At 44.1% G+C, this 72089-nt stretch overlaps 2 protein-coding genes and 1 pseudogene across 2 annotated transcripts; 2 read left to right on the top strand and 1 right to left on the bottom strand.

Moving 5' to 3' along the window:
* Positions 1-15808: 15808 nt before the first annotated feature.
* LOC135554725 (small G protein signaling modulator 3-like) lies at positions 15809-39312 on the top strand. Its single transcript, XM_064987155.1, is given in 24 exon segments — positions 15809-15961; positions 26150-26242; positions 26622-26707; positions 26997-27006; positions 27009-27059; positions 28887-28905; positions 28907-29013; positions 29016-29083; positions 30225-30332; positions 30626-30769; positions 31626-31821; positions 32158-32303; positions 32569-32802; positions 32880-33062; positions 33740-33899; positions 34236-34286; positions 34975-35024; positions 35155-35307; positions 35386-35456; positions 35564-35612; positions 36483-36568; positions 36657-36779; positions 37091-37151; positions 37560-39312. Coding segments are annotated over 23 exon segments (2247 nt in total). The 5' UTR covers positions 15809-15961; positions 26150-26235; the 3' UTR covers positions 37644-39312.
* Positions 39313-39709: 397 nt separating this feature from the next.
* LOC135554724 (GTP-binding protein 1-like) lies at positions 39710-48554 on the bottom strand (annotated as a pseudogene).
* Positions 48555-57109: 8555 nt separating this feature from the next.
* Positions 57110-61779, top strand: LOC135554726 (beta-galactoside-binding lectin-like). Its single transcript, XM_064987156.1, has 4 exons — positions 57110-57217; positions 60567-60646; positions 60909-61080; positions 61257-61779. The coding sequence occupies exons 1-4, from the start codon at positions 57212-57214 to the stop codon at positions 61401-61403; spliced, it is 405 nt and encodes a 134-aa protein (XP_064843228.1). The 5' UTR covers positions 57110-57211; the 3' UTR covers positions 61404-61779.
* Positions 61780-72089: the final 10310 nt, after the last annotated feature.

The raw sequence follows: 72089 nt of genomic DNA on the forward strand, positions 1-72089 counted from the left end.
AAAAGAGAAATAAACAATAAAAATGAACAGTAAACATTACACTCACAGAAGAATAAAGACATTTCAAATGTCATATTATGTCTATATACAGTGTTGTAACGATGTACAAATAGTTAAAGTACAAAAGGGAAAATAAATAAGCATAAATATGGGTTGTATTTACAATGTGTATGTTCTTCACTGGATGCCCTTTTCTTGTGGCAACAGGTCACAAATCTTGCTGCTGTGTTGACACACTGGTATTTCACCCAGTAGATATGGGAGTTTATCAAAATTGGGTTTGATTTCAAATGTTTTGTGGATCTGTGTAGTCTGAGGGAAGTATGTGTCTATATTATGGTCATACATTTGGCAGGAGGTTAGGAAGTGCTGCTCAGTTTACACCTCATTTTGTGGGCAGTGTGCAACATAGTCTGTCTTCTCTTGAGAGCCAGGTCTGCCTACGGCAGCCTTTCTCAACAGCAAGGCTATGCTCACTGAGTCTCTAAATAGTCAAAGATTTCCTTAAGTTTGGGTCAGTCACAGTGGTCAGGTATTCTGCCAGTGCGTACTCTCTGTTTAGGGCCAAATAGCATTCTAGTTTGCTCAGTTTTTTTGTTAATTCTTTCCAATTTGTCAAGTAATTATCTTTTTGTTTTCTCATGATTTGGTTGGGTCTATTTGTGTTGCTGTCCTGGGGCTCTGTGGGGTATGTTTGTGTTTGTGAACAGAGCCCCAGGGCCAGCTTGCTTAGGGGACTCTTCTCCAGGTTCATCTCTCTGAAGGTGATGCCTTTGTTATGGATTGTTTGGGAATCGCTTCCTTTTAGGTTGTTGTAGAATTTATCGGCTCTTTTCTGTATTTTAATAATTAGCGGGTATCGGCCTAATTATGATCTGCATGCATTATTTGGTGTTTTATATTATACACGGGTGAAATTTGTTGCAGAATTCTGCATGCAGTCTCAATTTTGGCGACTGAACCTTTTTGGAACACCATTTTTTTTTGTCTTACTGCGATTTACTCCAGGGGCCCAGGTCTGGCAGAATCTGTGCAGAAGATCTAGGTGCTGCTGAAGGCCCTCCATGGTTGGTGGCAGAAGCACCAGATCATCAGCAAATGGTAGACATTTGATTTCAGATTGTAGCAGGGTGAGGCCGGGTGCTCCCTCCCTCCCCTCCCGGAGGAACTGGGCCATAGGACCATACCTCATGACTCCTGGCTGTCCCCAGTCCACTTGGTCATGCTGCTGCTCCAGTTTCAACTGTTCTGCCTGTGGCTAGGGAACCTTGACCTGTTCACCTGACGTGTTACTTTGTCCTAGACCTGCTGTTTTCATCTCTCTCTCTCTCTACCGCACCCTCTGTCTTGACCTCTGAATGCCCGGCTATGAAAAGCCAACTGACATTTACTCCTGAGGTAATGGCCTGTTGCACCCTCTACAAACCCCTGGAATTATTATTTGACCCTGCTGGTCAACTATGAACGTTTGAAGAACAATCTGGACTTAAACGGCAATGTACTCTTATAATCTTCACCTGGCACAGCCAGAAGAGGACTGGCCACCCCTCAGATCCTGGTTCATATTTAGGATTCTTCCTAGGTTCCTGCCTTTATAGTGAGTTTATCCTAGCCACCGTGCTTCCACATCTGCATTGCTTGCTGTTTGGAGTTTTAGGCTGGGTTTCTGTATAGCACTTTGTGACATCTGCTGATGTAAAAATGCTTTTATAAATACATTTGATTGATTGAAGGTGGAAGATGCATCCGCTGTCTACGAAGCGTGGCCCAAGCCAAAACACCTGCCCCAGTGGCTTGAACATTCTATATGGCATTTCATTTTGCAAACATGACAGCAAACATGACAAGCATTGGACAATAAACCATGTATTTTAAGTGAATACATGATTGACTTTGTCTTGTCTAGATGAGGTTAAATTGAAGTTTAGCTTAAAACGTTGAAGAGTAGTAGGAGCCAGAATAAGTGTGTGTGTGTTTGCTTTCCTGTGTGCATGGTGCCATTGCCCTTCTCTGCCAGCCCTGTGGTCCTGTATCCACTCCTCCAGTTCCTGGGACAGATGTAACTACCTCCAGCCTCCTGCACTATTCTCTATTACAGCAGATCTAATTAGCAGTCCGTATCAAAGGAGATGTCAGAGTGACGTTGCCGGCTGTTCTGTCAGACCAGCTTACAGAACCGGGCCTGAACTGTTGCCCTGTCGCCGTGGTACATAGCTAGCTATAGCTCTATAGTGGGTGAACATCCAGCTTCATAGTGGCATGGGTTGTGTCCCAAATGGGCCCTGGTAGTGCACTAAACAGGGAATAGGGTGCCATTTGGGCCACCATGCACAATACTGTATCTGGGAGGGCTAAAGGAGTGGTTTAGTCCACAGTTTCATTGTGTGTCCCAGACAGGCCTAATCTCTGTTAACCCAGAAGTCAACTCTTGAGTCATTTGTTCAGCTGCATAATTACCCCCCCCCCAGGGGACAAAAACCCTCAAAACAGTGACCAAAACCCTCAAAACTGAACTAATTGAACAGATTGAACGGTAAATGCTATAATCTACAGGCAGATGATGGATTAAGTTATTCTGGTCATATTTTGTGGTTGTTCTGCAGACTGGATAACACACTTGTATGACATACACACACATGAAAAGATAGAAGCACACACACGAATTAATGCGAGTGCACAGACACATGCATACACGAACGGACACACACACACACACACACACGAGACACAGAGAAAAGGGGTGAGGGGGACAGAGAATTACATCACACACATCCATGATTTATGTTCTCCACAGACACATAATGTAAGGAATGGAGGTACTGAGCTGTAAAGCTCCCTGAAGACTATGATAATTACTTGGTAATGGGATGGTTCAGAGGTTGGTAACACAGCCTGACCCAGCCACTAACCCAGGACCCAACTTAAGCAAAGTCTGGAGAAAAAATATTACAACAAAACAAAACATACTTTGATTTATTGTGGCGTTAAGTTTCCTTTTGCTTTAACCAGTCAGCCCTGTCATGTCTTGTTATGTCTGTTCCTGTCCTTTCTCTTCACTCTGTCTCTCTCTGCTGGTCTTTTTAGGTTACCTTCTCTGTCTCTCATTCTTCAGCTGTTCTACATCTCCCCTAACTAGCTCATTCACTCTTTCCCACCTGTTCTCTCTTCCCCCTCTGATTAGGTCTCTATTTCTCTCTCTGTTCCTGCTACTTTCAGTGTCTGATTCTTGTTTGTGTTTTTGATGCCAGAAGCAAGCTGTCGTCCCGTTTGCTTCCACCTTGTCCTATCCTGTCGGAGTCTGCCTGGCAGGTGCATCCTGCATTATACTAACGTTCTTTTGGTTCCATTGACTACGTTGGAAGAGGATTTATGCCATTCCTGTTTTTCATTAAAGAACTCTGTTTTCTGTTAAAACCGCTTTTGGGTCTTCACTCAAGTACATAACAGAAGAATCAGACCAAAAATGGACCCAGCGGCTCCGGACCCTTTTCACTCCGCCGTCGGGATCCAGGGAGCGATGCTAGGCAGACACGAGGAGGAATTGTCTGCTGCTCGACATGCCGTTGAGACCCTGGCCGTCCAAGTCTCCGACCTCACAAGACAGGTTCACCAACTCCACCTCGATCCACCGCCCACTTCCAGGGTTTCCGAGTCTCCGGAGCCCAGGATCAACAACCCGCCGTGTTACTCTGGGAGCCCACTGAGTGCCGCTCATTCCTCACTCAGTGTGATGTGGTGTTCTCTCTCCAGCCCAACACTTACTCCAGGAGCGCAGCCCGCATCGCCTACGTCATTTCTCTCCTTACCGGACGGGCGCGTGAGTGGGGCACGGCAATCTGGGAGGCGAGGGCTGAGTGTATTAACCAGTATCAGGACTTTAAGGAGGAGATGATACGGGTTTTTGACCGTTCTGTTTTTGGGGAGGAGGCTTCCAGGGCCCTGTCTTCCCTATGTCAGGGGAATCGATCCATAACGGATTATTCTATTGAGTTTCGCACTCTCGCTGCCTCTAGTGACTGGAACGAGCCGGCTTTGCTCGCTCGTTTTCTGGAGGGTCTCCTCGTCGAGGTTAAGGATGAGATCCTCTCCCGGGAGGTTCCTTCCAGTCTGGACTCCTTAATAGCTCTCGCTATTCGCATAGAGCGACGGTTTGATCTTCGTCGCCGAGCTCGTGGAAAGGAGCTCGCGTTCTCCGTTGCTCCCCTCTCCACATCACTGCCACCTGCCGCATCACTGCCACCCTCCTCCGCCGGCTCGGATGCTGAGCCTATGCAGCTGGGGGTATCCGCATCTCGGCCAAGGAGAAGGAACGGAGAATCACCAATCGCCTCTGTCTCTACTGCGGCTCCGCTGGTCATTTTGTCACCTCATGTCCAGTAAAAGCCAGAGCTCATCAGTAAGAGGAGGGCTACTGGTGAGCGCAACTACTCAGGCCTCTCCTTCTGGATCACGCACTACCTTTCCGGTCCATCTCCGCTGGCCCGGTTCATCTGCTTCCTGCAGTGCCTTGATAGACTCTGGGGCGGAGGGCTGTTTTATGGACGAGACCTGGGCTCGGGAACATGACATTCCTCTCAGACAGTTAGGGGAGCCCACGGCCTTGTTCGCTTTAGATGGTAGTTCTCTCCCCAAGATTCAGCGTGAGACGCTGCCTTTAACCCTCACTGTCTCTGGTAATCATAGCGAAACCATTTCTTTTTTAATTTTTCGTTCACCTTTTACACCTGTTGTTTTGGGTCATCCCTGGCTAGTGCGCCATAACCCTTCTATTAATTGGTCTAGTAATACTATCCTATCCTGGAATGTTTCTTGTCATGTGACCTGTTTAATGTCTGCTATCCCTCCTGTTTCCTCTGTCTCTTCTTCACAGGAGGAGCCTGGCGATTTGACAGGGGTGCCGGAGGAGTATCACGATCTGCGCACGGTGTTCAGTCGTTCCAAGGCCACTTCTCTCCCTCCACACCGGTCGTATGACTGTAGTATTGATCTCCTTCCGGGAACTACTCCCCCCCGGGGTAGATTATACTATCTGTCGGCTCCCGAACGTAAGGCTCTCGAGGATTATTTGTCGGTTTCGCTCGACGCCGGTACCATAGTCTCCTCCTCCTCTCCCGCCGGAGCAGGGTTTTATTTTGTTCAGAAGAAGGACGGGTCCCTGCGCCCATGCGTGGATTATCGAGGGCTGAATGACATAACAGTTAAGAATCGTTATCCGCTTCCTCTTATGTCTTCAGCCTTCGAGATCCTGCAGGGAGCCAGGTTTTTCACCAAATTGGACCTTCGTAACGCCTACCATCTCGTGCGCATCAGGGAGGGGGACGAGTGGAAGACGGCGTTTAACACTCCGTTAGGGCACTTTGAATACCGGGTTCTTCCTTTCGGCCTCGTTAACGCTCCAGCTGTCTTTCAGGCACTAGTTAACGACGTCCTGAGAGACATGCTGAACATTTTTGTTTTCGTTTACATGGACGATATCCTGATTTTTTCACCGTCTCTCTCGATTCATGTTCAGCACGTGCGACGCGTCCTCCAGCGCCTTTTGGAGAACTGTCTTTATGTGAAGGCTGAGAAGTGCACTTTTCATGCCGCCTCTGTCCCTTTTCTCGGTTCCGTTATTTCCGCTGAGGGCATTAAGATGGATCCCGCTAAGGTCCAGGCTGTCATTGATTGGCCCGTTCCTAAGTCACGCGTCGAGCTGCAGCGCTTTCTGGGCTTCGCTAATTTCTATCGTCGTTTCATCCGTAATTTCGGTCAGGTGGCAGCTCCCCTCACAGCCCTTACTTCTGTTAAGACGTGCTTTAAGTGGTCCGTTTCCGCCCAGGGAGCTTTTGATCTTCTTAAGAATCGTTTTACATCCGCACCTATTCTTGTTACACCTGACATCTCTAGTCAGTTTGTTGTTGAGGTTGACGCGTCAGAGGTGGGCGTGGGAGCCATTCTTTCTCAGCGCTCTCTCTCTGACGGCAAGGTCCATCCTTGCGCGTTTTTCTCTCATCGCTTATCGCCGTCAGAACGTAACTATGATGTTGGTAATCGCGAACTGCTCGCCATCCGCTTAGCCCTAGGCGAATGGCGACAGTGGTTGGAGGGGGCGACCGTTCCTTTGTCGTTTGGACTGACCATAGGAACCTTGAGTACATCCGTTCAGCCAAACGACTTAATGCGCGTCAGGCTCGTTGGGCTCTGTTTTTCGCTCGTTTCGAGTTTGTTATTTCTTATCGTCCGGGCTCAAAAAACACCAAGCCTGATGCTTTATCTCGTCTCTTCAGTTCTTCTGAGGTCTCCACCGACCCCGAGGGGATTCTCCCTGACGGGCGTGTTGTCGGGTTGACTGTCTGGGGAATTGAGAGGCAGGTAAAGCAAGCACTCGCTCACACTCCGTCGCCGCGAGCTTGTCCTAGGAACCTTCTGTTCGTTCCCGTTCCTACTCGTCCGGCCGTTCTTCAGTGGGCCCACTCTGCCAAGTTAGCCGGCCACCCCGGCGTTCGGGGTACGCTCGCTTCCATTCGCCAGCGTTTCTGGTGGCCCACTCGGGAACGTGACGCGCGTCGATTTGTCGCCGCTTGTTCGGTCTGCGCGCAGACTAAATCTGGGAACTCTCCTCCTGCCGGCCGTCTCAGACCGCTTCCCATTCCCTCTCGACCGTGGTCTCACATCGCTTTAGATTTTATCACCGGACTGCCTTCATCAGCGGGGAAGACAGTTATTCTTACGGTTGTCGATAGATTTTCTAAGGCGGCTCATTTCATTCCTCTCGCTAAGCTCCCTTCTGCTAAGGAGACGGCTCAGATCATTATCGAGAATGTTTTCCGAATTCATGGCCTTCCGTCTGACGTCGTCTCCGACAGAGGCCCGCAGTTCACGTCTCAATTTTGGAGGGAGTTTTGCCGTTTGATTGGGGCTTCCGTCAGTCTCTCGTCCGGCTTTCATCCCCAGTCTAACGGTCAAGCCGAACGGGCCAATCAGACTGTTGGTCGCATTTTACGCAGTCTTTCTTTTCGTAACCCTGCGTCTTGGTCAGAACAGCTCCCCTGGGCAGAGTACGCCCACAACTCGCTTCCCTCGTCTGCTACCGGTCTATCTCCTTTTCAGAGTAGCCTCGGGTACCAGCCTCCGCTGTTCTCATCTCAGCTCGCCGAGTCCTGCGTCCCCTCCGCTCAGGCTTTTGTCCAGCGTTGCGAGCGCACCTGGAAGGGGGTCAGGTCGGCACTTTGCCGTAATAGGGCGCAGACTGTGAGGGCCGCTAATAAGCGTAGGACCAAGAGTCCTAGATATTGTTGCGGTCAGAGAGTATGGCTCTCCACTCAGAACCTTCCCCTTAAGACAGCTTCTCGCAAGTTGGCCCCGCGGTTCATTGGTCCGTTCCGTATTTCTCAGGTCATTAATCCTGTCGCAGTGCGACTTCTTCTCCCGCGCTATCTTCGTCGCGTTCACCCGGTCTTCCATGTCTCCTGTGTTAAGCCCGTTCTTCGCGCCCCCGCTCGTCCCTCCTCCCCCCCCATCCTTGTCGAGGGCGCACCCATCTACAGGGTTCGTAAGATTTTGGACATGCGCCCTCGGGGCCGTGGTCATCAGTACCTAGTGGATTGGGAGGGGTACGGTCCTGAGGAGAGGAGTTGGGTTCCCTCTCGGGACGTGCTGGACCGTTCGCTGATCGATGATTTCCTCCGTTGCCGCCAGGTTTCCTCCTCGAGTGCGCCAGGAGGCGCTCGGTGAGTGGGGGGTACTGTCATGTCTTGTTATGTCTGTTCCTGTCCTTTCTCTTCACTCTGTCTCTCTCTGCTGGTCTTTTTAGGTTACCTTCTCTGTCTCTCATTCTTCAGCTGTTCTACATCTCCCCTAACTAGCTCATTCACTCTTTCCCACCTGTTCTCTCTTCCCCCTCTGATTAGGTCTCGATTTCTCTCTCTGTTCCTGCTACTTTCAGTGTCTGATTCTTGTTTGTGTTTTTGATGCCAGAAGCAAGCTGTCGTCCCGTTTGCTTCCACCTTGTCCTATCCTGTCGGAGTCTGCCTGGCAGGTGCATCCTGCATTATACTAACGTTCTTTTGGTTCCATTGACTACGTTGGAAGAGGATTTATGCCATTCCTGTTTTTCATTAAAGAACTCTGTTTTCTGTTAAAACCGCTTTTGGGTCTTCACTCAAGTACATAACAAGCCCTTTTTATGAAAATATGAATTCAAAAATATATTCATGCTGGGCAAGAATTACGTTTTGATTTAATTGAGTATCCCATTTTTAGCTTAGAAACCCTACTGTTTCTGCACAAAGTCACACTGCTGCATTGAATTATTCCAGACTGTTTGACAAGATACACACATGCAGAAACAAATACACAGGCTATAGAACCGCAGTAACCAAGATTGATTGAAGAAACACTCTGTGGTGTTGACAGAACAAAGGGTCTGGGGGTTGAAGCAATAAGGCCGAAGCACTGAACTGCTTCTCACCTCAATATCCACATTACTATGATAACAGCAATACAGTACAGTCCCAGCACATGGCATGATAAACATGAATTATAGAGACATATGATGGATCGGTTGCTACAGCTGTTAACATAGTGACCTGATGTGGCAACAGGACTGGAGAGTGTCTCTGTCTATCTGTTGGTCTCTCTCTCTTTACCTCTCTCGCTCTGTCTCACTCTCTCTTTTTTGGTTCCTCTCTCCCTCTACATCATTCTCCGCCTGCCTGTCTCTGTCCTGCCTATCTGTCTCTGTCCTGAACATTACTCTCTTTCTCTCTGTAAATCTCTGCAGTTGTATATCACTCCACACCATCTCCCTTTCCTTCTCTCAATCATTTTCTCTCTCCCTTTTTATTTTGTGCCTGTCTGTCACTCCTTGCACTCCCTCTCCTGCATGTGCACCCCCTACCCTCTCTTACGCTCCTTCCCTTCTGTCCTGCTCCCCTCCATCCCGGTCTCTCCCCTCGCTCTCCTTTATCCCACTCCCTCTCCTGCATGTGCACCCCCTACCCTCTCTTACGCTCCTTCCCTTCTGTCCTGCTCCCCTCCATCCCGGTCTCTCCCCTCACTCTCCTTTATCCCACTCCCTCTCCTGCATGTGCACCCCCTACCCTCTCTTACGCTCCTTCCCTTCTGTCCTGCTCCCCTCCATCCCGGTCTCTCCCCTCACTCTCCTTTATCCCACTCCCTCTCCTGCATGTGCACCCCCTACCCTCTCTTACGCTCCTTCCCTTCTGTCCTGCTCCCCTCCATCCCGGTCTCTCCCCTCACTCTCCTTTATCCCACTCTCTCTCTCTCTCCCGTTTTCTCTCATTCCCTCCTCTCTCCCTCTCTCCCTCTCTCTCTCTCTCCCTCCATCTATCTCTATGACAGATAGCTCAGTGTCTCTACACACCAGTAGAACTGAGAGAGAAAAGAGAAAAAAGAGAGAAAGTGAGGGGTTTGACTTACATGAGCCTGTTAAAGTAAAATAGATACCCCCCCCCCCCCTTCCCCCAGAGATCAACCTGCATCAAAAGCCATCACCATTTAAAACACAGTAACACTGCTTTATTTGAACATGTTTTACCTCTTTTACAATAATGGTGAAATAAACATGTTGTTATACTAGCCACTTGCCCAGCCTTGTGTACCTTCCTTGTCCAAACACCAAGTCAACCACTGGGCAGGATCATAGAACCATAGCATCTTAACATCCCCTTACATTCAGCCTTCATACCAAAGGAGAGGGTCTTCAGAGTGGGGCAACAGAAGAATTAAAGGCCCCTGGAGACTGGAGCCAGCATTGCCTGCATGTGAATGATGTAACGTGGCCTCCAGGCAAGACTTCATCATGCATGTTACACAACTCCAAACTATTTGTCCCTCCTGGGATCTGGTCTCTGGGCTTGGTGGGGGGTCCAGTGGATATGTGAAATCATTAGCCTATGATGTCCTGTCTATGGACATCTTCAATGGTTCTGTGCTGGTTTCTGTGGAGTGAAGATCAAAGATAAAGATACACAGTGAACAGTGTTGAAGTCGGAGGTTTACATACACTGACCCAAATACATTCAAACTCAGTTTTTCACAACTCCTGACATTTAATCCAAGTAACAAATACCCAGTTAGGATCACCACTTTATTTTAAGAATGTGGAATGTCAGAATAATAGTAGAGAGAATGATTTATTTCAGCTTTTATTTCTTTCATCATATTCCCAGTGGGTCAGAATTTTACATACACTCAATTAGTATTTGGTAGCATTGCCTTTAAATTGTTTAACTTGGTTCAAATATTTCGAGTAGCCTTCCACAAGCTTCCCACAACAAGTTGGGTGATTTCTGACCCATTCCTCCTGACAGAGCTGGTGTAACTGAGTCAGGTTTGTAGGCCTCCTTGCTCACACACACGTTTTCAGTTCTGGCCACAAATGTTCTATAGGATTGAGGTCAGGGCGTTGTGATGGCCACTCCAATACCTATACTTTGTTGACCTTAAGCCATTTTGCCACAACATGATGCTGCCACCCCCGTGCTTCACAGTTGGGATGGTATTCTTCAGCTTGCAAGCCTCCCCCTTTTTCCTCCAAACATAACGATGGTCATTATGGCCAAACAGTTCTATTTGGTTTCATCAGACCAGAGGACATTTCTCCAAAAAGTACAATCTGGTGGTTGAAAAACGAGTGGTTGAAAAACAAGTTCTAATGACTCCAACCTAAGTGTGTGTAAACTTCTGACTTCAATCGTATACACAAACATACAACACCCCTACACACAACCTAATAATCTCTCTTTCTCAACTACAGCACACAGACTCACAGATTCGTCACACATTTCCTCATTTATCCAAAGGCGCTCTCTTCTGTCCAATAAAATAACTGCATGACTGCAGCCAATTGAATCTGAGAGAACTGAACACTAAGATGTTCTTCTCCCCTCTGTTATTTCATGTGAAAATAACCTGCTGATTCATCCTAATGAATGGGATCTATTATGACCATGGTCAATATGAGCGTAATCAATATGACCATGGTCTGTGTCAGTGTGCGTGTTCCCACAGCCCTCTCACGTCCACACGTTGACATGGTACCCTGCACATCGACTCTGTACAGGTAGACATGTTCTTTGTTACTCCTTATTGTTATTTGTTATTCCTCGTGTCTACTTCTCAAATTAAAAAAAAAGATATACAGTATATCTTTAACTCTGCATTGTTGGAACAGGTAAGCTTTTCACTCCACACCTCTTGTTTACGAAGCATGTGACAAATACATTTTGATTTGTTCTATTAGAATGGAAAATATCCCAAAACAAACCCTGTGAACCCTGTCAGCTTGACTCTTCCCTTCCTCTCCTCTCTTCTCTTCCCCTCTCTCTAGCACCGCCGTCTTCCCCTCTCTGACGTCATAGCAACTGCAGTCGAATAGAACATCGAGCAGAGCAGAACATCATACATCTCTCCATCTGTCTGGGGGCTAGTTATGGACAAAGGGGGATCGGAGAACGGAATGAGGAGGGGGAGGAGGAGGAGAGGTGTGTACTAAACTCAGGCTCTACAGACCACGTCATAGAGACGCTAGAATAATATCCCTATAATCTGTCTTTAAACAGACTGGCTGCTACCAGGCTCTGTATAAGTTCCCCTGAGAGGAAGTAAAGTTATTCTATCAGTCACATTTCTATGTCTGACTCACCCCACCACTGCTGCAGAGGACCAAACATGAACCTGCAACAGGACCAGCTAATAGACAGACCAACTTCATAGAAACATGTCTGAGAAAGAGAGAGAGGAGAGAGAGAGAGGGGATATATGGTGAAGGGGAAGAAGAGTGAGAGAAAGAAATGTTGGACATAGAGAAGAAGAGAAGAAATGAAAAGGGAGAAGGGAGGGGAGGAATGGAGAAAGATGGGAAAAGAGAGTGACGCCAGAGGGAGGGAGAGAGAGAGAGAGAGAAGGAGGGGGGTGCAGGTGGAGAGAAACGCTAAGTGATTAGCATTCCAAAGGGATTGGCTGCTGACTCAGGAGACTGTGCAACGCTGCTCTTTCACAGCCACACACACACGCAGGCACACACACATTCATATCCTTATCCATGCGCATGCACATATACATTAACAATTACAATGTGTAAACAAACACGGACCTGCACATTTACAAATCACACACTCTCTTGATTATACTTTGTTTAATTTACTTACAGGACTCCCTTCCACCCTCACACACAGATAACCCCTGCTAGATTCATACACACCTACACACACGTGCACAGACGCATGCAGGCACACACACACACACGCACTAACTCACACAATCTCAATCACTCACGCATGCACAAATGCACTCACACACACACACACACACACACACACACACACACACACACACACACACACACACACACACACACACACACACACACACACACACACACACACACACACACACACACACACACACACACACACACACACACACCAATAACCAATGCTATACTCAGCTGGAGGTACTGAGATGAAATACGACCTCCCACTGTGCAGATTTTCCAGCCGTATCATTAAAACATATATAAAGGTTGTGCCTGGAACTTCCATGACAGAATAAACTGCTGATAGGATCATTTGTCTTCAAAACCCCTCTTGACGCCTTCCATTTCCTTACAGACATGTAAAACACCCCCCAAAAAATGCTGAAAATGCAGATAGAAATGTAATGAATAGAGATTACATGATTCCTTACTCTACATATGCGCTTTGAGAATAGTTTCTCTAATGAAAAGTTCTACACAAGTTAAATAAATGATTATTATTATTATTTTGGAGGGGCAAGTCAACTTTCCATAAAGACCAGCAAGGGACCACTAGGGAACATTGTGAATGTCCTGAGGACATCCCAACCTGGTCTTAGAGCATTTCCTATTATTTAGTATGTAAATCCGAGATGCTCTATTGAGTAAGATATGTTACGTTTAGTGTGATATGTATTCATTTGTGGGTGTCCATCTCCCATTTTGCATGATATGTTGATGAATTACAATTCGTATTATATGTTATGAATTTGCAAACTGTACAAAATATTATGGCTTTGCAAAAGGTACAATATGTTATGAATTTGCGTGCTCTGTATGATACACAGTGGCGACCCGTCACTCAGCCCCACCTTTTTAGTCTGTCATCACATTGCCAGTGGGTCAGAAGTTTACATACACTCAATTAGTATTTAGTAGCATTGCCTTTCAATTGCTTAACTTGAGTCAAACGTTTCGGGTAGCCTTCCACAAGGAACGTGGTACCTTCAGGCGTATGGAAAAAGGATGAACCAAATTTTTTTCTGAGGTCTTGGCTGATTTCTTTTGATTTTCCCATGATGTCAAGCAAAGAGGCAGTGAGTTTGAAGGTAGGCCTTGAAGTACATACACAGGTACACCTCCAATTGACTCAAATGATGTCAAATAGCCTATCAGAAGTTTCTAAAGCCCTGACATAATTTTCTGGAATTTTCCAAGCTTTTTAAAGGCAAAGTCAATTTAGTGTATGTAAACTTCTGACCCACTGGAATTGTGATACAGTGAATTATAAGTGAAATAATATGTCTGTAAACAATTGTTGGAAAAATTACTTGTGTCATGCACAAAGTAATGTCCTAAACGACTTGCCAAAATTATAGTTTGTTAACAAGAAATGTGTGGAGTGGTTGAAAAACAAGTTTTAATAACACCAAACTAAGTGTATGAAAACTCCCGACTTCAACCGTACATGCTAAAATCGCCACTGATAATACAGTATGTTATGAATGGCTAAAGTTAGCTAGGCTATGGGTTAGGATTAGGGGATAAGGTAAGTGTTCAGTTAGGAGTTAGGTGAAAGAGTTCAGGTTAAGATTAGGGGATGGATTAGTTAACATGCTAAGTAGTTGCAAAATAGCAAAAAAGTAGGAAGTAGTTGAAAATGTACTAATTAGCTAAAATGCTAAAGTTGTCTATGATTAGATTTGAACTCACAACCAATGGGTTTGAGACATTTGAGACTTTGATTAATAATAAAACATAAAATAAAAATATAGGACAAAACACACAAGACAAGAAAGACACCACAACTCTACATAAAGAGAAACCTAAGACAACAAATAGCATGACAGCAACACATGAAAACACAGCATGGTAGCAACACAACATGGCAGCAGCACAACATGGTAGCAGCACAAAACATGGTACAAACATTATTGGGTACAGACAAGAGCACAAAGGGCAAGGTAGAGACAACAATACATCATGCAAAGCAGCCACAACTGTCAGTAAGAGGGATTGAGTCTTTGAATAAAGAGATTGAGATAAAACGGTCCAGTTTGAGTGTTTTTTCCAGCTCGTTCTAGTCGCTAGCTGCAGCGAACTGAAAAGAGGAGCAACCCAGGGATGTGTGTGCTTTGGGGACCTTCAACAGAATGTGACTGGCACAACGGCTGTTGTATGTGGAGGATGAGAGCTTCAGTAGGTATCTCAGATGGAGGGAGTGAGGCCTAAGAGGGTTTTATAAATAAGCATCAACCAGTGGGTCTTGCGACGAGTATACAGAGATGAAAGGTTTCTATAGAAGCAGTTTACGCTTCTCCTAAATCTCAAGCAAATCAAATGTAATTTGATTGGTCGAATACACATATTTAGCTGATTCAATTGCGGGTGTAGTGAAATGCTTGTGTTCCTAGCGCCAACAGTGCCGTAATATCTACAAATACACAACAATACACACAAATCTAAAAAAGAAATAAAATGGAATTAAGAAATATAGAAATATTAGAACGAGCAATGTCTTGAGTCCAGAGTCAGTATGTATGTATGTATGTATGTATGTATGTATGTATGTATGTATGTATGTATGTATGTATGTATGTATGTATGTATGTATATATATATATATATATGGACAGTATATGGATAGAATATATAGTATATCTGAAGAATACATAGGATAGAATAGTATATGTACAGCAATAGTTAAATTAGGATAGGCCTTGAGTAGAATACAGTATATACATATGATGTGGGTAAAATAGTATGTAAACATTATTAAAGTGACTAGTGTCAATTAAAGTGATCAGTGTTCCATGTCTGTGCACAAGGTAAGTACACACACACACACTACACACACACACACACACACACACACACACACACACACACACACACACACACACACACACACACACACACACACACACACACACACACACACACACACACACACTCTCTCTTCACACTCTTGTGCTCCCATTGTTTATTCTATGTCAAGGGCCAGGCACTCTGTCTGACCACAGCTGAGAATAACACAAACAATAGAGGAATGGGAGAGTGCTAGAGGGAGAAATAAGGGGGAGTGGTGGAGCTGGAGAAAAAGAAAGAGGGAGGAGTATATATATCTGAACAACCTTATCAATCAGCCATTATCTATCATCCATCCAATAGTTAGCTAATCACTCACTGGTAATGGGCTGTATTTGCCATTGCAAGGTCAGTGGATTGACAGGCAAAGAGCAATCCGCTAATGCGTCTGTTTACATTGAGCAGATGTCAGAGAATGTCTGAACAGGAATTTCAATGCCTATTCTTTCGATACTCACTTTATTTCTCTCAAATATCGACATTCCTCATCTTTAAATTTATTCATATATGTTCTTGGACTGAATCACTTTCAAAGTATACATTATACAATTTAAATAAAGAAATTGATCCATATTCATTCATATCAATCCACACTCCACGTCATTAATCGAGTCCAAAGCGGAAGGATATGGAAACAGATTACGTTACGTACTGTAGTTCCGGGATCTGGGACTACTTTTCACATTGGAAAACATTGGAGAAGCGCAGTGATACCAAAGAGAAACGCACCGCAGACAGGTGCATGACGCAAAACAGAGACCCCAGTAGTAGAAGATTTGGCTATTTTTACAACTAAGAAACGCCGGCGGAAAATATTGGACAGCCTTTGTAATTGTACAGAATGACAATAAGGTAAGATACTAGCTATTGTAATGTAGTCACTGACACTGCACTTGTTGTAGCCAGAGCCGTATTTAACATATGGTTAGCTACCTAGCTAGCTATTAGTTCGCCAGTTAGGTAACATTAGCGTTGTTATCAAGCAAGCTAGAACTGTTAACTTACTAGCCAGGCTTCATGCATGTTCATTGAATCTATCTATCATGATTGGCAATGTAGCTAGCTAGCTAGCATGTTCTGAACAGCATATTAGTAAACTGAAGTTTAGCTTGTTAGGTAGCCAATACAATCACGAATCAAAGAATATGTTCATGTCAAGTGATGACGAACGATAAAGGTTTCCATCCCTCCAAGTCGTGAAATATGCTTGGACTGTTGGCATCAATATAACGTTGTGTTGCTGCTACAATGGAATATGATCATGTTATTTATAACCGACAAATTAAAGTTAGTATGGCGAGTTCATTGACGAGGATTTGTGATCGGTGCCATGGGATGATGGTGGTTACTAGGTTTTTCCACACATGCGCAGTGTACACTTGTTTGTAGACGCGCGGATATTTTATTTTTTTATTGTTTTTAGGAACTCAGTTGGTCTTAACTTACTGAGTTAGCATAGTAGAAACACAAGGTGCAATTTCGAAATGTGGTTGTGCATCAGTAGTTTTCTCTTATGGCTTTCACAGATGGTCACTCAATTAGCCCATGTCAGCAAAACATTTTTAGATTGGTTAATTTGTCTACCCAGTTATCTAAGCTTGTTGTAATCATGGTCAAATGAGCGACCAGGGGCCCTTATTCAGATATCATTCAGATATCATATTAACTTCAAACATTTCTCTACATCCTATGGCAACGTGTATAATTGCAGGAAATTAGCTGAAAAACTGCTAGTGCTTAGTGGTGGGGAGTTGACTCCAAAATATTTGATTCCTTGACTATCTGCCCCATTCTCTGACATCTGCTCCGCTTGGAATCAACTCCAAAGATTCATTATTTTTTGCAAAGGTGGAAACTATTTGCCATAGTCTACTTCGAGAACACAAACTCTTGCATCTTTCACAGTAAAGAAAGAGCCAACAACAAGGGAGAGAGTGATGGGTGGGAGCACAGCCAGGCATAGGTAGGTGTGTCGCCCACTAGGCTGACAGCCAGAACCATGCATCAGTAATCAGAAGATGTAGGCTATCGCAATGCTGTATTTTGTCATTTCTTGTCTTGCAATGTCTCGCGCAAATACATTGAAGTAAGAGCTATCAGTGAGTAGGCTGAGCTATTCTATACTCAACATACCGAAGACCAAACACATACTAGCATTTTTCATAGCGGAGAGAAAGAGTAACAGGCAAGACAGCAAGGGACAGAGAGGATCGGGGCAGACAGCCAGAACTATGTGCATAGGTTATATTTTGGTAATCTGTATTCAGCAATGTCTTGTCTATTAATGCCTCATAAATTCATCAAATGTATATAAAAGTATAGGGTGAGTATGGTTAAGCAGGACACCTGGCAGAGTGGGAGATTTAAGCTTTGTAATGGATATCCTATACATTTGTACAATAACAATCAATGCCTGTGTGTTATTGCGAAAATATGAGACTGATAAACAAATTGGTTCAATGGGCATCATTGTGGGCATGGCATCCCGTGTAATGGCATGTCTCTAGAGGCATAATGATAAGTCAAATGACATAGGGTTTCTGAGGTAATTGATGTTAAGGTTCTATTGTTTGTTTTTTTTTCACTAAGAAAGGATATTCATTACGTATTTTGTAATGGGATGTAAATCTAAATGACTGTGCACAGCCTTGATGGGCCCCATGGTGGACCCCAGCTTTTTAGAATAGTGACATTTTGACAGTATCCCTATCACCTACTGTCAAACTGGGACACTCCTCTATGCCATGGTAATGCAGACAAAACATTTAGTTGATTATGAAATGCATGTTTTCTTAACACAAATCGATTTTCTAAATGGGACCAAATGTTTAATTTAATTTTCCTTAAATCTGCTAACTTGCTAGCCTTATCATGGTAGATTGTGCCATGTCATTCCATGGGGTCCATCAAGGCTGCACACAGCAGATATATCACAGAAATATTCTTGCTCCTACACATCACCTAGTCATTTTTAGGCTAAGTTGATGAGCAAAGGGGCAGCATCATGCTCATGTCAGTCCTCTAGAATGAAAATGCAGTCTTCCTAGTAGGACTCAGCAATAATGAGGTGGTGTGTGCGCATCCGTTTCAGCGTATTTTGGAGTCGAGCAAGAGGCTACTCCAACCACAGGAGTCGCGCACCACTACTAGTGCTTAGGGATTTAACTGAAGTGTCGGTTGTTTTTCCATTTTTAAACAACTAGCTAATTATTTGAAATTCCTCTTTGTTCCTTTTTTTCTGTCAATGTACTGCAGTTTCTGTAGAGAAATCAGATCATGTCTGAAATGTACGATGTTTTAGTTTCCAACTGGCCAATGTTCTACATAGTTTAGTGCAGAAAACATGATAATTAACTACATTGACCATTGCTGCTACTAAGCTACAGATGAATGCAGGATCAAGAGGGGATACACGGAGAGCAGTTGCTTTGAGATATTGGTATTCAGCAGTCATAAGTCTGCCTTATTTACTCTGAACTACTAAAATAGTGATTTGTCAGACAGCGTAGGCAGCAGCTCTATAGAGATAATGACTTGGAATGAAATGATATAAAACAAATGTAATGTACACAACTGAAATATTAAAGTCATGTGAATAACTGATGGTTAATAAGTGATAGGCAGTCATGGGAATTGTATTAATTATTTTATTCTGTTACAGCATTCAACCCGCATAATGCGTAGTGCGTTTAATTTAACAAAAATCCACCCCATGGCAAAATGAGTAGGTTTGCATGAAATTTGTAATATAACCAAAAAAATATACATATTTTTTGCTGTCGGGGGGCGATAAAAATGTTTTGCTTGCATGGTGGATGGGGAGGGCCCAAGATAATTTCACAAAGGGCCCAAAATGGCAGACCCCCTGAGCCATGAACAAAGTTGCCCATCCCTCGGTCAGGTGCTTGCAGGGGATGTGTGTGTAATTTTCATCCTTATTAGATGTTTAAAGTGCTGTGCATTACTTTACTGACACCATTAAGTATTGATTTGGGTTGTTTTGTTATTGGCGTTTGGTCTGAGTGCCTAGGATGGTTGTATTAAGCCTATACAATGTAGCAACAAACAACACGTCTCAGTCTTCTGTACGTTGCTCCAGTGTGTTGGAAACATCTGCATGTTTCAATAGTGAAATGAATGGTACCATCTTACTGGCTCCACCACACACTCTGCCTTTAACACCTGTTGGTTAAAGACCACAGTGTGACGGATGCTGTTGGATACTGTGTTCGTTTGGATCAGAGGCAGAGCCTGTTTCCTCAGTAGGGAGTGATGTGATGACATTTAAGTTCCCTCTAAGCTCCTTGGAAGGCTGTGGATTTATGGAGCTTTCCCCAGAATAGTATTTGGGATTTCAGAGAAAGTGGCATTTCTCGTTACCGTGTCTCACATGTCTGTGTGTTGGAATAGGTGTGGGAACCTGTGATGGGGCGTGTATGCCACTGTTTGTGTGCGGTGCGACGCCAGCATGCCAAAGAGAATGGGGCCTGCTGATCATAATTTAGCTGTTGAGCAGAGTGGTGCTCGTGGCAGCTTGTCTCTTGCATTGTGTGTGTGTCCAATGATATAGCCTGCTGTGACTCACCATTTGCTGACGTGACTGTCTGGCTCTGGGGGGACCTGCTGGAAGGAGAGCCAGGGAGTAAGGGGATGGATTAAGGATTATGAGCAGAGAACAGGTCACTTTCACCAGAGTCTACAGCAGCAGAGAGGGAGAAGGCCCATCGCAGCACTTCCTTTAAGAGCATTGGGCCAGTAACTGAAAGGCAGCTGGTTCGAATCCCAGAGCCGAATGGTGACAAGTCTGTCTGTACCCTTGAGCAAGGCACTTAACCCTAATTGCTCCTGTAAGTTGCTCTGGATAAGAGCATCTGCTAAATGACGCAAATGTCAAATGTAGCTGCCATTTAATAATAATACATTAAAAAAAAAATGTTTTGTATAGCACCTTTCAATACAAGCAACAGTGCTTCACATCATAAAACAACACAAAATATAAGTACTAACAAAGACTGGAGGAAGGACAAAGAAACAAGATGGATAATTAAAATCATGCATTAAACACATTGTTATACAAATGTCTTCAGCAGGGATTTAAAAAGGCACAGAATCTGCAAGCCAGATCTCCTGCTCTGGTGACTCAAGAGGGCTCTCACACACAGGGCACTCCCAGCCCACACAGCAGGATCTTCATTGTGTAAAGTGTAGGTAAACACAGGATAGCCTCGCCTTAAAATCTGCCTTCTGCTTTCTTCCAGAATTGTCTTTAAGAATGTAGAAAAGGGATACATTTGCCCTATAAATGTGTAATACCAATCCAACATATGACTGTGTAGCCTACATGTTGCCCTGTACCCCCGAAGTAGGAAAAACACAAGGACTAGTCTAGGACTGCTCTGGCCATCCTCCAAACCACCAATTGATTTCTCAAGTCCCAAATATCCTCTTCATATGCTGATACTCCCTGTCTGGATGAATGACTGCTTTGTTGCCATGGTGGTTGGCCTGATATGCTTGGCTGGCTGGCTATAGCTATTATCCTAATGTCTGTTTTTGAGGAGGTGATAGTGGGGCTGTTTACTGTGAATGAATGGTCTCTAGGAAGTTGTATCAGAAGAGCGAGCCTCCAGCTGTTTAATAATTTCAAGGTGGTCGTGTTGTTGCCGCAACGTTTGTTTTCCGACAGTGTCTGTTTCCATGAAGCTGTCGTCGGTTACCATGGTATAGTTGCCGGGAGTGTTTGTCACAGTTAAACAGGTTTGTAAAAGGTCTCCTGGTGTTGTAAAATGCATCTAAACTTAGTTGTGTGTGCTTTTAAATTTTTCTGTTTGTCCAGTCAAAGTCTGGCTGTCTGATTACATCTTCAATAGGCTAAGTACTGTTTGTTAACATGGACAATGCTGTAATGTGTTTTTGTCATAGTGATTGGAAATGACTTGTTTCAAAGGAGTTAGGTACACAGCTCATAAGACTTGAGTGAGCTTTCCTCCCAATCCAAGATTAAGAGACGACACTGTCTCCGGGGGAAACTGTCTCCATGGGTAACCAACTAGGTGTTCTTTTGGCCTGTGATGAGGTAACAGCTCATCTTTACTCCTGTGATATGAGTCATGAACAAGTGGTGTGAGTTGTGTGTTATCGAGTGGGGATTTTCTACCTACTGCATTGGCTGCAGAAGGGTTTCTCACTCACTCACATGATTTTAGGCTTCATTATTCATTCACCAGATAGGCTAACGCCTGTTGATTTGTCCTTGCAAACGCACATACAAACATACACACAGGCATGGGTAATTCTCACACAACTGACATTTGACCCAAAGAATGATCGTGTTATTTTTCATGACATTTCCTCTTGGATCTCTGAGATATTAGGATACATTTTTTTGATCAGATATGCATTTTGCCACAATTTCCACAACTACCAATGCAAAAACGTTCTTATTGCAACCGTTTTCAAAGTCCCAAAAAGTTGTACGCAAATCTATTTCTAATACTTTGTAACATTGCTTCCCTAATGACAAGGCCTGACTTAATCACACTGAAAATAAAAATATTACAAATGTAACTTTTTTTAAATTTCTCATTACAGTAAACAAAACTTTTAAAATGTTTTTGTCATCACTTATGTATACAGTGTTATTTATGAGTTGTATTTATGCACATATCTGGATGAAGATTAAGACAATTGCTTAAAGTATACATTTTATTTTTCCTAATCTCAATATCGGTGCATTACAGTAATGATACGCAGGTTACGGAGATGAGACTACATGTTTCGGTAGTGAATAGTTTAACTGTATTGATTTCTATCAGAGATTCAGTAACTCAACAAATCATCAGTGTCATTTGTTAATCCCAAATTACTTGCATAATACTAAAATCACTGATCGTAATGCAATGAACTAAAATACCCTTTATTTCAGAGTAAGTATAAGTACTTGTATGCATGTATTTTCAAAGGTGGACTTAAAAGTAACAAAGTGACTTTACAGGTAATATTGGTGTATTAGTATGTGGATATGTGACTCACCATCTGGATTCGGTCCAATGGAGAAACATTTTGAAATGAAAAAAAAAATAAAAAAATATTGGGATAAAAGTAGAGACTCTGAGCCTGAACAATGGTATATTATACCCATTGTTCCTCAACTGCAGTGTAAGTAATTCTGCTTTGAAAGTTAAACCTGTAACCCCACTTTTGAGAAAATGGCCCTTTTTAGTGTTTTGGTACACTTACTGGTAAACTCTTCTTTGTCGACACCCATTCAGCATCTTTCACATCCTCTTAAGCGTTAGCCCCACCCGTCACTTTCGTGATTCACATGTGAGGCCATGTGCGAAACAGATTAGTGTAGTAAACAACCAAAGATTTGTTTGGTGCAAAATACACTATCTTGGCCTATATCCTAATCTGACTTTGGTGCAGGTCTTCACATTACCGTCTGTAGTAAACACACACTATATAAAATTGAAGTTTGTCACATACACAGGATACAGAAGGTGGAAACGATACTGTGAAATGGTTACTTGCATATTTGTATAGTAGCCATATCAAAAACAAACTGTCCCCAAAAATGTTTTAATAATTAGATAATGCTTACCCAGACTAGAGGTCGACCGATTATGATTTTACAATACCGATTATTGGAGGACCCAAAAAAGCCGATACCAATTAATCGTCCGATTTAAATAATAAATAAATATATATTTAATATATATATTTGTAATAGAGGTCTACCGATTATTATTTTTCAACGCCGATACCTGATTTACTGGGGGACCACATTTAAAAAAATATATTTTATTTGGAAAAATGACAATTTACAACAATACTGAATGAACACGTATTTTAACTTAATATAATACATCAATAAAATCAATTTAGCCTCAAATAAATAATGAAACATGTTCAATTTGGTTTAAATAATGCAAAAACAAAGTGTTGGAGAAGAGAGTAAAAGTGCAATATGTGCCATGTAAGAAAGCTAACATTTAAGTTCCTTGCTCAGAACATATGAAAGCTGTTGGTTCCTTTTAACATGAGTCTTCAATATTCCCAGGTAAGAAGTTTTAGGTTGTAGTTATTATAGGAATTATAGGACTATTTCTCTCTCTACCATTTGTATTTCATTAACCTTTGACTATTGGATGTTCTTATAGGCACTTTAGTATTGCCAGTGTAACAGTATAGCCTCCGTCCCTCTCCTCGATCCTCCCTGGGCTCGAACCAGGAACACAACGACAACAGCCACCCTCGAAGCAGCTTTACCCATGCAGAGCAAGGGGAACAACCACTCCAAGTCTCAGAGCGAGTGACGTTTGAAACGCTATTAGCGCGCACCCCGCTAACAAGCTAGCCATTTCACATTGGTTACACAAGCCTAATCTCGGGAGTTGATAGGCTTGAAGTCATAAACAGCACAATGCTTAACGCACCACGAAGAGCTGCTGGCAAAACGCATGAAAGTGCTGTTTGAATGAATGCTTACGAGCCTGCTGGTGCCTACCACCGCTCAGTCAGACTGCTCTATCAAATCATAAACTTAGTTATAACATAATAACACACAGAAATACGAGCCTTAGGTCATTAATATGGTCGAATCCGGAAACTATCATCTCGAAAACAAAACGTTTATTCTTTCAGTGAAATGGGGAACTGTTACGTATTTTATCTAAGGGGTGGCATCCATTAGTCTAAATATTCCTATTATATTGCGCAACCTTCAATGTTATGTCATAATTACGTAAAATTCTGGCAAATTAGGTGGGCCAAACTGTTGCATATACACGGACTCTGCGTGCAATGAATGCAAGAGAAGTGACACAATTTCACCTGGTTAATTTTGCCTGCTAATCTGGTTTTCTTTTAGCTAAATATTCATGTTTAAAAATATATACTTCTGTGTATTGATTTTAAGAAGACATTGATGTTCATGGTTAGGTACACATTGGAGCAACGATATGCACCGCATCGATTATATGCAACGCAGGACACACTAGATAATATCTAGTAATATCATCAACCATGTGTAGTTAACTAGTGATTATGATTGTTTTTTTATAAGATACGTTTAATGCTAGCTAGCAACCTACCTTGGCTTACTTCATTCGCGTAACAGGCAATCTCCTCGTGGAGTGCAATGAGAGGCAGGTGGTTAGTGCGTTGGCTAGTTAACTGTAAGGTTGCAAGATTGAATCCCCCGAGCTGACAAGGTAAAAATCTGTCGTTCTGCCCCTGAACGAGGCAGTTAACCCACCGTTCCTAGGCCGTCATTGAAAATGTGTTCTTAACTGACTTGCCGAGTTAAATAAAAGTGTAAAAAAAAAAAGAGAGAACTTGAATTCGTCCCTAATTAATCGGCCATTCCGATTAATCGGTCAACCTCTAATTTATAATAATGACAATTACAGCAATACTGAATGAACAATGAACACTTTATTTGAACTTAATACATAAATAAAATCAATGTAGTCTCAAATAAAGAATGAAACATGTTCAATTTGGTTTAAATAATGCAAAAACAAAGTGTTGGAGAAGAAAGTAAAAGTGCAATATGTTTAACTTGTTAAGGCTGGGGGCAGTATTGAGTAGCTTGGATGAATAAGGTGCCCAGAGGAAACTGTCTGCTACTCAGGCTTGATTACAAACAACGACGAGACGGCCTACAGGGAGGAGGTCCGTGCCCTCGGAGTGTGGTGTCCGGAATGTTCAATAACCTCTCACTCAATGTCAACAAAACAAAGGACAGTAATGGAGAAGGTGGAAAGTTAAAAAAATAAAAAATAAAGTGTAATTTAAAAAAAAAAGTTCCTCGTCGTACACATCACGGACAAACTGAAATTGTCCACCCACACAGACAGTGTGGTGAAGAAGGCGCAACAGTCCTATCGGACTGTATCACCACCTGGTACGCCAACTGCACAAAGGGAGGAGGGTGGTGCGGTCTGCACTAAGAATCACCGGGGGCAAACTACCTTCCCTCCAGGACACCTACAGCACCCGATGTCACAGGAAGGGAAAAAAGATCATCAAGGACAACAAACACCCGAGCCACTGCCTGTTCACCCTGCTATCATCCAGAAGATAAGGTCAGTGCAGATGCATCAAAGCTGGGACCGAGAGACAGAAGCTGTTTTTCAATCTCAAGGCCATCAGACTGTTAAACAGCCATCACTAACAGAGAGAGGCTTAGAATAACTGGTTGAAACATTTAAATAGCAGAACATGTTTCTTTTTCTACTTTGAATACAAAGATGGAAGTGGTCTTAATGGGTACACTTAACTGCTGCTCATTCAAATACACTGAGGTCAAATGCTGCTGCCAGCCCCCCTTCTACTCCCTGAGGAGATAGGCATGTCATGGGTTTACTTTCAAGACAATAACACTCTTATAGTGTGTGTGTGTGAGAGAAGTCAAGGAAGGGCAATATTTACAGTATGTAGAGCAGCAGCCATGGTCACGTTGTCATGATTATTGCATGAGAACAGTTGGTGCTTCAGACTTTTATCCCTCTTTCTTCCTCCTTCACACACCCCCAGTTTTCTTTCTCCCTCTTGCTCTGATCTGTTCTTCCTCCTTATCTCTCACTTCAATCTCTTTCCTCATTGTATCTCTCTCCATCCTGACCTCCCTCTCTTGTTCTATCAGTTTTGATCCTGACTGCATGGTGCAAGAATAGGTCATGTGAGTCTTCTGTTTTGTTTGTTTTCTATAAGGAAGAGGTGTGTTCATGAGAGGCTGTTGCTCCAGTAGTTCTACTGCTTGACATGGAGAAGGGTTAAGCTCTTATTGTGTGCTCTGTCTAGTGTCTGTAAATGTGTTTGAACTGACCCCTCCTTACTAGGATTACCAAAGGATGTACTGATGCTGGCTACCTTGCTACATGGAATTGAAGACCAAACTGAACATGCAGGAGCTCTTCTGCCACTCTTGGATTGAAAAAGGAGTTAACTAAAGGGGGACTAATCTTTGGGACATTAGTGTGAGTGAGTTACTGGGTCAGACAGGTAATTTGTATGTGTTTTTTCTCCTTCCAGAGTCGGTGCTAGTATCTGATCTCCCTCCTTTCCCAGAGTGGTTGTCTACACCAACACACACCTTATTCATTCTGCTCTCCTCCGGCATGTCAGGTAAGGGCTCCCATCCCTCTCTTCCCCTCCTCCCTCCCTCAATCCCTCCGTCCTCTCCCTTTTCTTTCCCTTACGCTTCCCCTTTCTGATAGTGCCTTTGATTATCCTTCTGCCAGTTTCTCCTCTCACCCCCCCATCATTTTCCATTCTGTCTTTCTCTCAAACTTCTCTGTCAGGGTTTGATTTTCCTCCTGTCAGTCTATTCTCATTCAGTCCTCTGTCATACCACCTCGCCCCTTTCCCTTCGTGTTTCCTCTTGTCCTTCTATTTTCTTTATGTCCCTCACATTATTTGACTCACAATCAGTTTATCCTCACAGTATCTCATTTTCCTCTTCTATCTCCCTCTTCTCTCATTCCTTCCCCCCTCTGTGTTCCAGGTGGTTACACTCCAGCCCCTGGGGGCCCCTTCTCAGCCCTGACCTCCAGTATGTGGCCCCAGGACATCCTGGCCAAGTACTATCAGGTACAGACTGACCTGACATCTTTGTACTGCTAGGTTATCACTTAGGAGAGGGAGCCTCTAGCTTAGTACTGTGGTTTTCTAGGCTATTTCTGGATTTATTGAATGTGAATGTTTTTACCACACCTGCCCATGTTCATATTTTTTGCCATTAATTCTTGTAGCGTCTTGTTTGCACTCATTGACCTATAAAGGTACTGCTTAACCCTTAGTGTTTACTGTGATTTATCTTGTACTTTAATATAATAGGTCATGGGACTTGTTGTATGGCTCTTATTGTCTCTGTTGACAGAAGGACCAACAGAGGAGGCAGAACTGCTGTATGATGAGTTTGGCTTCAGGCTGGACAGTGATGGTAAGAAGAAAACATAGGACTCAAACCTTCAACATCACAGATATATCACTCATTGCATGCATCAATTTGAATGTGATTTGCTTCTTTTAAATGATATCGTCTTTACTCACCCAGCAATATGTTAGCAGTCATTCAGTAGATGAAGAGTTGACTACCGTGGTGGGTTGTGCTCAGCCCTCTTTTCCCTGGATCAAAACACAGTTGAGTTGCACCAAGTCACAAGCATTGATTTAGGGGGAACTACTCCACAGATGGTAACCACTGGCCTGTCTTTGACTTCGCCATCTATTTTTATCTCCATAGTTGTGGCATCTTCCCTAAATTGCGTCCACGAATCCACCATTGAAATTGCTAGAAAGAATATGACGCTCCAGTAATATAGATTACTATTGAAACAAAGCTGAAATGTGTTTTTCTCCATTGTAATGGACACAGTGCAACCTTTGTGAGGTAGGCTGCTGGCAGACTGCTGGTAGGCTTCGGCTGCGGTACAACAAAGCCAAGTCAGCCTCTGCTCATGGTTCTCACAGGAAGTGAAATGATGGGCAACACAATGACTTACCTCATGATCATTCACGCCGCAAATGACGTGACGAAGTTCCTTGAATGTTCTTTCACGGGTGCTTTTCATTATCTTGATAGACAGTTGTGGTTTCTAGCTAACGTTACACCAATCAAAGCAGTGGAACGTGTAGAGAAGCAACTTTGGTTTTGACCACTATACGGCTGCAGGTTTGCAAAATATTATCATATCACACAATTATTCCATTTATAAAATGGTCAGATAAATTTTTATTTTTAGCTAGTCTTTATTAAAAATATGTTATCCAATGGATGATGCATTTCTGGTTTAAAAAAAAATCCTGTTTCCACGCCCCATTTTAATTTGCTCCATGGCTCAGGTTGACAAGTGGACACAAGGCTGTTTGGCTCATCTCAGTCTTGAAAATGAATAACACTGCACCTGTTTCTGATGAATAAACAGTGGCATGCTGGTTGATGGTAACACCCAAATAAAACCCAGTCCTGAAATGTAACGTAGGCTGAAAATAATGTGTATGTCACATATCATAGGAAAAGACCGCATTCACACACATTTGCACAAAGTGGGCACTTCGGATTTGTCATTTCCCAACTATTCCATACATGGACTAAAACTGACTTATTGAATGAAATCGTTACGCAACATCATGGGTAAGCTCTGGCCATCGTCTTTCAGATGTTTTCAGCCATAGCTCTACAGTTACAGTATGCAACGTGTGACCGATCAATTCAATACCTACAGTATGCAACGTGTGACCGATCAATTCAATACCTGTGATCAATTCACAGGCATTGAATTGGGGCCTCCCGAGTGGCACAGCGGTCTAAGGCACTGCATCTCAGTGCTAGAGGTGTCACTACAGATCCTGGTTCGATTCCAGGCTGTATCACAACCGGTCGTGATTGGGAGTCCCATAGGATGGCGCACAATTGGACCAGTGTCATCCGGGTTAGGGTTTAGCTGGGGAAAGGCAGTCATTAAAAATAAGAATTTGTTCTTAACTGACTTGCCTAGTTAAATAAAGGTTAAAAAGTGACTTGCACTGCTTGCTGAAATCCTATTGACCTGTTGCTGATACTGTAGACGTAGTCCACTGTAAAGGAACTGAGACGCAGCTGTTGTTGGGCCCATGTCTAATGGGTTAAAACGGGGGAAGCAGACCTTAGTGGTGGAGGAGGAGAAATCATTCAAACAGGGAAGCAGACAGTGCCAAAGTAACAGGAATGCAGGAGTATAACCCTGAACAACGATAACTGAAGTTGAACACCATCTCTCCCCTCCAGATGGAGTAGAGCCAGAGCCGAGGCCAGAGCCCCAGAGAGGACCCCCAGCAGAGGCTGCGCTGGCAGGCCCACCTGGAGTTCACCCACAACCACACCGTAGGAGACCTGACCTGGGACCTCATCTCCCCGTCCTGCCCCGCTCTGAACGCCTCCGCTCCCTGGTGCTGGGGGGCATACCACACAGCATGAGACCACAGGTAAGGGGGCCTAGAGGGGGGAAAACACAGCAGTAGAGGTTTTAACAAAGGGAAAAGGCAGAATGAGACCACAGACCAGTAAGGGGAGATAAAGTGGTCAAAGGGCCAACTCCTACTACGGTGTATAACCTGATTCAGAGATGTCTGTTGTAGAGGTCGACCGATTAATCAGAATGACCGATTTTAGTTAGGGACGATTTTCCCAATTTTTCATAATCTGTAATCGGCATTTTTGGACACCGATTATAGCCGATTACATTGCACTCCACAAGGAGACTGCGGTGCAGGCTGACTACCTGTTATGCGAGTGCAGCAAGAAGCCAAAGTAAGGTGCTAGCTAGCATTAAACGTATCTTATAAAAAACAATCACTAGTTAACTACACATGGTTGTTGATATTACTAATTTATCTAGCTTGTCCTGCGTTGCATATAATCAATTCAGTGCCTGTTCATTTGTCATTGAATCACAGCCTACTTCGCCAAATGGGTTATTTAATTAACAAGCGCATTCGCGAAAATAGCACAATAGTTGCACCAATGTGTACCTAACCATCAACATCAATGCCTTTCTTAAAATCAATACACAAGTATATATTTTTAAACCTGCATTTTTAGTTAATATTGTCTGCTAACATGAATTTCTTTTAACTAAGGAAATGATGTCACTTCTCGTGCATTCTGTGCAACAGAGTCAGAGTATATGCAGCAGTTTGGGCCTCCTGGCTCGTTGCCAACTGTGTGAAGACCATTTCTTCCTAACAAAGACCGTAATTAATTTGCCAGAATTGTACATAATTATGACATAACATTGAAGGTTGTGCAATGTAACAGCAATATTTAGACTTATGGATGCCAACCGTTAGATAAAATACGGAACGGTTCCGTATTTCACTGAAAGAATAAACGTTTTGTTTTTTCGAAATGATAGTTTCCGGATTTTACCATATTAATGACCTAAGGCTCATATTTCTGTGTGTTTTTATATTATAATTAGGTCTATGATTGATTGAGATATATAAATCTCAAAGGTATTGTCTTTTTTTGGTCCTCCAATAATCGGTATCGACGTTTAAAAAATCATAATCGGTCAACCTGTAGTCTGTTGTCTGACTGCCCCCCCCCTCTCTCTGGTGGTGCTAGTTGTGGATGCGTCTGTCTGGAGCTCTGCAGAAGAAAAGGACTACAGAGATCTCCTACAAAGAGATGGTTAAGAACAGCACCAACGACGAGACCACTGCTGCCAAACAGGTACTGGATGCTGAGGTACTGTACATCCAGATGACTCCAGGTGGAGGGGTGGAATGGTACTGATGATGTCAGATGTTTCTCTCCCTTGATGAAAATCTGTCATTGAGGATCAAACATTGTTAACCTGTTTAAAAAAATATGTGATTTACAAGGGGATTTATTAATGGTTGATTATTCATTTATAGATACTAATAAATCTGTAAACTCTTACAACACATTGGTTGAAAAACAATATTTCCCCCCATCTCTCCACCCCTTCTCATCCCACTCCGTCCATCTCTTCCCCCTCTCAGATAGAGAAGGACCTGTTGCGGACCATGCCCTCCAACGCGTGTTTCTGCAGCCTGCAGAGTGTGGGGGTTCCCAGGCTGAGGCGGGTACTGCGGGGCCTGGCATGGCTCTACCCAGACATTGGCTACTGCCAGGGCACAGGCATGGTAAGGAGGACGTTCACTGTGCTCTATTGTGTAGTTACGATCTATACACTTTCCTCTGTCTGGTAAAGACCTGGCATATTACCATCCAGGTTAATACACTTTACTCTGTCTGGCTGGTAAAACCCTGGCATATTACCATCCAGGTTAATACACTTTCCTCTGTCTGGCTGGTAAAGACCTGGCATATTACCATCCAGGTTAATACACTTTCCTCTGGCTGGTAAAGACCTGGCATATTACCATCCAGGTTAATACACTTTCCTCTGGCTGGCTGGTAAAACCTGGCATATTACCATCCAGGTTAATACACTTTCCTCTGTCTGGCTGGTAAAGACCTGGCATATTACCATCCAGGTTAATACACTTTCTCTGTCTGGCTGGTAAAGACCTGGCATATTACCATCCAGGTTAATACACTCTTCTGGCTGGTAAAGACCTGGCATATTACCATCCAGGTTAATACACTTTCCTCTGTCTGGCTGGTAAAGACCTGGCATATTACCATCCAGGTTAATACACTTTCCTCTGTCCAGGTTAATACACTTTCCTCTGTCTGGCTGGTAAAGACCTGGCATATTACCATCCAGGTTAATACACTTTCCTCTGGCTGGTAAAGACCTGGCATATTACCATCCAGGTCCCTTTCTGCACGTTTTAAATAGTATTTTAAATATTACTTTGATCTTGTGTTCTTGATGAACTCTTTAATCTAGGGAGTTTGTAATACCTCTACTGTAATGTGTATATGTTTGTATCTGCCCAGACTCTGTATTTTCGCTGCAACCGAATTGCCCAACGGGGACAATAAAGATCTGATCTATTCTGATTCTTTTCTCCACCCTCTCCCCATCCCCAGGTGGTGTCATGTCTGTTGCTGTTCCTGGAGGAGGAGGACGTGCTGTGGATGATGTGCGCCCTGATCGAGGACCTGCTGCCACCCTCCTACTTCTCCTCCACCCTGCTGGGGGTCCAGACAGACCAGAGGGTCCTCAGACAGCTCATAGTCCAGTATCTACCAAGCCTGGACAGGCTTCTGCAGGAGCACGACATCGGTGAGAGAGATGGGGTTCTTTACACTTTAACACTCGTCTTATCCTACTTTGCTGGTTACTACTTTATGGAGGAAAAGGAACTGTGGTTGTCTCACATAGCTAACTAAGCTAAGATTGAAAGCACTAGTGTAAGTCACTCTGGATAAAAGCGTCTGCTAAATGACTAAGATGTTAATGTAAAAATGTGAATAGGGATCTCGGGGATCTACAGGGAAACTGTAGTAAGGCTTTTAAAGTCTGGTGTTGAGGCCACAAACATTGCTAAGAATGTCAGGTGTAGTGTAGGAGACCAACCTGCCTGTGTGTCCTAACCCTTCGTCTCCTCTCCTCCCCCAGAGTTGTCTCTGATCACGCTGCACTGGTTCCTGACATCGTTTGCCAGTGTGGTGGACATCCGCATCCTGCTGAGGATCTGGGACCTGCTGTTCTACCAGGGCTCTGTGGTACTCTTCCAGGTCACACTGGGCATGCTCAAGATCAAGGTGGGATAGTTGTTTCTCATTGGCTGGCTGGTTGCTGGTTTGATTTTAAACCAACCCCTACTCCCTAGACCTGTGTAGATCAGAAAGGATTGGATTGGTATTGAAAATCATACAGTAATAACTCCACCTCTTTTTCTTACATCTATCCAACCCTTTCAGATCTAGAGGCCTACAAGTGTCTTGGGGATTTGGGATTGGTCATTCCCCTGTTTAACCCTCTCCTCTCCCCCTACAGGAGGTTGACCTTCTCCTCTCTCCCCTACAGGAGGAGGAGCTGGTTTCCTCTGAGAACTCTGCGTCCATCTTCAACACGCTGTCCGATCTGCCCAGCCAGCTGGGTGACGGGGCTGTAGTACTGGGGGAGGCCATGAGGCTGGCGGGGGCGCTGTCCCAGGACACACTGGAGGCCCAGAGAAACAAACATCTGGCTTACATCCTCAATGAGCAGGCCCAGCTCAACACCAACAACTCCCACACACTCAACAACAACCTCAATAAAGTGAGTGGTCTGATAGAAATGTGTGTGTGTGTGTGTGTGTGTGTGTGTGATAGCATGTCTAACGAGTGTGTCTATAGGTTGTGAGGAGACAGTCGCTACGTAGGAAGTCCACTCTGAGCTCTCTGTTGTGGGGTGAGGATGAGGCGGAGGCTCTCAAGTCTAAGAACATCAAGCAGACAGAGCTGGTAGCAGCGCTCCGAGAGGCCATCACCCGCACCGCTGAACACTTCCACTGTCTGGACCCCCGACACACCAGCACTGTGAGTCTCACTACTGAATCATATAGCTGTCTGGACCCCCGACACACCAGCACTGTGAGTCTCACTACTGAATCATATAGCTGTCTGGATCCCCGACACACCAGCACTGTGAGTATCACTACTGAATCAGATTACTGATTATCGCCTTGCTGATAATTTTCAGAAATCTGAGACTTTCTGGTCTCTGAGCTCAGTCGCTGGCCGTTAAGTCGCTGAATGTATGCATCTCTTGTCCTCCCCCATGCTGGTGCTGAAGACCTGGATGTCAATTTAAGGCAGCCCTCTGCCCCTCTCTGATTCCGAGGGGTTGGGTTAAATGCAAAGACACATTTCAGTTGAATGCATGGTTGTACAACTGACTAGGTTATCCCCCTTTCCCATGCCTGATCTCCAGTAGATGGCTTTAGGTAGTGCCTGGTGTCATCGTGTCATGAGTCATATAATTGAATTCTTCCCCTGACACAGCAGCACCGTGAGTCATGTTACCCAACAATGAGTCACTCGGTCATTAAATCAAATCACTGAATCAATGGTGCTTCACACTGCGACACAGTTAGGAAATAGTGGAGTCATTCTGATTGACATGTTTGATGCACATTCTGAGCTAATTTGATTAGATTAATCTATGTCCCTTCTCTTCATCTTTCTCTCTCTCCCTCTGTCCCTCCTCCTCTCAGGACCTGACTCCAGACTACTCCATGGAGAGCCACCAGAGAGACCACGAGAACTTCCTGGTTGTGTCTCGTAACCGACGGAGACGGGCCAAAGCCCTGTTGGACTTTGAGCGCCATGACGATGACGAACTGGGCTTCAGGAAGAACGACATCATCACAGTGAGTGGACAGAACACATACATGTAACGGAGTTAAGTGCTGTAATTTCACTCCACAGCTTGCTTTAAATGTTGCCATGTATTTGTGTAGCTAAATCCGTTGGTACGTTGTCAAGGAAGTTGGTCACGTGTGTTTGTGAGCAGAGTAGCACTAGTTAGAGCCCGGTATGGTACAGGGACAGTGGGAAAGCTATACTATTAACAGCACTGACTTTGTTTTCGCAAACACAGCGTGTGAAATGTGTGTGAAAACATACGTCTAAAAAAAAAATCTAACGTTTTACAAAAGTGACTAACTCACTCCTCCATCTCATCCCTCTGTTTTCTCTTTCTCAGATTTTTTTCCCAGAAAGATGAGCACTGTTGGGTGGGAGAGCTCAATGGGCTGAGAGGTGAATGAAAACACCCCATCTCCCCATCTCCCTCCTGTCCTGTAGAATGTCCATCTCTGTCCCCTCCCCTCCATACGTCCTGTAGAATGTCCATCTCTGTCCCAATCTCCCCTCCGTACGTCCTGTAGAATGTCCATCTCTGTCCCAATCTCCCCTCCGTACGTCCTGTAGAATGTCCATCTCTGTCCCAATCTCCCCTCCGTTCACGTCCTGTAGAATGTCCATCTCTGTCCCAATCTCCCCTCCGTACGTCCTGTAGAATGTCCATCTCTGTCCCAATCTCCCTCCGTACGTCCTGTAGAATGTCCATCTCTGTCCCAATCTCTCCCCCCTCCACACGTCCTGTAGAATGTCCATCTCTGTCCCAATCTCCCCTCCACACGTCCTGTAGAATGTCCATCTCTGTCCCAATCTCCCCTCCGTACGTCCTGTAGAATGTCCATCTCTGTCCCAATCTCCCCTCCGTACGTCCTGTAGAATGTCCATGTCCGGTAGAATGTCCATCTCTGTCCCAATCTCCGCTCCGACGTCCTGTAGAATGTCCATCTCTGTCCCAATCTCCCCTCCACGTCCTGTAGAATGTCCATCTCTGTCCCAATCTCCGCTCCACATGTCTTAGGAAAAGATAGAATCTCCCCAGAGTGTTAGAATGTTCTAGTCTATCTCATGATCTGTTCTCTTACTCAAGGTTGGTTCCCAGCCAAGTTCGTAGAAATCCTCGATGAGCGGAGCAAAGAGGTTTGTCAGTGAATTATTGTTTAGTCAGTCTGTTTTTTACTAGACTTAAATTTGTCAGTGTTCTTTTAGTGGATATATCCAGTCTATGGGTTTGTCAGTATTGTATGTATAACTGTTCTGCTGTCCCCAGTACTCTCTGGCGGGTGATGACTCGGTGACTGAGGCGGTGACAGACCTGGTCAGAGGGACGTTGTGTCCTGCCCTGAAGGCCATCTTCCAACACGGTTTGAAGAAACCGTCCATACTGGGAGGACCCTGCCACCCCTGGCTCTTCATAGAGGAGGTAGGAGACCGAGGGCTGTGTTCAGTGTCTGTCTGTCGGTGCCTTACCTGACTGTTCTTTTGTCTGTTTTCTCCACAGGCAGCCAGTAGAGAGGTGGAGAGGGACTTTAACTCGGTCTACTCCAGACTGGTGCTGTGTAAGACGTACAGGTAACTTAGACACACACAGACCTCTGTACCATATGAACAGCTAGGATTCCTACACAGTTGTCTTAGTTGGGTGGTGCAGTTCATCAGTTCTCTCTCTCTCCCCCCAGATTAGATGAGGATGGCAAGGTTCTCACACCAGAGGAGCTGCTCTACAGAGTGAGTCCTCTTGTAAATGTTATCCTATAACAAGCCTGTTTACTTCCTCATACCCCGCCACTGAAGACTTCCCGCCTGAAGACTGAAGACTTCCCGCCACTGAAGACTTCCCGAACTGAAGACTTCCCGCCACTGAAGACTTCCCGCCACTGAGACTTCCTCATTCCATCTCCATGATCTGAAAGAACTGTGTAATATGGGGCCTAGTTCTCCATTGAATTTACAGTATCTGGGTCTCCTGAGTGGTGCAGCGGACTAAGGCACACCATCACAATGCTAGAGGTGTCACTACAGACCCAGGTTCAATCCCGGACTAGACTGACTATAAAATAATTCACTGACAAACCTCTGGGAGGCCCATGAGGCTGCGCACAATTGACCCAGCACCGTCCAGGTTAGGGGAGGGTTTGGCTGGCTGGGATGTCCCAGGCCATGCGTCTGCACGCTGACTTCAGTCGCCAGGTGTGCGGTGTTTCCTCCGACACATTGGTGCGGCTGGCTTTTGGGTTAAGCGAGCAATGTGTCAACAAGCAGTGTGGCTTGGCGGGGTCGTGTTTCAGAGTAAGCATGGCTCTCGACCTTCAACTCTCCTGAGTCCGTACAGGAGTTGCAGCGATGGGACAATTTGATATCACGAAATTAGGGAGTAAAGGAGGTAAAAAGTACAATTTAAAAAATGATGATACTTAGTATCTGCATTTCAGGTGCTTTCAAATGGGGAATGAGGAACTGCCTCGTGGTAGGGGCCGATGGGCTGTGAATGTTGACTGTTAGAAACACAGGCCTTAGGCTACAGATTTTTCACTGAATGTTTTGTTCATAAGCATTTGTTTCAGTGATGCTTCAGCGCCCTCCGTCTGTCTCTTCCAGGCGGTGCAGTCTGTAAATATGAGCCACGACTCTGCACACGCTCAGATGGACGTCAAGTTCCGCTCGCTCCTCTGCGTGGGCCTCAAGTGAGTCACACAGATTCTCTCACTCAGAGATCCTGGCTGTCCCTGTTATCAGTGAACACTCCCTAACCACATCTCTCTCCCCACACAGTGAGCAGGTGTTACACCTGTGGTTGGAGGTGTTGTGTTCCAGTATGCCTGCAGTGGAGAAGTGGTACCAGCCCTGGTCCTTCCTACGCAGCCCAGGATGGGTCCAGATCAAGTGTGAACTCAGGTAAAAGATGGAGACAGATGTCCACGAGAGATTAAGAGAGAATGAGAAGAGATTGGAACAAATGATTGAGAAATAAAACAAAGGAGAGATTGGAGTGAAACTGTGAGGTCACAAGTGAGAATGAATGCGAGAGCGACACACACAAGACGGTGTCAGCAGACTATTACCAGATTAAATCACGCCATTCAAGCGTATTAACAGCTAGATTATTTTTGAAAGACTTAGAGGCCAGGATGAAGTGAAATGGATATAAAATGGTGTATGTGTGGAAAGGATGGTGGTGTGGTTTTAAAAAGGTGATGTTTCCTTAGGGTTCTCTCAAAGTTTGCCTTCAGTCTCTCTCAGGACTGTGAGCTGCCTGTCAAGAAAGAGGTATGTATGTGTGTGTGAAACACACACCCTGTGAACTCATACCTATGTGTGGTCTTGCGGAATTCAGACATTCTCAATGAAGGGGATGCAGATGTGACCATTACCTCTTTAGTTGGGATCTCTAGGTAAACTCTGATCTCTGGTCAATGTAGTTGGTCTAGTTACTCAACTAGGAAACTAGAGTTATCTAAACAAAAGCTGTTCCTGGTTCAGTTGTTGAGCGTAGCTGGTGGTGGCTAGTGATAGTAGAATAGTGAACATTGGTGAAAACCATCCCAATGCGCACACCTCACCCATGACCTCCATTGTGGACATTTTTAAACTGCACCCAGCAACTGCTGTTCCTTATACACTCCCTTTAAACAAACAGCCTCTTTCTGTCACTCTTTACTTCCCCCCTCCCTCCAGGAGAAAGATCAGAGGCCACTGAAGGAAGGAGTCCAAGACATGTTGGTGAAGCATCATCTCTTCAGCTGGGACATCGATGGCTAGAGACACACACCCAAAGCCTGCAAAAAAACTCCCCTGCCCAACACATGCTGTGCCGGCCAGAGTGATCTTTCTGTTTCTTTCATATTGACTGCTGTCAGAACCCACTACTAGTGTTTCCATCACTACCTCTCACTAGGAAGCATTGTATTGTTCAGACATTTGATCATCATTCTACAAACACATTGATATGCATCGTGGTTTCCCTTCCTCGTCTCAACTAACCTGCAGCTGAAGCCTTTCTACTGAGGATAGTCCACTATAGGGGGCGCGTTCAGCAAAATGCAACTTTTTGGAATGTTCAGATAGAAATAAGCATTGTGGAACAAACATGCCTCTGACATGTAAGAATAAGGAATAACATCAGCTCTATTCATGGCGTTTCTATCTGCAATGTTTGGCAACTTAACGTGACCAGGGTATGATTTGAGACACCAAAACACTTTCCATGTCAATCAACTAATTACATTTACTTTCTGAGCTTGCTAACAAATCAAAGGTATTTTGATGTGTCTTAAGGAAGCAATTAGTATGTAACCAAGGTTGATAGTCCTGGCTGTTAGTTCTTGGGTGAAGCTACTGTGTATGTTGTCCACACCAGTGTTTCTGATACTTTAGATCAGGTGCAGAAGACTAGGAATATACAGAAAGTGCTGATTGTAGCATTCCTTAGGTACAGAGTAGTCACCTCTACTGTGCCATATGAAGTATTTCCTCAGACTCAAGGACTGGGGAGTATCACTAAGAACCAAACCGGGAGGAATGTACCTGAATTTGTCCCAGAGAAACTTGTTTTTGTTGTGAAACGTTTTGCAACAGTGGGCACTGATCTGATGTCCTAGTAGCACCTATGTTCGTGTGTCCTGCAACCAGTACTGTAGTAGGATGTGCTGATTGAGAAGTGGAACATACTCCAACCACCCTGTGGATCTGTGTTGGTACCCAACAATCCCATTCTACTCTGCATTCCATTCACTATTGTCTCAATGTTTTGGTGCCAACATGGCTCTCTGCTGTGGGCTACTAAAGTGTATCTGTAGTTGCTGACTGGGAAGAACTACTGTACTGTGTCCAAAAATGAAATCTATAACTATGTAAACTTTCATTTCAGTTATTTCTTTTACAATGGATGTGTCCATCCACCATCCATCTAACCTCCATATTGGTGTGTAATTACTGAAGAAAAGCCACTTGACACATAAGAAAATAAACTCAATCTCCCTGTTGTGCTCTGATATTAAATTTAAGGCAGTGTATTTAACCATCAGAAAATGGTGGTATACTATCCCAGTAACTTGTATTCATTCCCCTCATCTTAACCTGTAGCAATGTACCTATAGACTTCGTTGTGCTGACTGTCATACTACACAGACAAATGGTATCAGTTCAGACTCACTAACCTCAAACTACAACGTTAACCCTAATTTCAACCCCTATGCCTAAAGTTCTCACTGTTTAAATATAAATTAATTTCATGTACAACACAGTTGACCAATCAGTGATCAATTAAGCCTGTTTTTATTGGTGAATGTCAGAAGCAAACAGAATTCCACACCTAAGTAAACAGTGATGGTCCAAACAGCACTGCGACTATTATTACAATCAATGTCTCACTTAAACAGTTGCTAATCAAGTGTACATTATATTCTTAAATAAACCTTTTCAGTGTAAATGGAATCATTTATTTTAGACAGGACAAGTGGCCTTAACTCCTCTCGCCTCCTGAAAAATGACGAGAGAACGTGGATAAATGCGCTTGTATGAAATGACGACTCCTCTGCTCAGGAAAATTACATTTACAGGTGTGATCCCAAAATAGGTGTAAAGTGAAATGCATTTACTTGTGCGCATGTTTTTGTCAGACAAAATAGCTGATTCACAGGGGGTGTAATATAGTTGTAAACTCTTCAGAGGAGGATACACATGACTGTCCTCCATGAAAGGTGGCTATCGAGGAGGAGAGGATACACATGACTGTCCTCCATGAAAGGTGTCTATCGGAGGAGGAGGAGAGGATACACATGACTGTCCTCCATGAAAGGTGGCTATCGAGGAGGAGAGGATCATGACTGTCCTCCATGAAAGGTGGCTATCGAGGAGGAGGATACACATGACTGTCCTCCATGAAAGGTGGCTATCGAGGAGGAGAGGATACACATGACTGTCCTCCATGAAAGGTGGCTATCGAGGAGGAGAGGATACACATGACTGTCCTCCATGAAAGGTGGCTATCGAGGAGGAGAGGATACACATGACTGTCCTCCATGAACGGTGGCTATCGAGGAGGAGAGGATATTTTTCCTTTTTGCCCACCAACACTATCCCTTTCCGGGCCATGGAGGATGGACTTGAGAAAGGGTGTGATGATTGTCAGACAAACCCTTGCTTTCCTTTTGGTCATAAATGGCAAATTAAACATCTTATCTACAATATTTCACTCATAATGAAGGCCCACTAAAATGTACCATTCACTATGTCAGTTGTGACCTTACTTCCTTTCATTAATCTTCACATTTTAGTATAAAATTAAATAGAAAACATGCTTCATTGTGTCATATTGGGGGATTCTAGTGGTAAATAGGAAATGAGAGAAACTAGTATGCCTGCTAAACAGTGAAACAATGAGCTATAGTGCATGGAGCTGGGTTACTCTACTGTAAGGGAATAGCTGCCCATGTGGCTTCGGGCCCATGATTAACTATACACAGTATTACAGTGATTCTCACCGTAGACCCAATGAAAGAAGGCATATCAGGTTCATATACTGTAAATATAAGGATGCTTTCTAAACTAATCGGAGATGAGGAGAGTGAGGAGGCAGAGGTAACCATCTACAAGCACAGAGCTGGGAGCTGCTTTTCACCGAGACTTTCTCTGGTGTGAGTGATAAAGACACTTGATAAGGCGATAGATAGCAGGGTGGTATAGAGGGAGAGAGTTTGGGAAAGGGACATTTTATGACCCCATTTTTTCAATGGGGGTTTGTAGTGGAGTAGTTTTTGGGAAGGGGGGTTAGTTGTCTGCTGAAACAGGTGGATGGAGGAAGTACTGTAGTTTGGGGGCTGAGAGGGGTGTAGTTTAGGAACCTCCTGTGCCTGCTGATGACGGGGCTGCTGTGGTGGAGCTGCTCTGGTTTGATTTGCCTTTATGTCTCTGTCCTCCTCGTCTCCTGCTCCCTCCTCCTGACTTTGTCTGTAGAGAACGGATCACAATCAGACAGACGAAGAACAGAAACAACTGGGTTAACAATGAGATTACCATTCAAAATCACTTCCAGCTAAGACTGATGTTATCAAACTGAACTACATGCTGTGGACACATCTCTAGAAGATTCATGTCAGGTTCACATCAGTTGAGGCATGCATTGTTTCAGGATATTTACAGAAGTTACTAGACAAGACTCATTTCCCACGCCTCAATGGTTACATAACTCATTTGACCTGCCTGGTTCCCATTGTTTATCTTGCTCTGTTTGTTTCTGTTTACCTTGCCCTCTTTGTTTCCCTCATTACTCTGAGGGTCATCCTCCCCCTCTGTCTGAGGAAGCAAGCAAAGCACCAACACAGAGAAAGAGGAGGAATGGAGGGCAAATCCAGGATGTAGTAACGTTGTAATGCACAAAGAGGATGAAGAGCAAATGAACGTGGAAATTGAAAAGAATGCAGAGAATGAGGGTGAGAAGAGACAGGGTGGCAGGTGGAGTAATCATTAAATTATAATAGCAATGAAAAGGAAGGAAACAGTAGGGTGTGAAAACATGAAGAGGAGAAGAATAGTAGGAGAGGTGTTAGGTAGATCAGACAGACACAGCTACAGAAGAAAACATTCTAGAAGCAGTAAAGCAAGTTAAGAGGAAAGCTTACGCACCACACACACGCACAAGTTAAACACTTACACCTATTCAACTGCCCTGAAACTATTACTTTCACGACTCGACCCGCCATCTAACCATCCCCTCCACTCCCTTCATTCGTTCCTTCACTTTCTCTCTCTCACCAGTTGTTGTGATTGGTGCGGACTGTCTGGTCTGGCTGTGCTCGCTTCGTCCTCATTGGCAGGCGTGGTTCCATCCTCTCTGCGGTACGGGGCTTTTTCGTAGACTGCATTTTGATTTGCGGGGTTTGAAGTTTGACGGCAGATTATTGGTCGACTGCAGCAGCTGTAAACACCCACCCACCAATAAGATTAATGTGTGAGAGAAGTACTCTGCATGCAGGTACTCTGGTGTCTTTATGACCTTTCGTAAACCATTCAGAACCATTCATAAGCCTTTAAGTCCAGATCTTGGTGATGATACCCACAGCCTTGGTGTATCCCTCACCAGTCTACTCTCTGGTCTATGTGGAGGAACTCTGGGGTCTTCATGAGCATGATCCTTCATAAACCCTTTCCAACCATTCATAAACCTTTCATAAGCCTTTCTAACCCCTGACCTTGGTGATGGTGCCCACAGCCTTGGTGCGTCCCTCTCTGAACACCAGTCTCTGGTCTGTGTGGAGGTACTCGGGGTCTTGATGAAGCGGAAGTGGACCGATGCCTTGTCCCCTGTTCGTAGACAGTCTCTGTTCATGGTCAGGATAGTGGCTGTCTGCCTGATGCTGCCACAGTGCACTGCGAAGGGGGAGAAAGAGGAATGATGAGAGAAGGAGAGATATATATAGTCAGACATGAGACAGCTGTGTGTGTGTGTGTGTTTCTTGCTGTGTGTGTGTGTTTCTCTCTGTGTGCGTGTGTGTGTGTCTCACCCATGGCCTGGTAGCGGGGTGATATCGTAGTTGGGTGGTGCAGAACCAGAATCTCAGCCATAAATTCCCATGATGCCTGTGGGTTTAACCTGGGGGACACCATCACCATGCCTTTCCTTATGGATGAACGCTTGATCTAAGGAGGGAGAGAGAGGGGAGGGGAGGGGGGAGAGAGGGGAGGGGAGGGGAGGGGGAGGGGGGAGGGAGGGAGGGAGAGGGGAGAGGGAGGGAGGGAGAGAGGGAGGGAGGGAGAGGGAGAGAGCGAGGAGCGGAGGGGGAGGGGAGAGATAAGGTAGAGATAGAACATGGAACATGGAGAGAGGGAGCGGGAAGGGAGGGGAGAGAAACAGAGAGACTTGAGGTATTGACTCCTATTCACTGAAAAAAACATTCAGTTCAACTTAACATTTATCTATCTATGAAGAAAAGTGTTGTAATACCAAACATCTCCAGCAGGGGACACTAAAGAGAAAACATACCTTTTTGAGGGCAAAGGAGGCAGTCTGTCCACCTCTCACCTCCTTGACTGGCATCCTCTTCCTGTGGATAGATTTGACTGCAATGGGAGGAAACTGCCCAGTGGGTCTGGGCCTAACAACATTGTGTCATTCAGACGTATCAATCCACGTAAAGTAGTCCCTGAAACGACAGTGCCTACACCCTGACGGAGAAGGTAAACATGGTTAGAGAGGTGTGTGTGTGGCATCAATATGCATCTGTAGCAGCTGCTTTGTGTGTGTGTGACTAACCGGTACTGAGTAGGTGTCATCTATCTGGAACTCTGCAGGTTCGTCTTCTCTGAAGGAGGTTTTAGAAGACAGCAGGTTGAGGAACATCTTCAGCAGGTCCATGTTCTCTCCTGTCACATTGGAGATCTGGAAGATTGGACACATCCTACACACACAAACACACTGAATTATGGTCCCCTATAATTGAAGCAAAATCCAGTTTATAAAGAGTGTGTGATTGTGGCTACAAAGTGTGTGCCTTAACGTTTACCTCTCAGAGCTGAAGTTGGAGGCTGTGACGATGACGTCATCTTTGTTTTGGACCAGAACAGGGATCTTTCTGCAGCCTGGGGACTTTAGTAACCTCTGGAGCAGCTTTAACGTCTCTGTTACAATAACACAACCAGTAAAGTCAGGTTTTGTGATGACTGTCAATATTGTAACCAAAAAAGGGGGAGGGGGGTCCTCATCACTAAATCTAAGAGAAAGAGGTATGGTGGGGTAGTGGGAATATGGTTTCACCTGTATAATTATTTCATATCAGTGCAGATGTGGGGAAGGAGTCCAGGAAAGGAAGCAGATTTAGACTTGAGATGCACCCAGAAAGAGAAAGAAAGGAACTGACCTTGTAGGATGTTGGCAGGACACATGTCTATCTTGGTGACCACTACGAACACAGGCACATTGAGGGCCAGGGCCAGACCTAGATGCTCCTTAGTCATCCCTACGATACCTGCATTACTGCCCACCTAGAGAGAGGATGGGAGAGATAGACAGGGAGAGGGAATAAAGAGAGCGAGGGGGGATAGAGAGAGCGAGGGGGGATAGAGAGGGAGAGGGGGGAGAGAGCAAGGGGAGGGTAGAGAGAATGGGGGTGGAAGGTGTAGAGAGAGAGGGGGGTGGAAGGAGGAGAGAGAGAAGGGGGGTGGAAGGAGGGGAGGGGGAGGGAGAGAGGGAGGGAGGAGCGAGGGAAGGAGGGAGAGCGAGGGAAGGAGGGGAAGGAGGGAGGGAGAGGGAGAGGAAGCGAGGGGGAAGCGAGGGAAGGAGGGAGAGAGGAGGGAAGGAGGGAGAGAGCGAGGGAAGGAGGGGAAGCGAGGGGAGAGAGCGAGGGAAGGAGGAGAGGAGGGGGAGGGAGGGAGCGAGGAAGGAGGGAAGGCAAAAGAACATGGTGAAAGATTAATCAGTGGTGCTGTTGATGGATAGTAAAGTCAGAAAAAGCACCAACGCCCAAAAATGACCCCCTCACTCACCATGAGCATGCAGAAGTCAGGCAGGTGTCCAGTCATTCCAAACACTGTGGTCTTGAGATACTTCTCATGTCCAGCTAGGTCTATGAAGGTGATGACCTTAGAGGACCTCTCACAGATCTTAGTCCAGTCTAGACTGCCACCATGGCTGTCTGGCTTATTCACCACCTAGGATACAGGGACAGATGTTACACACAACAACAACTTCATGTCTCCATCTGTAAAACCAATTCATCAACAAAATTATCAATGAAGCAGGCCTTACATTGTCATCTCTCAAGTGTCATGTCAATGTTATCCCAGTGTAATCTCCGTCACCTATAAGCCCCTCCTATGTCATCTCCCTCACCTGTCCCTTCTGGTCGAAGCCCAGGATGTCGTTCCCCACACTGCTGGTCCTGCCGCTCTCCATCTCGTGTTTGTGTCTGAAGAGTTTCTGGCGGGCGAACCCCCTGCCGTTGTCCAGTTCCCCGTGGGTCAACACCCCCAGCAGGGTGCTCTTACCTGCATCCACGTTACCCACCACCGCTACCCTGAGAGAGGGGAAGAGAGGGGAGGAGAGATTTGACATTTGGGACACAAGATCAGATGAAGATGGAGAGAGAGAGGATGAAAACAGAGTATTGCTTGTGTGTTGCTTTGACAACACTGGATCTCCCCCCTTTATGTCAATGTCCCCTTAAGCTTTTTTTCATTTAAATTGCATTTGAGAGACATGCTTGTCTTCGTCAGCCCAGGTCTAATGTCAAAACACATCTAATTGTCAGCCTTTGACCCCTGATCAAGTCAGCCTTTGACCCCTGACACTTGACCTTCCCCCAACTCACCTGACCTCCAAGAAGTCTTGATCACCCACGCGTCGGCGGATGAGGTAGTCGCGTACCTGCCCCCCAGCTTCGATACGCTCCCTCAGCAGGATCAGCTCTGACTCGGTCTGCTCACACAGGGACTGAACTGTGGCTACAGACGCCTCCATGTCTCCCTCATCCAGACCATAGTCACCTCCGTCTGATAGAAAGGGATGACGGGTGAGGGGTTGGGGGGGGTTTATCGGTGTAAAATGTCACTCGCTACAGTAAGTGACTGATTCTGTGAGCTAGTGAATGTAGGAGCAAATCAGTGCATACTGTATAGCCTCATTGAGTGAGTGAGTGAGTGAGTGAGTGAGTGAGTGAGTGAGTGAGTGAGTGAGTCCGACTTACCTGAGCCCATCCCAACTACGTAGATGGTCTCCCCACAACCCTCGTCCATCCTCTCCCGGAGTTGTCGTAGTAACGAGTCATACTGCTCTCCATTAGGGCTGACCAGGGCCAACTGACAAGGGAGGGAAGGAGAGACAGAAAATGGTTGATGCAGGCCTGGGTATCCTATAACATGGCCATGGTGGAAAGCCTACACATATATCCATTGATAAAGGCCTAAATGTACTTTATCAAAAGCTATAGGGCTATTCATCTTGTATTGTCCTCCATCTGGTTAGAGTTGTGAATGCTACACCATTTCTGTGAAAAATTGATTATTCATCTCGTCTAAAAACATTTGACTATCTGGGTACTCAGATTTGGCTGTAGATTTACCTTACAAGCTTGCTTTCAGTCCAAATCAATCTCTATACAATGTTCTCAGCTTAGGGAACCCTGATAAAGACAATGTAGAGTTGTGAATGCCCCACTATTTATGTGAAAATAGATTCATCCAAACAGTGAGGGAGTTTGTTTTGCATCACTCGGGCCCGGTGGGTGGGGTTTGCACATTTAAGACCATTCCATTGGTCCTAAACTGAAATCTCTACCCACCCAGAGCACACAGCCACGGAAAAAGAAATGGCCCAATCAAAAGCAGGTGAACTTGCCTGACAGCTTTCTGTTACCGAGTGTTGCATCAGAATCATACTTATTTGGCTTTTTCGAGACATACATTGATGGCAGATTTTTAAATCATCACAGTGGTTTCATAATAATGACATAAAGTCATTATTACTCAATGTCATTTTTACTCAAAGCTGCAGGCTAAAGTTAAATCTAGACTTGGTTTCCTCTATCATAAATCGCTCCTCTTTCACCCCAGCTGCCAATCTAACCCTGATTCAGATGACCAGCCTTCCAATACTCGATTACAGAGACATAATTTATAGATCTTCAGGTAAGGGTGCTCTCGAGCAGCTAGATGTTCTTTACCATTCGTCCATCAGATTTGCCACCAATGTTCCTTATAGGACAAATCACTGCACTCTCTACTCCTCTGTAAACTGGTCATCTCTGTATACCCATCGCAAGATCCACTGGTTGATGCTTATTTATAAAACCCTCTTAGGCCTCACTCCCCCTATCTGAGATATCTACTGCAGCCCTCATCCTCCACATACAACACCTGATCTGCCAGTCACATTCTGTTAAAGGTCTCCAAAGTACACACATCCCTGGGTCGCTCGTCTTTTCAGTTCGCTGCAGCTAGCGACTGGAACGAGCTGCAACACTCAATCTGGACAGTTTAATCTCAATCTCTTCATTCAAAGACTCAATCATGGACACTCTTACTGACAGTTGTGGCTGCTTTGTGCGTATTATTGTCTCTACCTTCTTGCCCTTTGTGCTGTTTTCTGCCCAATAATGTTTGGACCATATTTTGTGTTGCTACCATGCTGTTGTCATGTTGCTACCATGCTGTTGTCATGTTGTGTTGCTACCATGCTGTTGTCATGTTGTGATGCTAGCATGCGGCGTTGTCATGTGTTGCTGCCTTGCTATGTTGTTGTCTTAGGTCTCTCTTTATGTAGAGTTGTCTGTGTTTTGTCCTATATTTATATTTGATTTATTTTTATCCCAACCCCCATCCCTGCACAGGGGTAGGCCATCATTGTAAATAAGAATTTCTTAACTGACTTGCCTAGTTAAATAAAGTTTTATAAAAAATAAACACACACACCTAACCTATTTGTTCTGTAGTATTGACACCAAAACATCCTAGAAGTATTGCATCTTTCTGTTTATTCTAGTTCATTTCTCTCTGTTGATACCGATCTTGATATGGATGAGTGCCAAAGATGGAGGGAGATGAGTTTCCTGTCAGTCAACAACACACTGATCATTGTTCAGCACTGTAAGTTGAGCCTGGCCCATTTGCCAGAAACACTTCCTTTTGACACACACCATTTCTCTATTGCCCTCTGTTTCATCGGTCCAAATGGTGGCACAGTATGTATAAGGACTCATCAACCAGAGAAAGAGTCATGCCCATGGCTGTGGTTTGTGAGTCACACTGCTGCTGGAGTGTCCTCTCTCTAGCCAGTAGTTACATCAGCCATAACACATTCAAGACCCATTCAAACCACACCTGATCTGATATGCTTGCTAAAGCCTCTTAAGGATCCGCACCTTTATTTCAATGTTCTTGTTACTTACAACCTTCATGCTAATTGCATTAGCCTACGTTAAGCTCAACCGAAGCTTAAAGTGACAGAGTCAGTAGGACATTTAAAACCACACACTTTTGCCACAAATATAGTTCTGAACTTTTAGATATGCAATTCTGCATAACATTTTAAGCAAGATGGGCACTCAGCTAGATTGATTAGTATATAGCACAATCGTTATTCTAACTAGCTAACTTAGCTTGCAATACAGCAGCCAGAAGAATGACAGCAAGTTTAGGCATAATAAATGCCAACATGAAGATGATAAACACAGCCCCGACTAGCGCGGCCAGGCTAACTACCTTGCTAGTGAAGTCAATACCGAGATCCCCGGTCTCGCCGTTGAAGAGGTCGCCGTCCTCGAGGCACTCTTCCCCGGCGTCATGATCTCCACAACCTCCTCCATCCGGAGCGAAAATGCTCGCGGGCATCAGAGCGTCTGCGAGGACTGGTATGGAATTTGGGGTTATATTCGGCTCGTGTGCAGCCAACGATGCCATTATGTCGGCTTTGCAGTAACGATTGCTATATTGTCTTCTTGCTGTCTCTTGTGTTGATTATTATGACAGCTAGCTAGCTTCAGACCACTAAACAGCTGATATATGTGCAGTTATTACACAGAACTGAGAAACAAAGCAATTGTATGATACAGGTAGATTACAAAAATGATCTCGTACGTTTTGGCTATCTGCTTTCTGTGTAGCTAGCATTAAAATATATGTTTACAATCCTCCAAGTGGCAACAGAAAATTGCGGTGACGTAAATTAAAAAACATAAGGGGGTTGGTTCATAGTGTTTTTTTTGCTGACACACCTTCTTATCAAAAATCTAACCAATTGCGCGCCGAATACCCAAATAATATTCCAGAATAAACCAATCAGAGCAAGTGAGTGCTTCACATATAATTAGAAAAAACGTCCAGCGTGGTTAAAATATCGGCGTGGTTGATATCAGCAATGCGTCAACTCATCGTATCAGGATTGGTTCATGCTCATTCATTGAATAAAGATAAAGTCGCTTTAACGGAATGATGCAAAGAGGTGCAAAACATGCCTGACATGCCTAACGTTATTCCCAAACAAGCCATAGGTCAATTGTAACCAAGTAATAACCAGTCATCGAGGGGAAATCTGCAAACAGGGAGACTTCCTTGTGAGATGCCAATGTGATATTTTGATGATAAGGGGAAACAGCAAGAGCTGTGACGTAGTTAGCTTCAACCGCATTTGAGGATTCTGATTGGACATGGTATAAACTCTTGGCAGCGGCCGTAGTAACGTTAGTCTAACGCACATATAGAGAATGAGTGAGCGTAATGTTTACTGTTCATTTTTGTTTATTTCACTTTTGTATATTTTCTACTTCACTTGCTTTGGCAATGTTAACATATGTTTCCCATGCCAATAAAGCCCATTGAATTGAAATGTGTGAGTTTCATACAGGAAGGTACAGGGGCTAAATATAGTCCAGGGAGGTTTCATACCCAAGATAATATTTTTTCCATGGAAATGAAATACAAGTAATGATCATTGCCGCTCAGTCTGACTGACTGATATGTAGGCTGGATGATGGCCTATGATGTGTATGTTGGCAACGATTTCCTTTTTAATTCGGCACATTTGTTTTTACTTTTTCACTCTACATTTTTAGGAAAGGGCTCGTTTCACGGTAAAGTCTGCACCTGTTGTATTCGGCGCAAGTGGCAAATAAAATGTGATGTGAACTTGGCATATATTGTAGACCGATATTATGGTTTCTATTGCAAGTGTACTACCCAGTGGCAACACACGAGGGCAGTATAGATGAGGGAGGAATGGTTTATGTGGGTAACGTTATTCAGATGCCATGTGCACAGTTTCCAGTAACTGGGTGTGCCCAAGCCTGAGAAATAGTGTGCTGGTGACCAACATAGATATTACGAATGATAGTGGGCAAATCCCCCAACCGACAAGGTGAAACATTTGTCGATGTGCCCATGAGCAAGGCACTTAACCGTAACTGCCCCATGGTCGCCACTGATAATGGCAGACCCTGGCCATGACCCCACTCTCCGAGGGTTTCTCAGGAAGAGAAGGATATGCAAAAAAACACATTTCCAATAACCACATGTGTAAAATACACACTTGTACATGACAAATATAAGCAGAAACCAAATTATTATAATAAAATGATGTTGTGTGAAGATCTGTTGGACTAATTTACCTGACTGGAACATTGTCCTCTATATCTAACCCAGTGGACAGTTTGCTGTAGAAGAAGTATCAGTTATGCAGCTGTTTCCTCTGTCCATCCAGCTCTGGTTTCTGTGATGTAATTGAGTCTTATGACTGTCTCAAGACCAGCCCAGGGGAACTGAGTCTGTGCTACACATTGAACTCTTACACCACATTTAGCAACACACAATGTCATCTGAATTTGGCCTGATACTGTGCTGGTATGTGGGTATGTGTGCATGAAACCACAGAACCATAGAATGATCATGGAAAACGTCTAATTCTCTGGAGGGTGTGTGTGTGCTACTGAATGGAGGATATGTTTTTGTAAACAGTAGCAATGCAGTCCAAAGTATATTAAATGTGGGCTATCCTCACTTCAGTAGCAATGCAGTCCAAAGTATATTAAATGTGGGCTATCCTGACTTCAGTAGCAATGCAGTCCAAAGTATATTAAATGTGGGCTATCCTCACTTCAGTAGCAATGCAGTCCAAAGTATATTAAATGTGGGCTATCCTGACTTCAGTAGCAATGGAGTCCAAAGTATATTAAATGTGGGCTATCCTGACTTCAGTAGCAATGCAGTCCAAAGTATATTAAATGTGGGCTATCCTCACTTCAGTAGCAATGCAGTCCAAAGTATATTAAATGTGGGCTATCCTCACTTCAGTAGCAATGCAGTCCAAAGTATATTAAATGTGGGCTATCCTCACTTCAATAGCAATGCAGTCCAAAGTATATTAAATGTGGGCTATCCTGACTTCCCACAGCTAGCAATGCAGTCCACTAAGTTCTATATTCATCATGCTCATGGGCTATCATGCACTTCCTAGTAGCAATGCAGTAACACTTCAAGAACAGCTATATTAAATGTGAGGGCTATCCTCCACAAATTCAATAGCAATGCAGTCCAAAGTATATTAAATGTGGGAAATGCCTGACTTCAATAGCAATGCAGTCCAAAGTATATTAGATTGGGCATCTTAGGCTAGGTTGAAGTGATAGCAATGTCCAAAGAGGAGTTGAAGACAAAGTATATTCCATGAGTATTGATTATCCTAACTTCAAAAGCAATGGAGCCAAAGTATTACTGGAGCATATTGTATAGTATCGAGATATGGAATAGATTTTAAGGTCTGTAAATGGTATGTTTATATGATACAAGTTGTGGTTTTTAGTCAGGTCAACAACAATCAGCACAACAAAAGGAAATGCTAAATAATTGGGCCACCCCATAGAAGGGTCCAAAGTTATTTCTAGCATCAAAATGGACGCGTGCCCAATCATAGCCGCGAGTTGTAATTTGGGTTGGGGGTGCTGCAATTTTTTTGGGCTATCCAGTATATCGGTATACTGGGAGTCCAAAGGGTAGCCTAGTGGTTGGACTAGTAACCAGATGGTTGCAAGTTCAAATGTGGGGCTATCCTGACAAGGTACAAATCTGCCGTTCTGCCAGTTACCCCACTGTTCCTAGGCCGTCATTGAAAATAATATATTTTTCTTAACTGACTTGCCTAGTAAAATAAAGGTAAAATACAAAAAAATACTAATACAGAACTAGTAAGGGCCCAGCACTACTTTGTGAAAAAACTAAATGTATTTGAGAGTTCACCAGCATTTGTATCTTGAGTCTGATAATTATCTGCACAAAACAGTTGATCTGAAAATAGTTGCTTGATGTAGTGAGCACATACATTTTCATAATGGCCCCTGTGGGAATCAAACCCACAACCCTGGTATTGCAAGGGTCATGCTCTACCAACTGAGGCACATTATCACATCACATAATCACAAACCCTTGATGTCTCGATGTACTCAATTACTGTATTGTGCATTTTTTTCTTCATGTTTATGGAAAGTCTACAGGTACAAATCGAGATGACCAGCCTAGGTACAATACAGTAATGTACATTTACATTAAGTGGTCTGTAAGGATGTTAAATTAATACTACACCCTCAGCACCCCTACTTTCCATGGCTATGAGTGTACATATGGGGCAAAACAGACAAGGTTGGATTAGATTGTTGACAACATGTGAACTATATTTAATCTCCAATGTTTATTGAAAACAAATACATTTGTACAATCAACAATTGTTGTCTCTCAAATACATTGTAACAGTTGTTAGCTAGCAAGCCATTTATTTGCCACATTAGCACAGACATGACATCAGTCAAAAAAACTCAAAACAAGATAAAAGTAGCCTACAATTCCCCATACGGCAATTTCTTGTCATTATCACTAGTTATTTGGCCAATCAGAATCACAACAACTCATGGACTTCTGCCCCATTGAAGCTTGCACATCATTTTTGTGACATTGTCTGTTAAATGGTCTATGTTGCCACAAACACTCAACTAATACTGAGGTAAAACAAGCTGCTTATATACCAGAAAGGGAGAGGAATGGTGATTAGCAGTGAGTTCAGAGGTAAGTTCAGTTCGCTTGAACGTTTGCTCCATGTTGGAGCAGTTTGCACAATGCCTACAGTGAAAAGCCTACAAGAGGAATATCCTCTGTGTGGACACGTTTTCATATTGTATTGGACTAAGATGAGAAGAACTTTGGAGCGGCCAAATGCAGGCTACTGTGAAACTCACTATTCAGGGAGATTGCAATTTTGGAACTTACATTTATTTATTTTTTGTATTTGTAATTTGTTTGATCATTATTGTTAATGTATATCATGGGTATTATTGTTAGCCCATTTATTAATCAAAATAAGTTATTTAATTAAATATACCAAATTTGGACATTTTCATTGGCTAAATTTAGTTGGATCTGTCTTTTTAATTGTGTGATCCGTATTTAGTTTAAGATAGATTATAAGTAGGCCTGATGTAAAATAAATAACAGTAGGCTATTGCTGTCATTTGTTGGGTATGGTAAGCACTAGCGTTTTTGGATAATTGCTGCAATATAGCCTGTTCAAAACATTTGCGGTGTCATGACTCTCCTGTGAGTATCTGAAGGATCAGGTTACAGTGGGTCTACAGCTCCTCTCTCTCCCACAGAGGTGGAGGGGGCCGCTTTATGGCGGTTGTAAAATACTCTGCTTCTGACTCTGTAGTATCGAGATTGGAATGTCTGTGGAACACAGAGAGACACTTGGTCATCAAAAGGTTGAATAATTGAACAGTATTTCTGTATTCCAAGCAGATGGAGTGGTCCGTGGACACTTAAGGACAGTCATGTCTACTTTGTTTCATTTGGTGACCTCATGTAGGACAGGAGACACATATTACTGTTTCTTTGTTTGTATACACTTCTCAATTATGGGGGTCTGAATATTGTATAAAATAAATGATTGAGTATAGAAATACTTTTGGAAAGATAACAATGTGATGTTAGTCTTCTAAATGAGAATAGTTGTTCATAGTAACTTAGCATCAGTCAGTGGCCACGCCCCCATGAGCACAGACATTACATGGCGTCATGGAACGCCCCCTTTTCTACTACCCACTTCTGACAAAATGTACATTAGACCAGAAAACATGGAGCTGCCGCTACATGTTGAAATGGTTGGCATGACTTTACCAAAGGACAAGGCCAGAGAACGTGGAGATCATCCCCATGGTGAAATGGTTATTAAGAAATCTACAAACTAAAGACCAATTATTCAGGCTGCAGCTGTTTAAATTCTTTAGTCTGGTAAACACAACCGGTCGAACAACCAAATGGTACTCTGACATATCCATTATAACAAACTACAACTACGAAAGACTTTGATCTCTGGTGGACCATCCAGAGACTTTCTGTCGATTGACTATCCAGCAGACAGACCGGCATCGCAGAGAGGGACAACAAAGGCATACACTCATAAATATGTGAATTGCAATTTATTTTCAAATGAGCGGTTGTTCATGTTCAAAGTATTAGCATTCCCATGAGTGTAGTGTAGTCGACGTAGGTCCACTCTGAGTTTCCCGCTCTTGAGCTGGCCCCACCCCTTTCCTTTGTCTACCAAGCCATCATATCGGCATAGCTCACTTGGGACGTTTCAGTGTATCATGTCAGTGTATATCAAACCATGTATAACTATTGTGTGTGTTTATGTATTTCTGTGATTGATTAGTTAGTTAGTAAATAAGTAATTAAACCAATTTGTATATCGCTGATTCATGATTTCAGATGCTAGGGTTTGTGCAGATATCCAGGGGTTTGCGGCATTCAGGAATGAGACTGATGAGGTAATAATACATTAATAGAAAACTGTAATTGATAAGATAATAAAATATCTGTAGAGTTATATTTGGGAAATTGCAACTCTATAAACAACATTTTCCTGTGGTGCCCCGACTTCCTAGTTAATTACTTGATTTGATAATATAACAGTCTTCACATTTAACGATACCAAAAGTTACGGTTAAAACCAGTTTGCAAGTATTCTGTTTCATTCTGTTGAGACATTTTCTTTGGCCCATTTAAGTTCTCACTGTGTTTGCGGCAACATAATAGCGTCCTCATATTTTCCCTATAAACAATGGCCTGACTGAGTTTTGACATTAATAAGTTTAGAAGCATTTCTGAAGGTTTGGTGTGGTGTGGCTATAATGAAGCTTTCACTACTACAGGCCTATGATATGAAGGCAGTGAGTACCTGGGCTCCAACTGTCCCTGACATTTGAACTTGAGGTCAGGAAGACGTTTAAGGCCTACCAGAGTTACTCCGATAATCTAACAATATAATGCTTATCTTTATACAAAATATTCTGATCGAAAATGAATGATGTAGCCTCCTTCTGTAGGTCTTTATCTGTATATTAGACGCAGTAGCTGTCTGACATGTTGTTGTTGCAGCATGTCGCTGGCATCTCTTTCTCTCTCTCTATCTCTCGGGGCTTGTCCTGCTTCTCTTCCTTTATATATGTTGGTGTTGCAGCATGTCGCTGGCATCTCTTTCTCTCTCTCTATCTCTCGGGGCTTGTCCTAAGCTTCTCTTCCTTTATATATGTTGTTGTTGCAGCATGTCGCTGGCATCTCTTTCTCTCTCTCTATCTCTCGGGGCTTGTCCTAAGCTTCTCTTCCTTTATATATGTTGGTGTTGCAGCATGTCGCTGGCATCTCTTTCTCTTTCTCTATCTCTCGGGGCTTGTCCTAAGCTTCTCTTTCTTTATATATGTTGGTGTTGCAGCATGTCGCTGGCATCTCTTTCTCTCTCTCTATCTCTCGGGGCTTGTCCTAAGCTTCTCTTCCTTTATATATGTTGTTGTTGCAGCATGTCGCTGGCATCTCTTTCTCTCTCTCTATCTCTCGGGGCTTGTCCTAAGCTTCTCTTCCTTTATATATGTTGGTGTTGCAGCATGTCGCTGGCATCTCTTTCTCTCTCTCTATCTCTCGGGGCTTGTCCTAAGCTTCTCTTCCTTTATATATGTTTTATGTTATTCTTTATATATGTTTTATGTTTTTTTTGCAATATCATACAGTGGACATCTAAGCCTATAGGCCTTTGCATGCAATGTCCTGATGTATTTAGTGGTCAAAACTCTGAGAGCTGATCCATGAGATGGGCAATTATTGTAAAATAAATTAAAAATAAGCTATAAACCCTGGCACATACCCTGGCAAATATGTTCTGTAAGGCAGGCCGACACTGGAATAAGTTGCTGAATGATACTATGAGGGCTTTGCAAAGGGGCTTTGTTCCATTATTTGTGTGACAAAAACAAAATTCCCGGATTATTAACCTGTTCCCATGATTTTAAAATAAAGGTTCTGTTCTGGAACAGTATAGATCATGTTAGTTTGCGGTTCTGATTCTGTTCCTCAAAAAAAAAAATGGGTTATCGGTTCTGTTCCCTGAACCGGTTCCAACCGCTGGTTTGTACTGAACATCACGTTTCCCCAAAACGTTCTTGTAAGTTCTTGAACAGACTTTAAGGTATGTTTGCTCCCGTTTGGTGGGTGTGGCGAATTGTGGCTTGAAACTTGACAGCGTTCCCCAACCCCCAACCAAACCCCTCCCCATTTTTCAACTGGTCGTTCAGTACAGCACCGTTTCCGTTCAATTGAACATTCCAGAACGTAAAAACGTACTGAACACAGCCCATATTTTCTGATAACTGTGGACTCACGGTGACATTGTCAAAATGATATATATGATCATTGTGTGTTGAGTATGGAATATGAGTATTATTTGATTAGATTTGTATTACGTGTGTTCTGGGTTGATTATTTGTGTGTGCCCGCGTGCATGAAGTCAGTGTGTATGCAAGAGAGAGAGTATTGTTGATTATTTATGTGAGTAATGTGTAAACAGAGCCCATTGCTGAGATACGGCCTAATTAATCAGTCTAGTGCTCAGTCCACCTATATTCACATAAACAAACCAATGGCCCCACCTCTCTCTCCCTGCATCCTACACACACGCCAGAGCATTCTCACACACACCTCTCTCTCCCTGCGTCCTACACACACGCCAGAGCATTCTCACACACACCTCACAGATGCCCCACCACCGCTGGCCAAAGTCACAGATGGACCTCTTTACCCCTAACAAGCTAGTCCAGGAAATGTACTCTGTGTTGGGGAAATATCATGCCACCTTTTGACTAATAATAAGCATTTCTGCTTTATTGCTGATCTTAAAATGTGTTCCTGGGAAAGAGAGGCAGAGGCAGAGGCAGTCATAAGAGTTTGTTTCTTCTTTGATGGGGGCCTGCTTCCAAAATGCAATACTGTAAGACGATGTCAGCTTGTGACTACACTTTTTTCTTCCATATCGTCCTACATAAAACTTGATCAATGATTTAAAACCAATTTTCAACTAAAAGCTACAATTTAATTTCCCCAAGTCAAAAGCTACAAAAGTTTGTCTGAAACCAAATATTTTGCTGTCTCCCAGGCAACAAGAAAGTGATCTCTACTTGTGTCTCTGGTCTTGTGGTCATCTACATCCTTTCCTCTGACTCACCCAAATATATTGTTATTATAAATAGATCATAAAAAAACTTTCATTAATTATCTTCTCACTCTCAATCACCTTCAACTATGGACGTTTTATTTTCGTCCTCTCTTGCGTGCTAAATAGTTTATATTGCTTTTTAAAACTTATCTGTGATTGGTCCATTTTTTGAGCGCCTATACTCCTATTGGTTTATCATAGCGTCACTCACATTTGGCTAGTGCACTTGACCATATAAGCTCGCCTGCTTGGTTCTACTGCAGTCTGAAGCCAGCAAAGCATTCTTCAGCTGTGAACATTTGCGGTTTGTGCTGTCAAGATGAGTGTAAGTACAACATTTTATTTTACTTGTTTACAATGTCTGATATGTTAGTTCATTTGATTGTTATCTGAAAAGTAGCCTACATGCAGTGCAAGTTCATAACGGTTCATGTTGGCGCTTTTAAACAGCTGTTGGGAAAATAATTATCCGATTTTAATAGGCTATGTTCTGTAGCCCAGTGTAATAGAGCAATGTCCTCTCTAACAATGCCCTGTTATAGTCAACCTTGTTGTCGATGCATCTAAGAAGACTAATCAGACTTTTAGCATGGTAGATGGCTCGACTGTCTTGTTTAGGTTTTATGACACAGCACTTTGTATTTTTCTGCAGTGACTACAGATGAGAAGGGTGTCTCATTGCAATATCATTTGTAGTTCTATCATCTGCAAAAGTAAATTTTATTCTCTCAATGAATGATTTAAACGTATTGAAACTACTACTGATAACAGAGGTTGTGGACATAGGGCCTGGTGGGGCAGGCATGTAGAAGACCGACAGACAGCAGTGATATGTTTGTTTTGGGATTAATAAGATCCAAGTGTCTTCTAAATAGTTCTTTATACTCTTAATACCTTCCATGTGATCTTTAGATATGATGATCTAATCCGTATGTACTAGTAGGGTTTGAATGGGTTGAACTATGGGGGTGCTTGGTACACCCTTAACAAATCAGGGAACCCATAAGCACAAGTATAGGCTATCAATGTCTGCACCCCCAGGAACATTGATAAGATTGACTTTGGTCCGGACCACTATTTTTAGGGTGTTTAATTTGAACCCATATGTATTTAGTTGTGTGGGTACAGTTGGCTGGGTGGGAGTTATATGGGTACAGTAGGCAGTGTGGGATAGACTGCCTCTGATCAGAGTATGATCATGAACAGCATCACTGTGGGTTCAACCTGGGCCACCCCTACTGTTCCTAGACAATTACAATCCACATCTAGCCAATAATATTACTTACTCCACTCCCTCACTTTTAACAGGAACTCAATGTGCAGCATCGTGTCTTGGACGTGACTAACAATGACTCTCCTTGGTCTTGCAATACAGTTGACTGTGTGTGTGTGTGTGTGTGTGTTAACACTCTCTGAGGTCTCGTATAATAGTAAAGGCTTTGTTTCACCGGGGCTGTTTTGTGGTTACCATGGTAATCATAGATGTGTTGAGAGCAACAGGGTTAATTCTATTCAGATCTAAATGAATTCAAGTTACCGTAAACAGAAGTCAGAATAGATAGAGTAGCAGAATGATGTTATATCCAGTGAGCCAGTATGATCTTCCCCAAGCGGAGCTATAGGATATACCTACAGTAAACGTCAGGTTAACAAGGGTTAGATTGGCTGTCATGTCCCGAGCTCAGTTGGTAGAGCATTGTGCTTGCAACTCCAATGTTGTTGGTTCGATTCCCACAGGGGACCAGTGTGAAAAATGTGTGCAGTTGCTCTGGATAAGAGCGTCTGCTATTTAATGACTAAAATGTAAATGTCAGTCAGGTAAGCTTGATAGTAAGTAACGTATACAGCCAGGAGTTATCATGTGTATTTCCGAACTATGTATATCCATTCTACCCATTCTATTTCTGCATTGCCTACAGCCCCAGCTGTCCTGTGTCTCTCAAACAGTGTGGGGAGGTATGTCTCACACTGGGATGGGAACTGCAGTCTGAAGTAGCACTGGGCTGCATGTAGCCAAGTCCAGCTAGCGCCATAGATTTTGCACACAGTTTACATTAAGGACGGAGGACTAACACGGAAAGAATGCAACACTTCACTATCGCCCCTCTCTCTTCCCCCCCCTCTTTCCCCTCTTTCCCCCCTCTCTCTTTCCTCCCCTCTCTCTTTCCTCCCCTCTCTTTCCTCCCTCTCTCTTTCCTCCCCCTCTCCCACTCTCTCTGAACTCTATACCACTTTCCCTATTTCTCATTTTTGTAACTTTTCTTTCTCTGTCGGTCTCTTCCACCCTCTACCCCTCCCTTTCTGCTGCTCTTCTACATTCTCTCTCTTTATTTCTCTCCTCTTTATTTCGCTCTCTCTATTTATCTTTCCTTTACATTTTCTCTCTCTCTCTCTCTCTCTCTCTCATTTCTCTCTCCTCTAAATTCTTTCTCTCTTGTCAGAATGTAGTCTTCTAGTCTGTGCCACACTAATAGAGCTCTAATGTTATATTATCCTGTTGTTGTATTTCTGGATTGGATGTCAATGGGTTTGTATCTGGCTCTGGGCTGTTAAAAGGCCTAATACTGTGTATGTCTTGTGAGCAATGATTTGGCACTTTTGCAAAGTTACACGGAAAGCATTAAGTACACACTCCTATCCCCCAGTGACTTACAAGAAGTGCATTCCAGTAAGAAAGCTAAAACACATGTTCAGGGGTAAGGTGACAGTTGTTCTTGTCCAATGCCCACTGTTATGCTGACAGAAACAAAACCGAAGTACAAATGTTGATGTCATTTCCCTTTGAGGTTCCTGTTTGATTAGCTGCTGTTGTCCAGGGTTATACAGTATATTATCAACCTGGTCTCTAGCTCAACTGGTTAACTATGTCTTCTGTCAGAGAAGGACCTGGGAGTTGCCAAGTGACAGAAATGGGTAACATTTACTACACATCACAGCCAATAGATGTCATATGGAAAGAAGGGCAACAATAAGAGGTGAATATGCAGCACATTAAGAGGACTGTATATGTGCAGACAAACATCATCTCAACACCATTTCCCCTGCCACATGTAAAGATCACTCAGTACTTTGATCCTGTGCCGTGCCCAACCTCCATTGGTCCCATGTTGGCTGCCCACCATAATATGGACCCTGCGGGAAATGTGACTTCACTTAAGCCTTACTGAGTGTAACCCAGCCTTCCTTCCCCCATCATTTATGGACAGATTTAGCCTCCCCTCCAAATTCCAAATCACTGCATGGAAAATGGGAACGCTGTCCAGGACTGGGATTTATACAAATATCTTTGGGCCGTTCCATAGATGGAAAAGCTTTAATTAGAGACAGATGTTGTATTTGTTAGACTGATGGGTCTAGGATAAAAGTACAGGAAAGGTTTAGCAAAGTGTAGCCATACTCTACAGCTCTACACCAGAGCCACGTCCAACTGCATTATAGCCACTGAACACACACTGGTTGAATCAGCTTTGTTCCACATCATTTTAATGTGGATTATACATTGAATTGACGTCTGGGTACTTACTATAACAATGGTTTGATAGAACCGTCTTTGTTTCAGAAGTTATAGGCCATAACTTATGGCCAATTTATGTATTAACTATCAGCTAATTGCACCTTTAATGTTTTTCAATTGATGTATTTTCTCTCTCGGTCTCTCCCTTCTCTCCCTACAGGGTGTTGTGGTAAAGAACATGTCCTTCAAGGTGGGCCAGACCCTGACCATCACAGGGATCCCTAACTCTGAGGCAGCACAGTGAGTAGCTAACCACCATTCAGACACAATTCATTGTCACTCCACTTCTCAGTCAGCAGCCTAGAGACCTCCTAGAGATACTAGTCACTGTATCATGAGAATGATCCGTTCATATTCACAACATATTATCAAACTACAATGAAAGTTGATTATAGCTATAAGCTGTTTCTGTGTAATTATCAATCCAGACCCTCTTGTCCTGTAGGTTAAAGGATGTCCCTTATCCCTTCTGTCTGTGTGCTCTCCTCTTCCTTTCCTGTAGTTTTGTCATCAACGTGGGCAACAGCGAGAATGACCTCGCCTTGCACATGAACCCTCGCTTCGACGCCCACGGAGACACCCGGGCCGTGGTGTGTAATTCCTACCATGGAGGCAAGTGGTGTGAGGAGCACAGAGAGGGAGGATTCCCCTTCAACCAGGGAGAGGAGTTTAAGGTGAGAAATTACACTGTTTCCAATTTAACCCATACTGATGTGAATGTCCTCCTCTCTTCCCATATGTATAAGGGAGTTCTACTAGGGACCTCTGGTGGCAATAACTTGCAATCACTGCATCCCAAATACCTAAGCACCTCTTTGGATAAAGATGTGTAATTACTTCTCTGTCTCAGATAAATATCACCTTCACCAAGGAGCAGTTCCTAGTTTCTTTTCCCGACGGCTCTGAGATCCACTTCCCCAATCGCCAAGGAGACGAGAAGTTTAAATACATGCACTTCGAGGGTGACGTCAGGATCCAGGGCGTCGAGATCAAGTAGACCAGTCAGAGTGGAGAAGAATCCTCCATTAGGCACTCAATTGGATCTTTAGCTTTCTTGTCTGGCTACTCATTGGCTTTCCAGAGGTACACACACAAGCCTTATTCTCTGTTTTTTTACTCACTCACCATAGTTTTAAGTTAGTTTTAATGCTGCCATTCCCAACCAATGGATGGAGCCACTAACAGTGAAACCTGCAAGTAAAATAGACATTTTACAATAGCAGCACATTACAAGCTTTTAAGTGTTGAAATGGTTTTATTGAAGATAAATGTGTATTTCATTAATGTGGAACAATCATTCCAGATCATTCCAGAAGTGGGTTAAGAAAAGTGCAAAGTATTTGTTCATTAAAATGATATTTTTATGAACCATTTCAGATGTTTTTCTTTGTGAAAATGTGTGATTTCTTTTTTTTTAATCAACAGGTTTTTTTTTGTAAATGTCTGTGTAGCTATCAATGTTAGAGATTGTTTCTGCATAATAGCACTTTGGATAGGCTGGTATTCTTCAGTGACTTTATTACAAGATGTCAGTCTACAGGTTCATTCATGCAGCCTAATTACTAATGAATTAAACCAGTGATGCAACTCCTGTGCAGTTGAAGTGGGAAGTTTACATACACCTGAGCCAAATACATTTAAACTCAGTTGTTCACAATTCCAGAAATGTAATCCTTGTAAAAAATAAAATCCCTGTCTTAGGTCAGTTAGAATCACCACTTTATTTTAAGAATGTGAAATGTCCAGGAATTTTCTCCTGCAGGAGGGACTGGTGCATTACACAAAATAGATGGCACCATGAGGCCGGGAAAATTATGTGGATATACTAAAGCAACATCAAGACATCAGTCAGGAAGTTAAAGCTTGGTTGTAAATGGGTCTTCAAAATGGACAATGACCCCAAGCATACTTCCAAAGTTGTGGCAAAATGGCTTAAGGACAACAAAGTCAATGTATTGGCGTGGCCATCACAAAGCCCCGACCTCAATCCCATAGAATATTTGCTGGCAGAACTGAAAAAGTGTGTGCGAGCAAGGAGGCCTACAAACCTGACTCAGTTACACAAGCTCTGTCGGGAGGAATGGGCCAAAAGTCACCCAACTTATTGTGGAAGGCTACCTGAAACATTTGACCCAAGTTAAACAGTTTAAAGGCAATGCTACCAAATACTAATTGAGTGTATGTAAACTTCTGACCCACTGGGAATGTGATGAAAGAAATAAAAGCTGAAATAAATCCTTCTCTCTACTATTCTGACGTTTCACATTCTTAAAATAAAGTGGTGATCCTAACTGACCTAAGACAGGGAATGTTTTACAAGGATTAAATGCCAGGAATTGTGAAAAACTGAGTTGAAATGTATTTGGCTAAGGCGTATGTAAACGTCCGACTTCAACTGTAGATACTTTTGTACCGGTTTCCTCCATTATCATCACAAGATCCGTTGCCATTTTCTGGGATTGATTTGCACTTTTTGCACCAAAGTTCGTTCATCTCTAAGAGACAAAACGCGTCTCATTCCTGAGCGGTATGACGGCTGTGTGGTCCCATGGTGTTTATACTTGCGTACTATTGTTTGTAAAGATGAAAGTGGTACCTTGAGGCGTTTGGAAATTGCTCCCAAGGATGAACCAGACTTGTGGAGGTCTACAATAATTTTTCTGAGGTATTGACTGATTTATTTTGATTTTCCCATGATGTCAAGCAAAGAGGCACTGAGTTTGAAGGTAGGCCTTGAAATACATCCACAGGTACACCTCCAAATGACTCAAATTATGTCAATTAGCCTATCAGACGCTTCTAAAGCCAGGACATTTCTGGAATTTTCCAAGCTGTTTAAAGGCACAGTCAACTTATGGAAATGTAAACTTCTGACCCACAGAATTGTGATACAAAAAATTTAAAGGAAATAATCTGTCTGTAAACAATTGTTGGAAATATTACTTGTGTCATGCACAAAGTAGATGTCCTAACCGACTTGACAAAACTATAGTTTGTTTAACAAGAAATTTGTGGAGTGGTTGAAAAACTAGTTTTAATGACTCAAACCTAAGTGTATGTAAACTTCCGACTTCAACTGTATATAGTCATTTGTAACTAATTGTCAAACCCATCCTGGTCCTCAATACACATTTACTGGTTAAACAGCCAGCTGTATGTGATTATGATACTGAGAATAACCATGTTTTAGCATTGCAGTATTACCTTTCTATGCTAGTTAATTAAACCACATGGTAGATGAATTATCGACCTCGTCAGCCTATGACGATGAGCTCATGCCGAGCTTAAGAGGTGTTGAGTCATGTCACATTTAATGCATGTATGTAAATACAATGAGATATGGGAAAGAAATCCACTGCAAATTGCACTGTTCAATAGAAAAATGTACATTAATCAAATGAGTTCACCTGTATTTGATTGGTCGAGCAGTGGTGAGTGAATTGGCTCATGATCCAATCACAGTTCGTGTCAATAAAGTTGGAAAATCGCAACAGTGAAAACACTGCCTGTACCAAGCATTGTGTTTGACCTGCAGTTTTGAAAGATTTCTACTGAAATGCCAAGCAAATAAAAGCTTTAGTAACAAGGCATTCATCCTTCCGTTCTTAGAGTGCCTGGATGAGAAAAGTAAGCCCAAGGATCAATGTTGCTTTTTGCTTTACTAAGTGGTGGCCATTATCCCCTTAGTTTTTCTGCCAGTCCACAGACTACCCTTTTCCAAAGAGCACTGTACCCCATGGCCTATTGACCTTATGGTTTTAACCCATTTGACTGCACCAGCACATAGTTATTTCCTAAAGACTAACTTCGGTTTTAGGCAGAAGATATAGCCAGTATACAGGTATATAACACTTTCCAACACACATGTCTAACATAGGAACTACAATGGGGCATCAGGAACATTGTTTTTTTGTCTTACAGTGCATTTCCACAAAATGATGAATCGGATAGCCACCCTTATTTTTGTTTAACCCTTGTGTGGTGTTCGGTTCTGTGGAACCCATTTTCAATATTTACTAAAAGAAAAATTATACAATTCATTATTTTTTCAAGCTGAGACTCATTGGCCTTGGCTCATTTTCTGTGAAGAACACGTAAAATAACACATTTTCATTGAGTGCACACTGTGCACCCCCCTACACATTATTACTACATATGTGGTGTTCGGGTCCACCTGCACACTGTGCACCCCCCTACACATTATTACTACATATGTGGTGTTCGGGTCCACCTGCACAATGTTACTACAATAAATTATTTCGATACATTGTATTAAAAAAAAAGTATTTTCCCACACTCTACCCCAGCCAGGGGCAAATTGGGGGAAGGACTCAACAAATAAACAGCTGTGCATGTGTCCTGAGCACAATCAATCAGTATGGCAAAAAATTATCTCTGCTTAGAGGGTCTTAGAAATACTTTTTGCAGAGAGAGAAGCTAGTGTGGAAGGAGCCATATGAAGATCATGTCTCTGTCAATTCAGAATCTGACAGCAAGTTGGAAAAAGAGGATGAGATTGACCCTCAGCCAGGACCAGCCCGTCAACAACCAACCCCAGGACCAGCCCGTCAACAACCAACCCCAGGACCAGCCCATCAGCAACCAACCCCAGGACCAGCCCATCAGCAACCAACCCCAGGACCAGCCCGTCAACAACCAACCCCAGGACCAGCCCGTCAACAACCAACCCCAGGACCAGCCCGTCAACAACCAACCCCAGGACCAGCCCATCAACAAGCAACCCCAGGACCAGCCCATCAGCAACCAACCCCAGGACCAGCCCGTCAACAACCAACCCCAGGACCAGCCCGTCAACAACCAACCCCAGGACCAGTTGTCAACAACCAACCCCAGGACCAGCCCATCAACAACCAACCCCAGGACCAGCCCATCAGCAACCAACCCCAGGACCAGCCCATCAGCAACCAACCCCAGGACCAGCCCGTCAACAACCAACCCCAGGACCAGCCCGTCAACAACCAACCCCAGGACCAGCCCATCAACAAGCAACCCCAGGACCAGCCCGTCAACAACCAACCCCAGGACCAGCCCATCAACAAGCAACCCCAGGATCAGCCCGTCAACAACCAACCCCAGGATCAGCCCGTCAACAGCCAACCCCAGGACCAGCCTGTCAACAACCAACCCCAGGACCAGCCCGTCAACAACCAACCCCATGACCAGCCCGTCAACAACCAACCCCAGGACCAGCCCGTCAACAGGCAACCCCATGACCAGCCCGTCAACAGCCAACCCCAGGATCAGCCCATCAACAACCAACCCCAGGATCAGCCCATCAACAGCCAACCCCAGGACCAGCCCGTCAACAACCAACCCCAGGACCAGCCCGTCAACAAGCAACCCCAGGATCAGCCCATCAACAACCAACCCCAGGATCAGCCCATCAACAGCCAACCCCAGGACCAGCCCGTCAACAGCCAACCCCAGGATCAGCCCGTCAACAGCCAACCCCAGGACCAGCCCGTCAACAACCAACCCCAGGACCAGCCCGTCAACAACCAACCCCAGGACCAGCCCGTCAACAACCAACCCCAGGACCAGCCCGTCAACAAGCAACCCCAGGACCAGCCCGTCAACAGCAACCCCAGGACCCGTCAACAACCAACCCCAGGACCAGCCCGTCAACAAGCAACCCCAGGACCAGCCCGTCAACAACCAACCCCAGGACCAGCCCGTCAACAACCAACCCCAGGATCAGCCCGTCAACAACCAACCCCAGGATCAGCCCGTCAACAACCAACCCCAGGATCAGCCCGTCAACAACCAACCCCAGGATCAGCCCGTCAACAACCAACCCCAGGATCAGCCCGTCAACAAACAACCCCAGGACCAGCCCGTCAACAGCCAACCCCAGGATCAGCCCGTCAACAACCAACCCCAGGACCAGCCCGTCAACAACCAACCCCAGGACCAGCCCATCAACAACCAACCCCAGGACCAGCCTGTCAACAACCAACCCCAGGACCAGCCCGTCAGCAACCAACCCCAGGACCAGCCCGCCAACAACCAACCCCAGAACCAGCCCGTCAACAACCAACCCCAGGACCAGCCCGTCAACAACTAACCCCAGGATCAGCCCATCAACAACCAACCCCAGGACCAGCCCGTCAACAACCAACCCCAGAACCAGCCCGTCAACAACCAACCCCAGGACCAGCCCATCAACAACCAACCCCAGGACCAGCCCGTCAACAACCAACCCCAGGACCAGCCCGTCAACAACCAACCCCAGGACCAGCCCGTCAACAACCAACCCCAGGACCAGCCCGTCAACAGCCAACCCCATGACCAGCCCGTCTACAACCAACCCCAGGACCAGCCCTTCAACAACCAACCCCAGGACCAGCCCGTCAACAGCCAACCCCATGACCAGCCCGTCTACAACCAACCCCAGGACCAGCCCGTCAACAACCAACCCCAGGATCAGCCCGTCAACAGCCAACCCCAGGATCAGCACGTCAACAGCCAACCCCAGGATCAGCCTGTCAACAACCAACCCCAGGACCAGCCCGTCAACAACCAACTCCAGGACCAGCCCGTCAACAACCAACCCCAGGATCAGCCCGTCAACAACCAACCCCAGGATCAGCCCGTCAACAGCCAACCCCAGGATTCAACAACCAACCCCAGGACCAGCCCGTCAACAACCAACACCAGGATGTCAACAACCAACCCCAGGATTTACGTCAAAGCCAACCCCAGGATCAGCCTGTCAACCAACCCCAGGACCAGCCCGTCAACAGCCAACCCCAGGACCAGCCCGTCAACAGCCAACCCCAGGACCAGCCCGTCAACAACCAACCCCAGGATCAGCCCGTCAACAGCCAACCCCAGGACCAGCCCGTCAACAACCAACCCCAGGACCATCAACAGCCAACCCCAGGACCAGTTCATCAACAGCCAACCCCAGGACCAGCCCGTCAACAATCACCTCTGGACAGCACTCAATCAGCCAACCCCAGGACCAGCCCATCAACAGACCCCAGGACCAGGAGATGGACCAGCCCGTCAACAAAACCCCAGGATCAGCCCGTCAACAGCCAACCCCAGGACCAGCCCATCAACAGCCAACCCCAGGACCAGTTTTCAGAGCCAACCCCAGGACCAGCCCGACAACCAACCCCATGAATCCCGTCAATTGCCAACCCCAGGACCAGCCCATCAACAGCCAACCCCAGGACCAGCCCGTCAACAGCCAACCCCAGGACCAGCCCGTCAACAACCAACCCCAGGATCAGCCCGTCAACAGCCAACCCCAGGATCAGGTCAACAGCCAACCCCAGGACCAGCCCGTCAACAGCCAACCCCAGGACCAGCCCTCAACAACCAACCCCAGGATCAGCCCGTCAAGACACCCCAGACCAGCGTCAACAACCAACCCCAGGACCAGTCAACAGCCAACCCCAGGACCAGCCCATCAACAGACCAGCCAGCCCGTCAACAATCAAGGTCAGTGACCAGCCCGTCAACAAGCAAGCTGCATGATCAGGTCAACAAGAACCCCAGGACCAGCTCAACAACCAATCAGACCAGTCGTCAAGTGTCAACAACCAACCCCAGGACCAGCCCGTCAGCAACCTGCTCATCAGCAGCTTGCAGGAGGAGAAATATGGATGTCAAAACATTTATAAAATCAGTGGTCTTCTTGCCCAAGGAATGAGCCCCCCCTCATGGCTGCCAATATGATAAGGACTCAACCAGGGTCAACATGGATGGTGGTGACTCATGTTCAGGACATAAAGTCTTCTTTTGAACTGTTCATCACAGACACCATCCAGCTGGACTGAAATCAGGTCATGTTTTTGGAGAGAGAGAAGGAGATGGACCAAATCATTTCAGTGGAGATCCTTGCTGGTGTTTTCAGACAAATGGGGCTCCACATAATCAGGTCAGTGGCAGAGAGTACAACAATGCTAGTTATTTCCAGGATTATCTGCTTCGATAACCGAGACACCAGACCAGCTCGGCGGCAGAGAGACAAGCAAGTTGCAATCAGGTCAGTGTAGAGACCAGCTAGCTGAAATCAGGTCAGTGGAGAGAGACAAGCAAGCTGCTATCAGGTCAGTGCAGAGACCAGCTAGCTGCAATCAGGTCAGTGTAGAGACCAGCTAGCTGAAATCAGGTCAGTGGAGAGACCAGCTAGCTGAAATCAGGTCAGTGTAGAGACCAGCGAGCTGAAATCAGGTCAGTGGAGAGAGACAAGCTAGCTGAAATCAGGTCAGTGTAGAGACCAGACTAGCTGAAATCAGGTCAGTGGAGAGACCAGCTAGCTGAAATCAGGTCAGTGGAGAGAGACAAGCTAGCTGCTATCAGGTCAGTGTAGAGACCAGCTAGCTGAAATCAGGTCAGTGGAGAGACCAGCTAGCTGAAATCAGGTCAGTGGAGAGACCAGCTAGCTGAAATCAGGACAGTGCAGAGAGACCAGCTAGCTGAAATCAGGTCAGTGGAGAGACCAGCTAGCTGAAATCAGGTCAGTGGAGAGAGACAAGCTAGCTGCTATCAGGTCAGTGTAGAGACCAGCTAGCTGAAATCAGGTCAGTGCAAAGAGACAAGCTAGCTGCTATCAGGTCAGTGTAGAGACCAGCTAGCTGAAATCAGGTCAGTGCAGAGAGACAAGATGGAGAGAGACAAGCTAGATAACACCATCTGCTATCAGGTCAGTGCAGAGAGACAAGCTAGCTGCTATCAGGTCAGTGCAGAGAGACAAGCTAGCTGCTATCAGGTCAGTGCAGAGAGACAAGCTAGCTGCTATCAGGTCAGTGCAGAGACCAGCTAGCTGAAATCAGGTCAGTGCAGAGAGACAAGCTAGCTGCAGTCAGGTCAGTGTAGAGACCAGCTAGCTGCTATCAGGTCAGTGCAGAGAGACAAGCTAGCTGCTATCAGGTCAGTGTAGAGAGACCAGCTCGCTACAATCAGGTCAGTGCAGAGAGACCAGCTAGCTGCTATCAGGTCAGTGCAGGACAAGTGGGTGACCCACCTTCCCCTGTTTTACAACCCTGGGCCCACCGTTACTGTTGATGAGCAGCTTATGCCATTTTGGGGCCGCTGCCTCTTCAGGCAGTACATACCGTCTAAACCCACAACATATGGAATCAAGGTCTGGGCTGGCTGTGATGCTGCTCCATCATATACATGGAAAAAACATTTTTTTTATGGTACGTATTGCTTTTTTGTTATTACACTTACTGATAATTTCAAAATAATATTTCAATTCTCCACCCATTTCAATTTATGGATAAAGAATCTTGCATGAAAGATAAACACATTAACAATGAAAGATAAATCAGGGTCAATATCATTTGGATAAAAATAAAACATAATATCAGTCTCTCAGATTAACATTAATAGTTGTTTATTTTCAAATACAATCTTACTCACTCAATCTTCTGACATAAGAACAGTACCAAAATAAATGGTCAAGAGTCTCTGGGTCTCAACCACAAAATACACATTTGTTATCAGTAGCTAATTTGAATCTGTGTATAATAAAGGTATTTTTTGATTTAACCAGTCAGTTTTGCTTACAATGACAGCCTACCAGGGAACAGTGGGTTAACTGCCTTTTTCAGGGCCAGAACAACATAATTTTAGTACTTTGTCAGCTCGGGGATTTGATCCAGCAACCTTTCAGTTACTGGCCCAATGCTCTAACCACTAAGCAATCTACCGGCAGGTAGATTCTATGAATGAGTTTGTATGATACAATATTTGCCAGACAACAACGAGACTATGTTCCAGTTCACTTGTCCTAGGGATGCAAAGCAGAGGGAACAGTAACATATTGACATAGTTTTCTTATATACATGTTATAGTAGTTATAGTTTAAAATGTACATTCCTTCTAGCTGTATTGAGGCTACAGACTCATCAACAGTTGCACTTGGAGTCATGTTATTTTCTCCTAAAAGAAGAATAGCACCTTTAGGGACAGCTCTAACAACTATTGGAAACTCCTCAGGAGTGAATTAAACATTGTGTGTTCTCATACATTCTGAATAATCATATTGTTGTCCATCATCAATCATTTTTTTAACTCAAATAATGCTGTTGTTGAACCAGTTCTGGTGTGTTGTATTTTATGTCTTTATTATTCCAGATTGTATATCTATGTTGGGAAAAAACATGTTTGTACATGAAGTTCCAAGTTAGAAGTACCTGTTGCTGAAAGTTAGCAAGCTTAATAGGCATCCATGTCAAAGTTGCATTTGAGTAAGAATTCTAGACCACCAATCTGTTGAAATATTAAATGAGGGATTATATTCCAAATGCAATTCTTATTTCTCAAATAGTTTTTTATCCATTTGATCTTAAATATTATATTAGAGGTTTTAAAATCCAGAGCATTCAACCCTCCCTCACCTTGGGTGCTACATATTACCACTTTTCTTAAATAATGAGGTTTACTCCTCCATATGAAGTTAAATAATTTAGTATCAACCATTTGAGTTACTGACAGAGGAACATCCAAGGCAAGGGAGGTATAAACTCATCTGACCTTCAGATTGTGATAAAAGTACACGCCCAGATAAAGATCTCTTAATAACCAGGAGTTAAATCTCTTTCCAATGTCCTCTACAATAGAAGAGACATTTAAGTTGTCCCTTTCTTTCTGATCTTTGCTAACTGTAATACCAAGATATGTGATCACATCTTTTACAGGGATATCATAAAAAATAAAAATAAACTTCATTTAACTAGGCAAGTCAGTTAAGAACAAATTCGTATTTACAATGATGGCCTAGACCGGCCAAACACTAACCCAGACGACGCTGGGCCAGTTGTGCTCCTCCCGAGGGAACTCCCAATCCAACTCCAACTCCCAAGGCCGGTTATGACAAAGACTCAAATTTAACCAGGGTCTGTAGTGACACCCCTAGCACTGAAATTCAGTTTAAAGTTAATTTAATGTGGAAATGTAGGTTTAGGCCTACAGTATCTATTTAACAGGTCACACCTTCTACTGTTGGGCAGAGTGTAAGCCTCATAAAGCTCATAGAATGGAATTCATGCAGGACAATGTGGGAACTGGAGGTCCACATCGACAATAAAGAGAGAAGTAATAAGAAGATGGCAAGGTTTCTCAGGTGAGCAATCATTTTAAACCGAATTTGAAATGATGGATTTATTGGTGATTCATTGTCGATAAAACCACTAGGAGGAGCCAAGCGACCAATAATGAAAACAAATACACCAAAAATATTTTTCCTCATAGTTCTGTGTTATCAGCTATTTCTTCAAATGGATGTTGGACTAATTTGCAGAACTGAAACAAACAGATACCCGTCTAAAATATCAAGGTAGTAAATAAATATTGCTATTTGATTGAAAATCACAGCTCGTACATTGTTTGCTACCTCAGTCAGGGGATGAACCGTTTTAGTCTCAGTGACCCAATATTTTGGATAAAATATTTACTCAATATTTTTGCTATTCTTTGAATCATCAACACATCTGACCACACATTACACAGACTGTCTGGTTCTGGAATGGATATTATTATAGGCCTAATTCAGAAATGTTTTTGTGACTGTTTTATGTACTGTAACTACAGTATGTGATTCGGGGCTTTGTCAGTATGACAGACAAGTCAACGTTTTGGTTTTATCACATACTGTCACATTCCTGTAGGCTGTCCGTGGTGCTGATCACTAATCCTCTGTTTG

Source organism: Oncorhynchus masou, chromosome 14, assembly GCF_036934945.1.
Source record: "Oncorhynchus masou masou isolate Uvic2021 chromosome 14, UVic_Omas_1.1, whole genome shotgun sequence".
NCBI lineage: Eukaryota > Metazoa > Chordata > Actinopteri > Salmoniformes > Salmonidae > Oncorhynchus > Oncorhynchus masou.

Coding starts and splice junctions, on each gene's coding strand:
- LOC135554726 (XM_064987156.1), top strand. Junction 60,647..60,908: donor CCTAACTCTGAGGCAGCACA/GTGAGTAGCTAA, acceptor CCTTTCCTGTAG/TTTTGTCATCAACGTGGGCA. Junction 61,081..61,256: donor ACCAGGGAGAGGAGTTTAAG/GTGAGAAATTAC, acceptor TCTCTGTCTCAG/ATAAATATCACCTTCACCAA.